The sequence below is a fragment of the Pinus tabuliformis genome, chromosome 7 (assembly GCF_031772625.1).
Source record: "Pinus tabuliformis cultivar Carrire ecotype Pingquan chromosome 7, CPIR1, whole genome shotgun sequence".
In the NCBI taxonomy this organism is placed as follows: Eukaryota; Viridiplantae; Streptophyta; class Pinopsida; order Pinales; family Pinaceae; genus Pinus; species Pinus tabuliformis.
The window spans coordinates 1946555380-1946627468 of record NC_142293.1 but is presented as its reverse complement, the minus strand read 5'-3'; the positions used below and the strand labels follow the sequence as shown (position 1 = coordinate 1946627468).

Here is a 72089-nt window from a genome sequence, read left to right as displayed (position 1 = left end):
CGGAGACACTCCACATTCTCTTGCTTCCTCATCTTCTCAGTTATCTCCTCAATCGACACAAGGCAATGAGGTTGTCCATGATGAAAATAGTTTCAACACACAGGACTCTTCTCATTCATCATCATCTTGTGTGTTACATGAAGACAGCTCATCAAGTCAGCGTGCTAAAAATTTTGATGAAGCCTGTGACAGAGATGGCTATCATCCCAAGAGAAGTTTTGCAATCAGTAGCAACATCCATCATCAAGCCATGCATGATCTGGTTCACATCCCCAAATGAAATTTTTCAATTCTGGAAAGTTCCGAGACGTGGCAGGGAGTCGAGGCACTTCAACATCCATTGATGGTTATGTCAAGACCTCGCAAGTCACGTAAGCGCATCAAACCAAAGCAGATATCGTTTCTCACGCACAATCTGTCTATCTACATGGTTGCACTCGACGTGGATCCTCGTATAAAGAATATTTATTATTCGGGGTATGATATTTCAAAATTTCAAATTTTCGCTAATGATCAAATCCACGAGTCCATTACAACATGTTTGTCTTCATGCATCTCTCTTACATCCAATTCGTGTTGGGAGTGTCCATCTCTCATCCAATCATGGGGCAGTGAAGTTGATCATCCCAAAGAATTTCTCTATCCGGAATCACACTTATCATATGTTCTCTCTCATAATCAACTCCTTGGTCTTTTTGCAAATTTTTCACGTCAAATATGCCCACTCATCACACCAGCAATCTCCCTGTGTGATGACGAGCGCACAACCTATCGCACGAATCAAGTTACTCTCATTTCACCACACCCCAATCGGTTTCACACATTCACAGTGCTGGCATCCTTTCTACATTTATGTGATGACCATGATGCTTGCGCACTTTTTCACCAGTTGCAGGTGGGTGTTCTATCATGCCTAGCACACAACGAACTTGGTTCCCTCATTCAGAGCGTTCATACGATTGTTCAAAAGGTTTCTTTGTTCATGTCAAACTGGGAATCCGGCATCTCGACCAACTGGTCTGATTTCTCTTCTATCTTGGGTGGTTGTCATGTAGTTTATCATTTTCCCAACAATACATCCAATGACAGTCGCTTCGCGCACTATGATCTTCACCATGTAACATCTTTCTTCTTAGACTTCTGTCAAGCGAGGCAATTCAGCCTACACTGATGGCTATGGTAAGTCCTCATTGTCTTGACATGACTGATGAGAATGACCAGATCTATCTATCTGTATCAGATTCCCATCGTGATCCCCTCTCTCGAATCAGGAATCCGTCTACTCAAAGATCATGAATCTTTCAGAACAGCGATTGCAAATTTTATGATCCAATTGTTGAATGGCTGAAACAATCTTACTTGGCAAGTCATGTTGCAGGTAACAACCTTTAGTCCTTCCTCGCACTCGCTGAGAAACTTGGTGCAAAAAAACACACACTTGCAACAAGCCTCCATGGTTTGTTGAAAAACGGTAGTCACAGAAGAGGTAAGCATGTGTGTTGGGTGGTTGTGACACGTTCTTCCACCCACATGCGAGACTTCTCTCGTGTGCGAGTTTTTCAAGTTTTTTCATTTTCTGTTGCACATTCATTTTTCTCTATTTTAATCGCTCGTATCTTTGTGACTGCAAGATGAGAACGCCTACGGTGGCTTCATTGGAAATTTCATTTCATGTAACCCAGACCATGTAACGTAGGAATAGGGGTAGTGTTTTCTTTTTTGCTTGTGTTTTCTTTTTGGTTTGCATGATTTTTTGCTCGCTAACTTGGTTGCTTTGCTTACTTCTTCTTGTTTTCACTTTCTTTGCTTTGCTTACTATTTTTGTTTACATTTGTTTTGTTTGCTTGGTATATTACTATTTTTGTTTCCACTACTACATTTTGGCTTTTGAATAGAGTATGTGGCTGAAATTTGAAGAGACTTGTGACACTACAGCACTTGGCCAGTCTTGTGTTCGTCTTTTCTGTGCCTGGTTATAACCTTCGACCGATGAAGTCTTGACAGAAAATACGAACTATCTGCAAGGGAAGTTTTGGTCCAACCATGAACCTGTGTCCACACTGGGAAGCCCCATGCCTATACTCAGCATTCTACTCTGTGTGTTCAAGTTCATTCAACTAGTAGAAACGGAGAAGGGGAAAATCTAAACGAGCAAACCTATGCCATAGGTCTTTTACATGCTTCTCTGAAGGAACAACCTCTTTTGCTCTCAATAAGTCGGGATCCTTCTTCCGCCCCAAAAATAAATAAGTGACTATGCACAGTCCTCTTGAAAAATACAAAGGCAAAAGAAGAGAAAGGCTTCATGCGCAAAGAGGTGAAGCATGCAACTCCACCGGAGTACTGACCAGGCTCGCTGGAAGTGGAGCAATGTGTGTGTTCCTACATGACTCTGTCGGGGTACTGTTCAGGCCTACTGGCAGCGGAGCAACACCAAAGATGAAAACTTTTACTCTGAAAATCTTCAACTCGCGAGCTAAACTCCCTTCCCAGATTCGAAACACTGAGATCTAAGCTGAACTTTTGATTGTGTTTGACCGAGTTGGCAAAAGGTGAACCATGTATGTCCAAGGGGTAAGTGGGGAAACTGAAGTAACCCACACAATGATTCAATGCTCCCCGAAAGACCAAGGCCCTATGCTGGCAATGAACCGAAACAAAGAAGTTGGAGATTTACCAATGTGTCGCCAAGTGTTGTAGCGGCTAAAACCACCCTCCAAAATTTTGGCCTGCACAAATTTCGGAGCCTCCTCAAGAGTTTCACTTGATCACTGCACACACTCGGTTCACTCCAAGAGCTCGTGTAAGTCCTTGCATCCGCCTTGCTTGTTCATTTCATTCAAGTTTCTGCATGCTAGTGTATAAGTCATGCTTGCGACCATGTTCTGGTTATGCTCAAAGTCTTCGCTTCGTATGTGCTTTTTGTGTTCGCTATGAAAGCATCTGTCACATTCACACACGAAGTCACATTCATTGTCGCGCAAGCCTCTTCTCGATCAATGAACGGTAAATCGCGAGTGTCACGCTTGTCACTTGCACCGGCAATTAGTCATGTTGAATATGTGTCTGGATGGTTTGAGTAATTTCGTTATTGAGTCATGTGAGTGTATGTTTGCATGATCACCTATGCATCTTTCGATCATTCACACACTTAGTCAGTTTTGCTAAAGTTCTGACGACCAAACTCATCTCTAAAATCCAAACCATCACCCCGCCATCGACTCGATCAACTGTCAACCAGGAACAGCGTAGAAACATCAAGCAAGTATTTTCAAGTTGCGTTGCCCGCAAGCAATTCGATCCACTTCCATACTGACCACCCGAACAGGGGAACCCAACAATCACCCCGGGGCTGACTCCCCTCAAAATTTGCGCAGAGGCCACTGATCTTACTCGCTTAGATGACTGAGGAAATTGCGCAGACAGGCCGGACAAACACCAAGTGCCTGTCTTTGTCTCCCTCAGAAAATTGTGCAGTTTTCCCAGTTAGTCATCTCGGCAATCGACCGGTTGCTCATCCAAGAAATTGTGCAATTTTCCCAGTTAGTCATCCCAGCAGTCGACCGGTTGCTCATCCAAGAAATTGTGCAATTTTCATGAGCAGATCTTCTGCTGCCCAGCAGCGCGCTCAACTCAGAAATTGTGCAAAGATGATGAGAAGGCTGACCTCCCAACCTTAGTGTGGTTTCCTCTGCCAACAGCTCCTAGCAGCAGACTGGCAGTTCCCTCTAAGAATTGTGCAGTTTCTGCCACTAGTGACCCCAGCAACCAACTGTCAGTTCCCTCTGGGAATTATGCAATTTTGGTTGACAGTGACCCTAGCAGCCAACTGCCAGTTCCCTTTGGGAATTGCACAGTTTTGACTGCCAGGCTCCCGGGCAATTCCTCCCAAAAACTGCGGAATCTTTGCCTGCTAACCCTTTTGTCAGCTCGGCCCGTTCCTCCAGAAAATTGCGCAAATTTGGCCTTCCAACTCCTGCTACCCACTCGTTCCAAAAACTACACAGATCATGCCTACCTTACCTTCCTGCAACCCGGACTGTCTCTCCCAACTTGGATTGCCCATTTTCCTCACTCAGTGACTCTTGCGTAATTTTCATCAGCAGTGCCCGAAGCCATCATCCTGCTTTGCAACCTTGCTACCTCTCACGGTCACCTGCATCCGAAATGATCATTTGTCATGGTAGACTAGGAGGTTTTGGATTTGATGTCATCTCGTCGTGAGTCACTGCATGTATAGCTACACCAACAAACATGGAAAAACAACGAATGGGACGAATGAAGGGAGCACATGCAAAAGGACAGGTTCACCAACGAACGAACGAACGATGCATGCAAAAATATGTGCTCACGAACGGATGATCATGCAAAGATATGTTCGCGGACAGACAAACGAGCAAACATGCAAGATGTGCTCACAAACAGACTCACCTTTCGCGAATAGATGAGCTTGTCAAATCCAACATGCAAGCAAGGAACAACATACCTAACCATCATCAAGAAAACCAAAGACCATCGAAGACTTCACGCACTTTGACATGTGGAGGTGAAGTTGTGATGCACCATGAAGACATCCATCACCCAGTAGCACTATAGCTCAATATGCACTCCAACAGCGGCACGAATGTACCAACACTGTCATGTTGAGTCATGTCATGAGTCATGTCGCCCACATCTCCACTATGGGATATGTTGTCAATCAATGTAATATAATGTGGAAGCCCAAGAGACCCATTTATTGTGCAAAGAGTCATGTAGACTCGAAAATTCATGGAAGTCAAATAGTGATGAGGGTAGTCGAACAGCGACAAGGGTCAGTTTTCACCCTTGGCTATAAATACCCTGTCATTTGTAGATGCAAAGGACCTTTTTTCACCTCAACTCCTTCCACATATCCAAGAGACTCTGTAATCTTTTCTTTGAGGAGTAAGTAGTGGCTCCAACGCCCCGCACTCGGGCTTAGTGATGTATGGTGTAACGATGTGTCTTGGAACTTTCGCTTAATTCAGAAGCCTACCAACAAGCCAGCACGTTTTCACACATGTATTGTACCTGTTGTAAGACTAACCTTTAACACTTGTGATGCATGTTTCTTTAACCTGTATTCTACATGAGCTATTTCACTTGTTGTAATACATACTCTATTAATGGAAATGTGTTGTATATGTTGTTAATGTTGTCTCGCCCGTGTAGACTATTCTCTCGGACACCAGACATACCTTTCACATGAAACTTGTTGCAACAACTGTTACACTCATTCGGACTAATCTGTTGAGTGTCGTACGTGTTCTCTTACCTTGTGTGTTGTGACTGCCGCATCCATGTGGACTGATCCTCCGGAAGCTGTGTATGTCCTGTTGTGTTGTGTGTTCCTAGCAGTGTTGGGACTGCTCCCAATCGACCTAGAACTCACTCTCACCCTCTCCCTCGACAGTGAAAGAACCATTGACACAAGTGACACTTACACTCACTAGGCACGCAAACCTCACTTCTCGAAGACAAAGAAAACCACTCTCCTGTGCTGACAAGCAAGATTTGAGGCAAATCCTTAAGATAATGGCAACCAGGCCATCATACCGGATGGGACTCCCACACCAAACGATGTGAGGTCTAGTTGGGACTTCATACTGGGGTGATCCCCTGATGTTGGCAGAACCAGCACCATCAACAAACTCTAAGCGTCTTAAATGTATGCAGCGAGGAGTGTCAATCCTTGTGTATAGTAAAATGTCTGATTATACATTCCTTTCTGCCAGTGTGGAGATGGGTTGCCCCTCTCATGGCGGATTGGATGCCTCTGCTCTCTTGCCTGACAACCAAGGTAAGCTCATTTATGAGCAAATTATGGTTCTCAGTCTCAACAGGCAAGCCTATGGTTTCATACTATACACTTGGTTAGAAATGGAACGCATACTAGCGTCTCTCCTTATTCCACATGCTCATACACTCACATTTTGGATGCCTTATATTTGCATGGCAAAGGACTCGGGGTGGCGGAGGGTTTTGGTCACAACAAAGCTCTGTGTAAGTTGGCAACATTCTCATGGTGCATGCAGTTAGGAACGTATTTGCTTCCAAGCCCTCCCTAATATGGTCAAGGACTATTTTGGCAAAGGTATTTGTTACAGGCTCTTTACCTATATAATCAAAGACTGGTTTTGCAATCGCTCCATCATTGTTGGGCGCTCGTTGGGTATTAAGGTAATTTCTCAACCTACCTTTTTCATAGTGTTAACGCAATGCTTCGTTATTGTCTTTCTAAGGTCGACCCGTCTCCTTAAACTTAGTCTTGGGTCTTTAGTGATAGGGTTTAATTCTAATCTTCTTCCATTTCGGTTGATGGTGGGTTATATACTAGTTGTTGGTCACCATTTGTGTTTCCTCTCTTCTCAAACTCTGGTATTTAATTCTTCTGAGGGTCAATGTTCTTTGTTCTTTCTCCATAATTTCGGGTCTAGACCTTCGTTTGAACTTGTTGCAGTCCTTCCCTCCGCGGCTCCAGACAACTTGGGCCCTAAAGGGATTTTGTTTCCTTGTCCGATTTTAGTGTGCAGAGTTTGGTACCCGAGTACCTTCTCCATATGGTTTTAATTGGGCCATTGGGAGTTTCTGCAATTTAAACTTTCAAGTCATTATTGTGCCATCACATCTCCTCAACCATTTGCTTCCCTTACAGTATCATCTCGTTTGTAAGTCCATTCAAGTGGTTCATTCAACCACCAATCATAGCTCTATTTGTATTGCATGTTTATTGTTCTCACAGCTCCAAGGTTACGCACTCCCAGCCGCAGAGGAGGCGCTTCAGGGTCCTCTTCAATGCATCATCAGAGATTGTTTGGCTAGGAATCAGTCGCCAACTACTTCGAAGTTGTGCCCCTAGAGGTACTAAAAGAAATTCTTCAACTTGAGGCTAAGAAATTTGGAGATCGTGTTTACTTCTCAGACTCAGATATAGGAGGCAGTAGCCTTAAGTGGATACTAGACCCAAGGAAGTTTCGTAGGCGAAGGATCCACTTCCTTCATTCCATCACTCTACATCGTCAAATGGAAACTCTTCTCAGCATGGTCATCAGAGACAAGCAAGTAGACAACTATAAGATCTTTGCAGGTCAAGAAGATATCAAGTGTATTTTGAGAGACATCAGATACAACTTAGATGATATAGTTGTTCAAGTGTCTCGCATAGAACGCTACATAGTTTTTGACTCGAACACTAAGTCGAACGAGCACTAAGAAGGGCATGTGGTCATCAATTCTCCAGCTCAAACCTCCCCTCAAGCCAACTTTACAACCACATCACCTGTGATAACCTTGGACTAAAAAGTCCACTAAGAAATAGGGCTACTGACCTTTTAATGGAAAAATTGGGTTACTCTTGGGATTTGGTCAGTTTTTTGTTCTTTTGATATATATATATATATATATATGGATGGTACATAGTTTCTTTTTCTTGTTATAGTTTCCAATAGCAGATTTGTTTAAGTTTCTAGACTAGATAGGTACAAATACCAGTTTTTCGATCTTCTATCCTTTTGTTTTTCATAGGTTTTGAAAAGCACTCAAGAAATGGTTGAAATGTAATCTTTTCTTCTAATTAATACTGATCAATTAAAAAAAAAATGTATTGACCTATATTACTTCTTGATATTATGGTAGAAAAGATTATACATTTCCGTTTGTTTAGAAATAAGTATCCCAAAGTGACCCAGAAAAAGTAATTACAATCAACAAACACTAATATTTCACTATCTCATTTTCTCGATCTTCGTATCAAAACCGGTAGCAACCCCTAGTAAACCCCATACAACAATCAGAATCTCGAGATCCTGACTTGATCTTCAGATCGAATCCACTGCACAATCTTTACAATTAGAGAGTGATGACTTAGATCAACAGCAATGTTCCAGTGAGATCAATATTGCGGCACTGGATTCTCGGTTCTCATGATCAGATGGGTGTACTGGCTTTTGCATTAAGAGAGATGCAGGAATTTTATATGGCCCCATATAACTATTCTGTTTCGGATTTGAACTCTTAGAATTCGACCTAAACTGGTCCACTGATGATGCAGCTGGTCTGCCATGCCCATCTTGTTTACTGTCATAAGCCGCTGCCTTCCAAACGCTTCCATGGCTTCATTTTCCAATCTCCTCTCCAAAATAATAACGACGCAGACGCCCTGCTTGGAGATCACTGAAATCACACACGAATTGGTGGGAATTCTCCACCATCAGCTCTCCCACCTTAATTGCCTTGACATCTCCGCCATATGGAAGGAACAAAGATCGCTGAGAAATCATTTGAAGCATATTAAAAGGCCAACCTAAGATGTTTAAGTACTGTGAACAAGAAACAAAATTGCAGTCAGAAGCATTGTTAGTGTGAAGAAAAGGAAAGAATTGATAACTCTTAATCTGAGTATGCAATAGGTCATAATAAGCATGTTAATCCAGACGCAAGCAAATTTCTTGGTCTAAGAAATGGTGGGGGTGAAGTACCATAGCTACTGAAACACTAGAAACAGTTGGCCAACAGAGTTGAGGATTTATGAACAGACAGCAACTTCTGTAGTATAAAACTGATTGGCCTACCCTCCCTTGAAGAAAGTTAGCAGATAGAGAAAATTGAGTCCTCATTTCTTCGTTTGGCATTCTCGTTTCCTCTGATTGACCTACCCTCCGTTGAAGGAAGTTAGCATATAGAGAAAATTGATTCCTCATTTCTTCGTTTGACCACCGCATTTCCTCTCGATCTGTTACAGAAAATGCTAGCAAATACTTGTGAATCAGGCCAGTGAAATAATCAACATAGTTAATATACTAATTCTTTCCCTCAACTCTGGGAAACAAATATAGTACCAAACATAAAGCCAACCATCAAACCCACAAGGCTCTTGAAAAAGGCCAATCTTCTGTGAATTGAATTCCATAGAATATACTAGGAACCCTTTGTACATCTCCAAGTGATGTCAATATACATTAACACAGACATCTATATTCTTATTATTGATTATAAGTACGCAAGATATAAATATATATATAAAGGTGAAAATAACATCCCAGATAAAAAATACTCTAAAAGAATCGACTGTGATAAGTTCACCTCGTAGTATGATTCTTCTTGGAGAGTTGAAGAACGAAATCATTCAAAGTCCTCCTTATTTCCGTTTAAAAAGCTCGAAACTTTCCACAGAACCTGGCATTGACATGAATGGGCAGCTGAAGTCTTCAAAATTAATCCCTCTAAGCATGCCAAAAACTAAGAAGTACCTCCTAGTAGGATTCCTCTCAAAGAGCTTAAGTACCAATTCATTCAAAGTTTTCCTTATTCTGTTTGAAAATAAGGAAAATAGCTTTATACTGCAGAGAATTCCTTATTTCTGTTTGAGAAGCTTGAACCTTTCCATAGATCCTAGCATTGACAAGAACGTGCACCTGAAGTCTTCAAAATGTATCCATCTAAGCATCCCCAAAACTGAAAATGCACAATCTAGAGATTGTAGGAAATACATAATGAAACTTGCCCGTTACCAATGTGCAATATATCTACAGCTATTATAATCAGTCTGATAAAAATAGCTTTATACTGCAGAGAACGATGTTCCGTTGAGTCATTTATATAATTTCAAGTTAGCATGTGATTATTTTCAAGTTCTACATACAGTGGACCTTTCTGGCCCATGAATAACAACACTGCCGATGAATTTGGTTAGATGATAATCATGCAGATGGGTCATTGCAACCTTTTGAATTAAGAATATAGAATGTTCCAAACACTCATTTCAATTCCAAGCATTCAAGGAATTTTGCTGCACAGATAGTCCTCATTTTCTGGAAGTTCAGTGGGTTTGCTAAGTGACAACTTCAGGAAAGTTGGGCAATTCCAAAACGTTAGCTTGGTCTAATCTCGCTACCTATCCTCTCTTTAGTTATGACCAAACACATCAAATAAATAGTCAGAAGAACTAATATCAATAACTATATATGATGAATTTTGAATCACCTTCCATAAAGCAACAAAAACAAAGCATTTAAAGGAAACACAATTGTTGAGAGCAAAGAAGTTGGATATGAGAAGATATTCAGCACTCAAATATAGCAAGAAGTGTAGAACTTGATATTGCTATTTAGCATAACAGGAAAGGCTTAGAAAATTTTCTCATTTTTTGTGGAAGGTTTGTAATCCATGTATGATTCACACAAGCTTGGCATAGATGTCCGAGTTATTATGTAACTGTTAACATTATTATTGTATATCAACCGAAAGTAGGCAATAATCCCAAGAGTAATTACAGCTCTGAACCAACTTGTAGAACATGTATAGATTTTAAATTATTCTTATAATCCAATCAGAAGAACAAGAATCAAACTTATATTGAACAGGGTCATTGTTATAGTTCATTCACAATCTAATCAGAGATAGGATGCAGCAGTGATACAAAATCTTCATTTTATTTACAGTATTTCCTACAGATTATATCAACCTCGGAATTTATTTACAATTCAGTTAGTGATCTACATATTTATATAAAAAATATATTTAAAGTAAAGGTGATTAAAGTTTTAAACTAAGCATATTTGAAACAATTATAGGAATAATGACTTAGAAAAGAAGAAGACGACACATTTCAAATCATTCTTTGATAACAAATGTGTACAACTTCTGCTTTCTTTTTACATTCTATATTCTCGACAAAACCTTTAATTTGCATACACTGTGATTGGCTTTTGCCTAAGTCTGTATAGCACGGATCAAAGTTGGCTTATTTGCATTCTACAAAATTAGGCCTGCAGCGTCTACTCATGTTGGTATTTATGCCCGTAAATAATCATTTAAAAAGGAAAAATATGCAGAAACAAGAAACAGAATTCATACACAAATAGACACAGATTTTATGTGGTAAAACCCTGACAGTGTGTCAAGGAAACCTCCAAAGAGAAAGGGATTGGAATTCTTATTATTCAAGGTCAAAAAATGACTCTCCAACGATACATCAAGCTTCTAGCAGTGTTTTCAAAACCGTTTTTAAAAACCAGTTACTGGTCTAACCGGCCGGTTAGCAAGGCCGTCGGTCAAAACCGGCCAAAAAACCCGGTTGGAAAGGCCATTTCGCCATTTTTTTGCCCTAACCGGTGAAAACCGTCCGGTTTAGGACGGAACCAGCCGGTTTGTATCAAACCGGCCGGTTCTGTCCTAAACCGGCCGGTTTTAGGCACGCCCATCGTAAAGTTAAAAAAGCATATTTTTCACTGTGTTTTAGGGGTTTTGGGGGGAAACTAAGGGTGTTTCAACCCTAACAATGTTGGCAATTAATGGTAATGTTAAATTCTTAAAGTAAAAGGATGAAAATGAATTTAATGGTAATTTTCATTTTCATCCTTTTACTTAAATTTTTAACATTACCATGAAATGACTCAGGATGTTTGAGAGTGGTTTCGACCTCATTGGATTTCATATGGAGAAACTAGAATTTTAGATTTCACTCAAAATTCAGCAGACTTAATGGTTTTCAGGATTTCATGGTTTGGGGGTAAACAATAAATGCAATCAGAGCTCCAAATGATGAGCAAAACTCCTGATCTATAGCCCATTGTGTTGGACGATATTGATCCAACATCAGAATGGGTGGAGGAGACTGAAGAACTTGTATTTGAGGCTGATTTTGATATCGACATGGCTTTAGTGGGGGATGATGCAGATTATGTGGTGGCATCAGAACTAGGATCAGTAGCGGCATCAAGTAAAGGCAAAGAACCAATGGAAGGCACTAGTCATGCAGGTCGACAAACTTGTGCTTCCATTAGGCCCACTTCTATTGTCATTGGTGGCATTGATACTGAGGTTGTAGATCAGGCTGAGGCATCCTCAGACTCTGAACCAGATGATGTCTATGTAGCTCTTGATGATGATCCTGTGTCTAGTAGTGGTGATGAACTTGATGATTGATCATGTGTACACTGTAGACTTGTAGTAGGCCAATGGCCTCATAGCTTGCAGCATTGTTTTTGGACTTTATAGGCCATTTAGAGCCTCATTTCTTATGTATTTTTCTATTTTGTCGATGATATGTATTGTACTCAGTGCTATTTTGATATATTCACCTTTACATGGTATATAAATGAGCAAACTTTGCATATTTTGTCTCTATTGGCTTGGAATCATGGTTTTACATCTTAAAAATAGTTTTGTTTCATTAAAAATTAATTATTTAATGTATTTTTTTAAAACCGGTTCGTTTAGACCAAACCAGTTCCGGTCGGTAAACCGGTTCATTAGGTGGACTGGTCCGGTCACCGGTTCCGGTTTTAAAAACATTGGCTTCTAGGCCAACATCATATTAATATGAAGCTTTCATTATATAACTTCTTATCGTTACGTAACTATCTAAACAGTAAAGACAGATTTATTGAGATAATTACATTTTTAACAGTCTTTTTAATTTGTTCACATTCTAAACAATCTCAACCTTGACAACAATTTTCTTAATCCCTTTCACATGCCCATTCATCATCTTTTCTGCAAGCCAAGAGAAGCCAAACACCAACGCAGCTTTTCTACCAACACTAGTTTCGTGAACATGTCTGCACAATTCACCTGTGTGTGGACCTTCCTGAGAACCACTTTGCTCCCATCAATTACATGTATGTTGACGGTGCTGAACCCGCCAACATTCAGGCGATCACCTCAGTATGAAGTCCCAACCAGACCTCACACCGTTTGGTGTGGGAGTCCCATCTAGTATGATGGCCCGGTTGCCATTATCTTAAAGATTTCTCTGAACTCTTACTTGTCAGCATAGAAGAGTGGTATGTTTTGTCTTTCGAGAAGTGAGGTTTGCGTGCTTGATGATTGTAAGTGTCACTTGTGTCAATGGTTCTTTCACCGTAGAGGAAAAGGGTGGGAGTGAGTCCCAAGTCGGTTGGGAGAAGTCCCAACTCTGCTAAGAACACACAACACAACAGGACATGCACAGCTTCACAACAAGATATGCACAGCTTCTGACGGAACAGTCCACACAGATGCAACAATCACAACACACAAGGGAAGATAACACGTATAACACTTAGCAGATTAGTCCACGTAAGTACAACGGTTATTATAGCAAGTTCTATGTGAAAGGTCTGTCTGATGTCCTAGAGTAGTCAACATGGGCGAGATAGCACTAACAGCATATACAACACGTTTTCATTAACATATATGTATTACAACAAGTGAAGTAGTTTAAGTGTTAAACACAGGTTAAAGAAACATGCATTACAATTGTTCAAAATTAGTCTTACAACAGTTACAATACATGTGTGAAAATGTGCTAGCATGTTAGCAGGCTTCTGAATTAAGCGAAAGTTCCAAGACACATCGTCACACCACAGATCACTAACCTCGTGAGCAGGGCATTGGAGCCACTGCTTACTCCTCAAATAAAATATTACAGACTCTCAAAGCTATGTGAGAGGAGCTAAAGTATAAAGTTTTTTGCATGTACAAATGAGGGAGTATTTTTAGCCAGCGGTGAAACTGCCCTTGTGGTTGTTCGACTACCCTCATGACTATTTGACTTCCATGACTTTTCGACTTTACATGACTCTTCATACAACAAGTGGTTCTCTTGGACTTCCACGTTACATTACATTCATTGACAATACGGCTCACGGTAAAGATGTGAACGACATGACTCATGACAAGACTTGACATGACAGTGGCGGTACATTCGTGTTGTTGCTGGTGTGCATGTCGAGCTGTAGTGCTGCTAGGTGATGGATGTCCTCACAGTGTGTCACAGCTTTACCTCCGCATGGCAAAGTGCGTGGAGTCTTCAATGGTCTTTGGTTCACTTGAAGTTACATTCACACATTTCTCCTTGTTTGTATGTTGGTAAGCTCAACAAGTTCGTCCGTTTGCGAAAGGTGCATGTTTGTCTATTCGTTCATCCATGAACACATCTTGCATATTTGCTTGTCCGTCCATCCGCGAACACATCTCTGTATGATCATCCGCTCGCGAGAACATCTCTTTGCATGCATCTTTTGTTCGTCCGTTGACGAAAATGTCCTTCTGCATGTGCTCCCTTTGTTCATCCCATCCGTCGCCTTGCCATGTTTGTTTGTGTACCTGTATCTACAGTCACTCGTGATGAAACGACATCAAATCCATAAACCTCCTAGTCTACCATGATGCATGATTGTTTCAGATGCAGGTGACCGGGGGAGGAGACAAGGTTGCAAGCTAGGATGGAGGCTCCAGGCACTGCTAATGAAAATTGCGCAAGAGTCACTGGGTGATGAAGATGGGCAATGCTAATCGACAGTGACTGTCCGCAGGGTCTGGCTCAGCTGGAAGACAAAACTGCGTAGTTGTTGGGAGGGACAGTCCGGGCTACAGGAAGGCTAGGCAGGCAAAATCTATACAGTTTCTGGAACAAGCGGCAACGGGAGCTTGGCAGCGAGAACTGTGCAATTCTTTAGGGGAACTGGCAGTCAGCTGTTGGGTCACTCGCAGCAAAAACTACGCAATTCCTAAGGGGAACTAGCAGTCAGCTGTCGAGAGCTTGGAAGCAAAAATTGCCAGTTCCTAGAGGGAACTGGCAGTCAGCGGCTGGCGAGGAAAACTGCGTTGATGCTAGGAGGTTGGCCTGCTGATCACCTCTGCGCAGTTTTTGAGTTGAACGGACTGTTGAGCAGCAAAGGACTTTCTCATGAAAACTGTGCAGTTTTCCAAGTGAGTAGCCGAGCGATTGACTGGAGGGCTGACTGGAAAAACTGCGCAATTTTCTGAGGGAGAAGGACGAGCACTGGGTGTCTGCGCAGTTTTTTAGTGAACAGAGCGGGCAAGGTCTGCAGCCTCTACTATTTTTGAGGGGAGTCAATCCCTAGGTGTGGCTACTGGGTCAAACTCTCTGGTTGACTAGCATGAAGATTGATTGATCTGCTTGCAGGGAGCGCGGCTTGAAATGGCTTGCTTTGTGCTTTTGCACTATTTTGGGTGACAGTGGATCAAGTCAATGGCGAGGTGATGGTCTGGCTGTCAGAGGGGAATTCAGTCATCAGAACTTCAGCAAAGTGACTAAACGTGTGAACGAGTGAAAGATGCATACGTGATCTTGCAAACACACACTTACATGACTTGATGATGAGACAACTCAAACCATCCAGACATGCATGCTCAAAATGACTAACCGACGGTGTGAGCGACAAGTGAGACACTTGTGATTGATCATTGGTTGAACTTGACGACGCTCGCGCAACTGTGTATGTGACTCCGTGTGTGAGCGCAACGGATGTTTACATAGCGAACACATACACACGAAGCAAAGACCTTGAGTATGACCAAAACATGGTCGCAAGCATGACATTGACATCAACATACAAAAGCTATCGATGGAATGATTAAGCAAAGTGGGTGGAGGACTCACACGAGCACACAGAGTGAACCCGAGTGCGTGCAGTCATCAAGTAACACTCTCAAAAGAGGCTCCGCAATTGGATGCAGGCCAAAATTTTGGAGCGTGGTTGTAGCAGCTACAACACTTGGCGACACACTGGGAGAACTCCAGCTTCTCTGTTTCGATTCATTGATAGCACAAGGCCTTGGTCTCTTAGGAAGTATTGAATCGATTTGTGGATTACTTACCCCATGGACATACATGGTTCAACTTTTGCCAACTCAATCAAAATTTCAACTTGATCACAGTGTTTCGAAATCGAGAAGGATAGTTTAGCTCGCAAGTTGAAGATTTTCAAAATATAAGTTTTCATCTCTGGTGTTGCTCCGCTACCAGCAAGCCTGGATAGTACCCTGGCGGAGCCACACAGGAACACTCGCATTACTCCACTGCCAGTGAACCTAGTCAGTACCCTGGTGGAGTTGCATGCTTCACCTCTCTGTGCAGGAAGCCTTTCTCTTCTTTCGCCTTTGTATTTTTTTCAAAAAGGATTGTGCATAGGCACTTATTTATTTTTGGAGTGGAGGAGGGATCCCGACTTATTGAGAGCAAAAGAGGTTGTTCCTTCAGAGAAGCATGTAAGACCTTTGACATAGGTTTGCTCATTTAGATTTTCCCCTTCTTTGTTTCTACTAGTTGGATGAGCTTGAACACACAAAGCAAAAAGGTGAGTACAGACATGAGGCTTCCCAGTGTGGATATGGGTTCATGGTTGGACCAAAAATTCCTTTGCAGACGGCTCGTATTTTCCGTCAAGACTTCATCGATCGAAGGTTATAACCAAACACAAAGAAGACAGACACAAGACTGGCCAAGTGCTGCAGTGGCACAAGTCTCTTTAAATCTCAGCCACATACTCATTCAAAAGCCAGAACATAATATATGGCAGCACTTATTTCCGTAAAACAAAAATAGCAAGGTATCAATCAAATAAAACAAAACAAAAATAGTAAGCAAAGCCAACACAACAAAAGCAAGCAAAGCAAACAAGCAAACAAACTAAACCAAGTCAACAAGCAAACAAACATGCAAACCAGAAAGTAAAGACAAGTGAGAAAGCATAAACTACTCCTACTCCTACACTAAACAGTCGAGGTTACGTGAAATGAAATTTCCAATGAAGTTACTGTAGGCGTGCCCGACCTGCAATCACGAAAATACAAGCAATTAAAACAGATAAAAAACAGTGTGCAACAGAAAATGCAAAAACTTGACAAAATTGCACACGAGAGAGGTGGTCTCGCCTGTGAGCGGAAGAATGTGTCACAACCACCCAACACACATGCTTCCCTGTTCCGTGACTACTGTTTTTCAACAAGCCTCGGAGGCCTCTTGCGAGTGTGTGTTGTTCTGCACCAAGTTTCTTAGCGAGTGCGAGGAAGGACTGAAGCTTGTTACCTGCAAAACGACTCGCCAAGTAAGATTGTTCCAGCCATTTAGTGATTGGATCATAAAATTCGTGATGGTTGTTTTGAAAGATTTGTGATCTTTGAGAAAATGAATTCCCAATTCGAGAGAGGGGATCACGGTGGGAATTTGATATGGATAGATAGATCTGGTCATTCTCGTCATTCATGTCAAGACAGCTAAGTTGCAGGAAACGTGGCCCTAGGGGGCGTTTCGCCAGGGGAAACGAAACGAAACGCGTTTCCCCGTACCGTATGGTCTGGAAACGCGTTTCCGGCCGTACGTCCACGTTTCCCGAAACGGAAACATGGCCGTATGGCCGGAAACGCGTTTCCAGGCCGTACGGGCCACGTTTCCCCCAAAAAAACATTTTTTTTTTTATTTTTTTTTCCTAATGTAGATCTCTTACATTTGTTTGCCCTAGTGTTGATATGCAGTTCATGGTAATGTTAAATTCTTAAAGTAAAAGTGATATTCTCCTTTATTTTTCATTTTCATCCTTTTACTTAAATTTTTAACATTACCATGAAATGACTCAGGATGTTTGAGAGTGGTTTCGCCGTCATTGGATTTCATATGGAGAAAGTAGAATTTTAGATCTTACTCAAAATCCAGCAGACTTATTTGTTTTTTAGGATTTCAGGATTGGGGGGATTTCAATGTTTCCATTGGATTTTATCATGTACTAGGGTATGGAACTTGTATTTAATCGAGAGAACAAAGCCCTCTATGCAGGGGAGACTCCCAATAATCAAGAGAATGTAGGGTACTAGGGTATGAAACTTGTATTTAATCAAGAGCACTAAGGTCATTCGACTATGTAGGAGGAGACTCCCAATCAACCACGAGACAAAAAATTAGAAATTTCTCGTGGCTGATTTTGGATATTTCTATTTTCATTATGTGATTAGTCATGAGTAAATGTGATGTAAATTTAGATACTTATAGTCTATGCATTGACAATTGACAATTTTATCATAATGTAATAAATTAGAATGTATCATATATGCTTTATGATTGCACATATTTCTTAAATTCCTAATATATATATATATATATATATATATTCGCGTTTCCCGGTTTCCAAAATTTGGGGAGGTCGCGTTTCGTATCGCTTCCCGTTTCGGAAACTCGTACCCGTTTCCCCGTTTCGTGCAACCTTGCAAGACAGTGAGGGCCTGCCATAGCCATCAGCGCAGGCCGAAGTGCCTCACTTGCTTGACAGAAATCTAAGAATAAAGATGTTACATGGTGAAGATCATAGTGTGTGAAGCGACTGTCATTGGATGTAATGTTGGGAAAATGATAAACTGCATGACAGCCACCCAAGGTAGAAGAAAAATCAAACCAGTCGATCGAGATGCCAGATTCCCAATTTGACATGAACAAAGAAAATTTTTGAACAATCATGCAAACGCTTTGAATGAGGGAACCAAGTTCGTTATCTGCTAGACATGATAGAACACCCACCTACAAATGGTGAAAAAGTGCGCAGGCATCATGGGCATCATAGAAATGTAGAAAGGATGCCAGCAGTGTGAATGTGTGAAACCAATTGGGATGTGGTGAAATGAGAGTAACTTGATTCGCGTGATAGATTGTGCGCTCGTCATCACACAAGGAGATTGCTGGTCTGATAAGTCAGCAAATTTGATGTGTGAAATTTGCAAAAAAAAACAAGGAGCTGATTACGAGAGAGAACATCTGATAAGTATGATTCCAGATAAAGATAGTCTTTGAGATGATCAACTTTGTTGTCCCATGATTAAATGAGGGACAGACACTCCCAACCCGAATTAGATGTAAGAGAGATGCATGAAGACAGACATGCTATAATGGACTCGTGGATTTGATCATTAGCGAAAATCTGAAATTTTGAAATATCACACCCAGAATAGTAAATATTCTTTACACGGGGATCCACGTCGAGTGCAACCATGCAGATATATGGATTGTGCGTGAGAAACGAGATCTGATTTGGTTTGGTGGGCTTACCAAAGTTGCGAGGTCCTGACATAACCATCAACAGACGTTGAAGTGCCTCGACTCCCTGGCACGTCCCGGAACTTTCCAGGATTGAAAAATTGCATTTTGAGATGTGAACCAGATCATGTATGGCTTGAAAATGGCTATTGTTACTGATTTCAAAATTGCTCTCAAGATGACAGCCATCTCTGTCACAGGCTTCATCAAAATTTTCAGCAAGTTGACTTGACGAGTTGTCTTCATGCAACACACAAGATGATGATGAGTGGGAAGAGTCTTGTGCGTTGAGACTATTTTCATCATGGACAACCTCATTGCCTTGTGTCGATCGAGGAGATAACTCATGGGATGAAGAAGCAAGAGAACGTGGAATATCTCCGACACATGTTGATGCGTTGTGAATGATAGGACACACGGGCAAGTGAGGTGCAGAGGAAGCTTCGATATGGATGTCTGCTTTGACTAGCGCGCATTCCAAATCGGAGTTAGAGTGTACACGAGATGACAGTAGATCATATGATGTGTTGGGGCGTTCATCACAACATACAGAAGTGTTGGAGTGATGACAGCCCAAGACTGGAGGTTGATCGCAAGAATTGATTGTGCATGATTTTTCACCAAGATTCACAGATCGAGAATCGAACAAGAATGGAGGCTCAATGTTTTGAGAGGAATTGGTTATGTCTTCACCGTCTTGCTCCTCCGTTTGTATGACGAGACTACCTTGCACATGACTGCAACTTGAGCCAGTAGCTCGAGAATCAAGAGACTGCGCACAGCTAGCTTGCAAAGCAGATCGCTCAAGCGAGTCATGATGCAAGGAGTCATGGCTTGTAGATGATGGAGGATAGCAAAGATGCAGATTAGACTCAAGACTTGGGTTATGAACGGTGATGTCCTCTTACGGAATAGAGGGATGAGTTTTCACCATAGGCTTTTTCTGAACCATTCTAGAATTTCCTCCGTTGCAGCAGGAGACGGCCGAGCAAATGGGTTGGGTACCCGCTGCGGAGATTTCTCAGCTTTGCAACCACTACAAGGGGGTACCGCTGCGCAGATTTCTTAGATTTGCGGTTTCTGCGAGGAGGCACCCTCTTCAAGACATGAGGTGTCTCGTGATCTACAAGAGTCGAGGAAGAAGTAAAATCAGGAGGTTCACCGTTTCGGGAGACATGAACCAAGCATTTCAGCTCTTGGCTCATGAAGTCAAGGTCCACAAACTGCTCAAGAATTTCGTGACATAGGTGAAGGAAGCGGGTAGCAAAGTCCTCAATTGATTCATCAGGCTTCATTCTTAAACGAGAGATTCTTTTATAGACATCTTGGTGGTCACGCTCATCAAAAGGCTTGATGGAGCTCCTTGAGGAAAGTGAGAAGGGAATGGACGGACGCAAGTGGCAGGGTATGACAACACCGATTAGCATGACCTTCAAGGGTGAGGAAGAAGAGTACGCAAACAAGCTCATCACTATCGATTTCATGAGATTCATAGAAATGAAGAAAATCATAAATGTGCTCGATTACGGACATTTTGTCCTCACCATCAAACTTTAACAGGGACAAGTGGTCGAGAAGCGCATCAAGGATTGATAACTGATTAAAAGAGAAATGAGAGAAACACCTCGGGAGCACGAATTGTGTATTATTCATTGCGTAAGAGATTCAACCCAGATGTATGGGCTCAGCTTGTCATCTGGCCCAACTTCTAGTGCCAGAAATGTTGACGGCGCTGGACTCGCCAACATTCAGGGGATCGCTTTGGTATGAAGTCCCAACTAGACCCCACACCAAACAGTGTGGGAGTCCCATCTGGTATTATGGCCCAATTTCCATTATCTTAAATATTTGCCTCAACTCTTACTTGTCAGCACAGGAGAGTGGTATGTTTTGTCTTTCGAGAAGTGAGGTTCGCATGCCCGTTGATTGTAAGTGTCACTTGTGTCAATGGCTCTTTCATCGTAGAGGGAGAGGGTGGGAGTGAGTCCCAAGTCAATTGGGAGAAGTCCCAACTCTGCTAAGAACACACAACACAACAGGACATGCACAGCTTCCGATGGAACATTCCACACAGATGCAGCCATCACAACACACAAGGAAAGATAACACGTATAACACTCAACGGATTAGTTCGCGCGAATACAACAGTTATCATAGCAAGTTTTATGTGGAAGGTCTCTCTGATGTCTAAGAGAGTAGTCAACACGGGCGAGACAGCGTTAACAGCGTATACAACACATTTTCATTAACATGTATGTAATACAACCAATGTTTTAAAAACCGGAACCGGTGACCAGACCGGTGCACCTAATGAACCGAGTTTTGAATCCGGACTGGTCAGGTCTAAACAAACCGGTTTAAAAAAAATACATTAAATAATTAATTTTTAATGAAAAAACTATTTTTATTCCAAGCCAATAGAAACAAAATATGCAAGGTTTGCTCATCTAGATACCATGTAAAGGTGAATATATCAAAATGGCATCGAGTGCAATACATATCCGCAACGAAATACATAATCAATGAGGCTCTAAACAACCTCTAGAGTCCGAAAACAATGCTCTAAGCTATGGGGTCCCTGAACTACTAAAAGTCTACATATCAGTGATCAACAACATGATCACTCCTCATCATGATCAAACTCATCACCGCTACTAGACAAGAGATCATCAACATGAGCTACATAAATAATATGCCTCCGAGTTTGAAGCCTCCTAAAACTCCTCTACAACTTTAGTAGTAGTAGCAAAATAAGACATCAAAACTACAAATCACTAATCAACATGGTCACTCATGAAACTCATCATTGGTTCAACCCTACAAGAAATACATAACATCGTCAACAAGAGATACATGAACATCATCTAGCTCAAAGTCTTCAGACTTGGATTGCTCAACCTTATAACATGATAGAAATTGAAAAGGTTTAACATGCCTAACCCATGATTTTGGTTTGAGTGAAGGGTCCATCTCTTCAACCTTATAATGTGGTAGAAAAAAATTAGCATGCCTAACCATTTCTTTTCCTTCGAGTGAAGGGTGCATTCGTGTTAAGGCCATGGTAGAGGAGTTCAACAATCAGTACCACCAACATCAACAGAGTTCAACAATCAGTACCACCAACATCAACAAAGTTCAACAATCAATGCCACCACGATCAAGGTTCTTAAAGGGCTTCATGCTCTTGATCAAAGGTCAATCTCATACCCTCACCCATGATACAATCAAATGGAAACATTGCAAAACCCCAAACCATGAAATCTTGAAAACCATTAAGTCTGCTAAATTTTGAGTGAAATCTAAAATTCTAGTTTCTCCATATGAAATCCAATGAGGTCGAAACCACTCTAGAACATCCGAGTCATTCCATGGTAATGTTGAAAATTTAAATAAAAGGATGAAAATGAAAATTAAAGGAAATGTCAATTTTACTTTAAAAATTTAACATTACCATTAATTGCCAACATTGTTAGGGTAGAGATGTGTCAAGAAATGAGAGGATAGGCATGTTTTTCTTGGAGGGACTATATTTGGAGCAAAACAACCCCAAAATTCCCTCAAAACAACGTCAAAACTCACAAAAATGCATTTTGTGGGGTTTATAGTTTCCCTGGCAATAAACCGGTCAGTATAGGACAAAACATGCCGATTTGACCACAATCTAGTTGGTTAGGACCAGTTTGTCCACTTTTTTGGCGAAATGGAGAGTCAAACCGGGTTTTTCTGCCGATTTGACCCAGTGGGCTAGCTAACCAACCGGTTTTTAAAACACTGATTACAACAAGTGGATTAATTCAAGTGTTAAACACAGGTTAAAGCAACATGCATTACAAGTGTTCAAGGTTAGTCTTACAACAATTACAATACATGTGTGAAAACGTGTTGGCCTGTTAGCAGGGTTCTGAATTAAGCAAAAGTTCCAAGACACATCGTTACACCATACATCACTAACCCCGTGAGCGAGGCGTTGGAGCCACTGCTTACTCCTCAAAGAAAAGATTATAGACTCTCAAAACTATGTGGGAGGCGCTGAGGTGAAAAGTTCTTCACATGTACAAATGATGGGGTATTTATAACCAAGGGTGAAACTGACCCTTGTGGTTGTTCAACTACCCTCATGACCGTTTGACTTCCATGACTTTTTGCCTTTACATGACTCTTCATACAAGAATTGGGTCTCTTGGACTTCCATGTTACATTACATTGATTGACAATACAGCTCACGGTAGAGATGTGGACGACATGACTCATGACAAGACTTGACATGACAGTGGTGGTACATTCGTGCCGTTGTTGGTGTGCATGTCGAGCTGCAGTGTTGTTGGGTGATGGATGTTCTCATGTTGTGTCACAGCTTTACCTCCACATGGCAAAGTGCGCGAAGTCTTTGATGGTCTTTGGTTCTCTTAATGTTACATTCACACATTGCTCCTTGTTTGTATGTTGGTAAGCTCAACAGGTTCATCCGTTCGCGAAAGGTGCGTGTTCGTTCGTTCGTCTGTCCATAAACACATCTTGCATGTTTGCTCGTTCGTTCGTTTGCGAACACATCTCTGCATGATCATCCGTTCGCGAGCACATCTCTTTGCATGCATCGTTTGTTCGTCTGTTGGCGAACATGTCCTTCTGCATGTGCTCCCTTTGTTCATCCCATCCGTCGTCGTGCCATGTTTGTTTGCGTACATCTACAGTCACTCATAACGAGACGACATCAAATCCATAAACATCCTAGTCTACCATGCTGCATGATTGTTTCGGATGCAAGTGACCGGGAGAAGAGACAAGGTTGCGAGATGGGATGGAGCCTTCGGGCACTGCTAATGAAAATTGCGCAGGAGTCACTAGGTGATGAAGATGGGCGATGCAGATTGACATTGACTGTTCGCGAGGTCTGGCTCAGCTACAGGACAGAACTGCACAGTTTTTGGGAGGAACAGTCTGAGCGGCAGGAAGGCTGGGCAGGCAAAATCTGCACAGTTTCTGAAACAAATGGCAGCGGGAGCTTGGCAGCCAAAACTATGTAATTCCCGAGGGGAACTAGCAGTCAGCTATTGGGTCACTGGCAACAAAAACTGTGCAATTCCTGAGAGGAACAGGCAGTCAGCTGCCAGGAGCTTGGCGGCAAAAACTGTGCAGGCTGATGGTAGGGAAAACTGCGTTAATGCTAGGAGGTTGGTCTGTTGATCACCTCTGCGCAATTTCTGAGTTGAGCAGACCAAGGGGCAGAATACCCAAAAGAATGTATTTTTTTTCTTCAAACAAAACCATGCTTTCCCCTTTTTATTTCAAAAAACCATAACTAAAAATATTTCCACTAATTGTTCAGAAACCCTACTCCATTTCAACAGAAAAAAATTTCCAGAGTTTAACTTCCATGAATTATAAAAAGTTCTAAAACAATTTTTCCTTTCTCCCACAAATTTTTTTAAAGAAACCCAAAGAAAAAATTCAACTCATTCTTCACAGAAAAACAATTCTTTAGTGATTATTTTCAGAAATAAATCTCTGAAAAAGATTACCCTGGCCTGGCGACTGGATTTCTGCCTAAACCCGACGAGTTTTGTTTCTTCCGTCTGGTTTTCTACTGGTCACAAGACCATGCTTCCTCAGTTGGCCTGGACACAACTTCTGCCCACAAACAGAACTTTCTTGCTGAAGTTGGCGGTGTTGGAGGCCACCCTCTTGGACTTGCTAAGATCTCATCGTTGGCACCGTTGTTGCCCGACAGGCACAAGAGGCTATGCAACCACGATCTAAGTGGTTTGTTTACGGTTGGTAGGAACAAATCTTTGTTTCGCTTCTCTCTTTTTCACTGCTCGGCAGCTTCTTGACAGGGTTTTAACACTAATTCTCAAGCACTTCTGACAGGCATTAACATTTTTGAGCCCGACTAATTCCCTTGGCGGCAGAAATAATTTACCAAAAAAAAAATTATGTTTACTTCTGCAGATCTTCCTCTCACAACCACACGGCTCAGATACCACTTGTTGGTATTTAAGCCCGTAAATAATCATTTAACGAAGGGAAAATATGCAGAAACAAGAAACTAAATTCATACACAAATAGACACAGATTTTATGTGGTAAAACCCTGATAGTGTGTCAAAGAAACCTCCACGGGCAAGGGATTGGAATTCTTATTATTCAAGGTCAAAAAATGACTCTCCAACAATACATTAAGCCTCTCGAGCAACATCATTTTAATATGAAGACTTCGTTACATAACTTCCTATCGTTACGCAACTGTCTGAACGGTAAAGCCAGATTTACTGAGATAATTACATTTTTTAACAATTTTTTTAATTTGTTGTCATTCTTAACAACTCATAGAGGCTGCAATCATTTTTAACCAGGAAAGAGTTCAAAGGTTCTAAATCTGATAGAATTTGTAATAAGCTTTACATAACACTACATTATTCGAGCAGTGACTTATGAGGAATAGCCAAATGCCAAAAATCATCTAACTAGCAGCAACCATATCAGTTTATAGACTGAATACAACATGAGCAAAGAGTTTTGTGTGAGGGTAGTTTAGGTAAGCTTGATTCAGTCAGAATCAATTTACAGTTGGCCGTTTTCAAGCTCCTAACTTTGTTGCATCAACCCTGAAAAGATTTCCATGACCACCAGCACAGTGTTTGAATATAATTTCAAGTTCAATCGTATAGTTAAACATCACTGGCATAATGTTGTGTCACATTTGATTCCCTTTAATCAAAGGAAAACAACATTTGGACCACAATTTAATTCACAGAGACTACCTCAAACTGCAGTTCAGATTCCTCTCTGTTTCCATCTTAAGAAAGAGTTTGATTCTCAAAAGACCCAAAATCTTATCCAGATAAGTGTCAGCATACCTCAACAATCACTAGAGAAAACAAGCTTTGCGAGAATTACATATCGACTAAATTGATTCTGCTCCACAAGCTTGTGTCTAGTGCCAATCCCACTACCTTAGATCAATTGGAGATCAAAGTTCAAGTGGTAAGTCAATGGTAAATCAACACAGAACAGGAGCCATTTGTTTCGTATAGATGGATTCAGGGAAATCTTACCCACACAAGTGCCAGGCTGCCAGCATACGTTGACAATCATTAAAGCAAACAAGTTTTGCTAGAATTACACATCAGCTAAATTGATTCTGCTCATCAGCTTGTCTCTGCTGCCAGACCGGCTACCCTAGATCAATTTGACATCAATGTTCACGTAGGAACTTAGTGGTAAATCAACAACCTAACCACTTGTTGCATAGAGATGCATTCATCGATAGTAACGGAACATAAATTGACCACTCTTGAATAAAATTATGTATTTTGAAACTTCAGTCATAATTAAATGCACGGTACTCACAAAATCTAAACCAAACCCACTAACTCAAAAATTTAATTAATATATTCCTTCATTAATCCATACAAAATTGGATTTTCAAATATCAAGCCAAACTGAATTGTCATCAGCTCCAGAAATACCAGCCTTTACCATCTTTGTTTTCTCATATATCACTTACCAGTTACCAGCTATGTGACATGTGTGATAATCCTTGAAGATTGTGTGACTCTAACCACCAGTCTTCCGTCTCAATTATGAAATGCAAAACTATGCAAATTGCTGAATTGCAGAGCATCCTCACATAAGTGATATGCATGCTGGACATGGCCACAAAGCTCCTTCTGTAGTTCTGCCTCTAATCATGCCCTCAATCTCCTAATAATTACACAGGTGTGCTGCACAATTCTAGTTCTATTCCAATTCTTACCCATACACCCATTTCATACTCTGCAATCACTTCAAAGTTCAACTTCAATTTCTGCCAGAAGTATTGCCTGCTGTAACAGCAAAATGATTCAAGTTACTTGCCATCAAAAGCACACCCACAAAGATTTATGGGTTGTCAACATCAATCATGACACAAATACTTGAACTGGTGGATAACGAAATACCCACTGGGAATTCATATAAAGAACATGTAAACAAGTTCCTATGATCCATTGATGCAAATAGCTGCAGTCAACTTCTTACAGGAGATAAGTCCAGGGTAGTAATATAAATAAACAAAGCCCTGACATCCATGCATTTATTAATGAAAATTTTCTAATAGTTTGATTAGCATAAACTAAGTACAGACATTCACGCATTTATTTATGAAAATTGTCAAATAGTTTGATCGGTATATGTGAATGTCATGGTAAATATGTTATGAACATTCTATGTCTATTCCATGCATCATCCATCTTTCCTGCCTTTAGAATGTGAAATCATTTAATGAAATTGTTTGCCCAATCTAAACCAAACTGAATACAATGGAATTCCAAATATTCCCAAGAAAATTAGCAAAAAAACTGATTTAGGTTAGCTAACAAGCAACATAAAGCAAATTGACAACAGCAAGAATGACAAGAAATTAGCTTCCTTCTCGTACCAGCTTATGTTCAAAGCATTTTTACTGAGTATTTGTAAACCCCACAAGACGAACTTCAATCCTTCCAATGGCGAAGATGTGTAGTTGCCATTGGATATGCTAGAAAGGGGGTTTCCCCTCTCTGGAACAATTCTCCAATAAAAGAAATAATTGAATTTGTACAGTAATGCCTGCTTACCAAGTGCAAGCTGCGTAGCTGCTTGTGGTTGGCTCATGTAAATCTTCCCTTGTGCCCACAGTTTAAGTACCACATGTATACATGCCACTGTCATGCATCTGTAAGCCCTTTATGTAGATGCCAACTTTTTGTTTCGTTTGAATGCAGCTACACAATGTCAAAAATACTATACATCACTTCTGCAAGCAAAGCGGTTCTCTTCTCTAGAACGATTCTCCAAAAAAGAAATAATTGAAATTTTACAGTAATGGCTGCTTTCCAAGTGCAAGCTGCATGGTTGTTTGTAGTTCATGTAAATCTTTCCTTATGCCCACAGTTTAAGCAAGTGCCACATGTACACATGCCACTGCCATGCATTTATGTATCTATCATCTTTTGTTTCGTTTGTATGCGGTTATGCAAAGTCAAAAAGACTAGACATAACTTCTGCAAGCAACTAGAAACTAAATCGCCATACATGATGTATCTATTGAAAGAATGAACACATCCAGTACTTAAAACTACAGAAGACATCTGAAATTCAAGGCCAGGTCCTGTGTTGATTTAACCATGCAATCTACCATTCAAATAAGTTTAGATGAGAATAATCTAACATTAAAAGAAAGTTCTACCAGTTCATTAATCTCAATCTTGACTTAAAAAGCTCATTCAACTCGACATTAGTCTCAAAACACTAATTTTGCTACCTCTCTCACTGCTCTAGATCAATATATCATAGTTTACCATAAGGCTGTATGCAAAGTGGATCAATATATATTGAATACAAATATACCCCCCTCAATGCAGCAAAGTAGAAAGAAACCTTTTAGTGTTACACTAACAAAAATTAGTAAAGACTGATACACAAATAAAGGGGAGTGTTGAGTTGCTATTAGTCCACAACATGTGCATTGAGCCAAGAAAAACTGATCATCCATGGGACAATCCAGCTTGGTATAACTTAAATAGTAATTTCAAGCTCCTGTCAGTCAATATTTGGTACCATGAACCTTATGGCAATAAAGTTATATGGGGAGATCAGAGGCACACACAAACCCAATATATACTTCGAAAAATAGCAAAATCAATTTCAAGAGCTACCAACAAAAAATAGTACATGCAAGAATACACAAATATATGGGAACATTGTTGAACTGCCATTAATCGACAACACACCCAAGAAAGGCCCATCATCCATGGCACAAAAAGGATTGACAAAAGATACAATTATGAATTTTGAAGAAAGTCCCCTTACCCAAAAAAAGACCAATGTAGTGTGAAGAAAAAACAATCACGACTTATGTCACAGTGTTCAGGAAACCTTCAACCTTGAGGTTCAAAATTCGGTGGACCTTAAGAGAAATTTGAGGTTCAGCGAACCTCATCAAGCCTCATGACCTTTCACCAAGTCATAGCTCAAGCTCATGACCTCATGTTGTCACACTAATAACCTATCCTTGCAATTTCCATGTTTATGATAGCATTTTTTATTTTTATTGATGTTGATTTCTTTCAATTTTATGCTATATTTCATTTTAAAGGTGATAGACGAACCTAATGGCGAACCTCATTCGATCCTCATCAAAAAATTTGAACTTGAACTAAACCAAATCATTGCCGAACCTGAACTCGAACCCGAACCATGTGACTTAGGTCACAACCAATGTTGCAATAATTGTTATCAAGATAATATCGGCGCGAGGAAAAAAATCGGAAAAAATCGTTTGGTACAAAAATATTCATTTTTTTTCAATTTTTTTTAATATCTAAACCATCTACAACATAAAATAAATACATTGACACATAAATATGATAAAATAACTAATATATAAGATGTTTAATATCATTTTTAATGCTAAAATCACACATAACAGTGAATCATGTCCTGAATAGTAAGTCCTGACTCCTGAGTCCCAACTCAACCTCAAAATATCAAAAAAAATATAATAATGTATCTCATGAATCATAATGTCATATACAATGAAATGAACAAAATAACTAAAGTCTAATACTATTGATTCCCTCTGCCCCTCTTGCGAGAAAATGCCATAGCTTTCCCTTTCCCTCTAGATGTAGACGATGGTGCTGGTGGAGTTGGCAGTGGAGTCTACTGTGCTCTAGAAGCTGAAGAACTAAGAGTAGGAGCTATAGGAGGTAGACCACGTTCTCTACTGGTGGCAGGGGTAGCCCAAGTAGGTGGTGTCACCTCCTCCTACTCCTCCTCCTCCTCCTCCACTACATTTTGCACTAACCAATCATCAGCAAACTCCATGAGAGGCCTCTCGGCCTCAACCCTCCATGCAGCAGTGGTGTCAATCCCATCCAATGAGATGGCCCCCATATCAAGTGTCCTCTCAAGTTGCCTCACCCACAATCAAAGATTGTTGTAGACGTAGACCATGTCATTAAGTCGCTGGGACTCCAACCTGTACAAAGATCATGAAATAATAATTAATAATTATAAAAAAAAAAATATTGTTTAATGAATTCAAAAATTTATTTGAAAATTTGCAATATTTTAAATTTTTAAGTGTTAACCTGTTGCGCTTCTTGTTGTGCATTTTTTCAAATACACTCCAGTTGCGCTCACATCCTGAGGAGCTACATGTTTGGTTGAGGATTCGAATGGCAAGCTTTTGCAGAAAGGGTACCCTGGCACCACACATTCTCCACCATGCATCTACAACAAAATTACAAATAAAATTTTAAATAAACATAAGAAAAAAATGGAATTTGAAGAGACAATGAAATTTGAAACAAAGTTACAAACTAAAAAATACTTGACATTTTAATCGTCCTATCAGTCACAGCCATGTCAAAGCCAAATGTGCCACCTGCCATCCTATATGTCTCAATTTCTTTAGAGATCTCTATATGTTCTGCTGGAGATCGCACCATCCTCTGAACACAGGATAAGAATCCATCCATGATCTCAACATCAAATACAAACCCACATGCGTAAGAAAATGCAGGGTTCAAGAAAATCCCAGCAACATGAATGGGACGATGGAGTGTGTTGTTCCATCGCTCATCAATCACTCCCCATAAGAGGAGTTCTCTGAAACCCTCATCTCCCTTATCATCATAGTAGGTCTGAATGGCTTCTTTGGCCCTGTCCATGGCCTCATACAAATAGCCCATTGTGGGCTTCTCACCATCAACTAACCGAAGAACCTTTACCAAAGGTTCAGTAACGGTGCACACCTCCTGCACTCCCGCCCAGAAGTCTTTCTGGTATGAAACTAGTCTGCATACGGCCTCTCCCTCTGGTTTGCGACTCATTGGCAAAGCACGCCACTCCTCTGAACGAAACATTATCTTCACATCCCCAATAGAATTCAAGAGGAATTGAAGAGATATGAAACTGGTGGCAAACCGCGCAATGTCGGAGCGCACTAACTCTTTGTTGTTGGTGAATCTTCTCATCAAGCTAAGCATAGATGTATGGTTGTATATAAATTTTGTAATTTTTTTGAATGACTCAACAATATCTTTAACAAAGGGAATTTTCCTTATGTCCTCCAACATCAAATCTGTCCAAAATAAAGTAGGATGTCTGTCCATAAGCATCCTACCAGCAGCAACATAATTTGCAGCATTGTCCATTATGACATGGACAACATTTTCTGCACCCACCTCTAAAATAAACAATCTAGCAAATCACATAAAGTTCTTGCATCTTTGATTTGTGCAGATGCATCAACAGATTTGATAAACATAGTCCCCTTGGGATAACTAACCAAAAAGTTTATAAGGGTTCTCCCCTTTTTTGGTTAGTCCAACCATTTGACATCACAGTGTATCCTGTTTGTGCCCATGATACCCTAAAATCCTCCAATCTTTTGGTGTAGTCAAGCTTTTCATTTTGAAGACTTCGGTCTCTCATGTCATGATAAGAAGAGATTTTGTACCCTAGGCCAACAGTTGCAATAGCATCAAGAGCAGGTTGGAAAAATAGATTATTTTTTACAATACTGAAAGGAATATCACTCCAAAGGAGAAATTTTGCCAGCAACTTGTCAGCTTGTTCTTTCTCAGTTTTTTTTAGCATTGAACTGATAGATGGCTATGAACCAGGTGTGGTTCGAGGAACAAAAAATGATGAGGCAACTACCGGATTGGATGTTGATGCTGGAGTAGAACCAATGGCACTTGCTTGTTCAACTGACCTTTTTAGTTGCCTCTTCATTTCTTCTTTGGCCTCTCTATTGTGGTCTAAAGTTTCCAATGCTTTCATGGCTCTTTGGATGAGTTCAAGATTTGTATTTTTACAAGGCCCTACATCAAATCCAAGGATTTTTGCAAGGTGATACTTCAATCTATACACCCCCCCGGACATATGGTGCCCACACAACTTGCAAGTCAAGTTTAGTCTATCATTCAGAGCATTAGGTTCACCAAATTCCCAGAAAGGGTCCAATTTCCTTGGCATGTTTGATTTTGAACTTTGAAGTTGAAAACTTGAATGGTGATTTAGTATTTACAAGTTACAAACTTACAATTTAGTATTTTACTATTTACATTGTACAAAAACTAAAAAAAATTACATACAATTTAAGAAACTCCATTCCAAACCCAACCAAAAAAACTAAAAAAACAATATATTGGACAAATGTCAAAAACCCCATTCCAAACCAACCAAAAAAACTAAAAAAAAATACATTGGACAAATGTTAGAAACCCCATTCCAAACTCAACCAAAAACATTGAAAAAAAACAAAAACAAAGTTATAAAACAATGAAAACAAAAAACATTGGTGCCCCTACCGTTTTTATGGAGATAATCTGTCTCCTCCTTAGCTCACTCTTCGATTTTCTCCTCCATGTAGTTGATTTAGCTCCAAAATGGCAAAATCTCCAACACTCCAAGTCTCCAAACCCCACCGCGCCCTCTGTTGTCCAAATGAACACAAAAAAAAAAAAAAATCGTTTTTCCCTTTAAACACGCGCTGCCCGAGCCTCCCGCGACAATTACCAAAAAATTGCTCGAAAAAATTGGGCCAAAAAAAAAATTTGATTACTACGTGCGATTTTATCTTTTCTTTAAAATTATCGCGATTATACGATAATATCGCGATTAGTGCAACACTGGTCACAACCACCAGAATATTGATACAAACTTATGAAACCATAATATAATATCATGAATCTTATGGCAATAAAGTTATATAGGGAGACCATAAAGCCATGTACTATCACAATATCTACAATTTTTTCGAAGAAACAATAGTTTTTTAGTAGGGCAGCCTAATATTCAAACCTATGGTCCTAGTATTGATATGCAATTCATGGTAATGTTAAATTCTTAAAATAAATGTAACATTCTCCTTTCCGACCTCATTGGATTTCATATGGAGAAAGTAGAATTTTAGATCTCACTCAAAATCCAACAAACTTATCAGTGTTTCAAGATTTCAGGAATGGGGAGATTGTAATGTTTCCATTGGCTTTTGTCATGTACTAGGGTATGGAACTCGTATTTAATCAAGAGCATCAAGCCCTCTATGTACCTTGATGTTAGTGACATTGGTTGTCGAACTCCTCTATCATAACCCTACTAAAAACGTACCCATCACTCAAACAAAATCTTGACTTGACAAGCTACGGTTTTTCTATCTTATGTTAATTGCTTAGAGGGTGATATTAATGACAAAGATCCCAAGATAGGCATTGATTTTGATGATATGTAGGTACTTGTTGTAGCATGATATTGTTGGATGCTAGAGGCTATCTAGAGCTTGTTTGTTGAATTATTTTCGGTTTAGAGATAGATTGCACTCGATACTATTTTGGTTATGTGCACCTATACATGGTATAAAAAATGAGAACTTGTAAGTTGTGGACATGTAGTTGATGAACATTATAACTTCTAGATGATTGATGTTATATGGTTTAATCCAAGTTTTTATGTTTTTAATATCTAATTCATCATTCTACATGCTTTTGTTGACATTTATGCATCAAAATATATAAAAATATATATTATATAAAAATTCGCTCCCAACCGAGGAGCTTTTGAAAATGTCGCTCCCTGCTCCAGCTTCCACTCTCTCCCAAGCAGCCTTGCCATAAAGCCATGTACCATCACAATATCTACAAACTCGTAAAAGAACGAGAAAATCAACGCTTATGCTATGGACATAAAAAGCAGAAAGATGCAATAGATGACCAGTATAAATAGATGGATGGAATAGATAACTTGTGCAAACACAGGGATGAAATACTTTGCAAGTATTGTGAGGCAGATTTTTCTTAATGTGGCTGATCTTTGCATGTACAGCAGGTGCAACTGAATTTGGCAACAAATATTAAATCCTATATACTTTCTTATTAAGTGATGGTATTTTGCTACAAAATCTAAACCGACAAAACAAATATGAATTAGTATATTTCCCGTAGAGATATAACACAGAATAAGAAAGAAGTTGTTAGTCAAGAAATCAACAACTCACATTTAGAATCTTTAGTGGCCCAACCTACACCATACAAGCAACCACTAAAACTAAAATAAGTGAATAGGAAACTTCCATGGTGTGAAAATTCCACAAGAACAGAAAAATATATAAAGAAACTGCATTTTGTGTCCATTAATAGTGCAGAAGATTAGGCCCACTAAGTCTAGAAGACAAAATATATATGGAAAAAGTAACAGAAATAATAATTGTCAGAATAAAATATATAAATTTATACATGAAATAAGAGACCTTTGCATAAGTTCTCACGCTAGAACCGCGCGCTCCCGCCCAGCAACGCTCTGCTGATAGCGCGCCCTAGATCGATTCATACTGCGCACCTCTGCGCTCTGGGTCTTGGCTCCTGCCATGGCCCCCCCCGGACCAGCCCCCGGAGGACTCCGATTCTCAAAGAATTTTTTCGGAAATGATCAAATCTCTCCCTCAACAGAAACCCAAGCCAGCAACTTCGAAATTCGTTAAAAAGCTTGACATCCTCCAGGAAGTTCTGCTGCCTCCAACCATCCCTCGCATGGCAGCGATCTCACTTGCAGAAAAAGGTCTTATAGGTCAGTTCACAGGCCTCTGGCCTTCGCCAAGAACAGTTCAGAAATGGGTCGAACGAAATTGGTCGGACAAGATCTCAGGGAAGATATCAATCAGATTTTGCGGAAGAGGGTATTACACATTCCACTTCGAAACCAAAGCAGACAAGGACCTGATCTTCAGAAACGGACCATACTTCATGGATTCCAAGGGTCTCTACCTCAACAAATGGACCCCGGACTTTGATCCGGAAATGGATATCCCCAATGCTGTGCCAGTCTGGGTCTGTCTCCCTCATCTGCCTCTCCACTGCTGGGGAGATGAGTCGGTGCGAGCAATAGGGAACGCTGTTGGCAAGTACATCGATCGTAGCGAGCCCAAGGACAACATGCAAGCCTGTGCCAGGATTTGTGTTGAGGTGGATCTTGGACGAGGATTGCCGGAAGCAATAAAGTTAAAAGTGGATGACTGGAGTCATATACAGCAGCTGGACTACGAGCAGATTCCGTTCAAATGCAAGGTATGTCACGAATATGGGCATTTCGCTAACAGATGTACTAAAATTGTAAATGCAGAAACTGAAGAACAAGATGGGCACTGGGAACCTGTAAAAAAAAAGAAATCAGCCCCCCCCCATTAAGCCATCCATGGGTTCTGGCAATCCTGGGCCTTCTGATCATCAACCCCTCTCCCCGCCCTCCAATCCATCTAAACCCCTCCCTCCTGATCCTCCCCATCCCTCCTCTTCCAACCCTTTTTTAATCCTTTCCACAGACTCTGGCCCTGATATTCCTTCTTCTGAACCACCCCCTTCTTTCCAACTTCAGACCACCTCTTCTCAGTCTCCCTTAGAGCCCCTGTCCTCAAGGATCACCAGAAGTTCTTCTAAAGAACATGGGGCTCCCAGTGATTCGCTCAAAAAAACAGGACCTGGCAGGAAATCCGCTAAACAACATAGGGACGAGAATGCACAAAAGGACATAGCATTGGGAACGCAAACTCCAATAGAATCCTTTATCCATGGACTTCAAGCGAAAGAGACAAGTGGTAAAGATCAAGAGAGGCGGGCACCTCTCCGCACGCCCAATGCGCCATGTTGAAAATCCTTTCATGGAACAGCAGGGGCTTAGGGCACCCCTCTAAAACTGCTGCCCTCAGAGACCTGATCTACATTGAGAAACCTGATATAATGCTGATACAGGAAACAAAACAAAATCAGCATGAAATGCAAAAAATTATAGACCAGCAGAAGAGATTCTCGGGAAGCATTAGCGAATCTAGAGGAGCCTCAGGAGGCATCATTACCATCTGGGACAGCAGCAAATGGACTTGTACTGCAGCAAATTCTCAGCAGAACTGGATAAGAACCACTCTCGACAGCAATACTGGCAGCCAAACATCGATTCTTTACAATGTTTACATCCCAAATCACTACAAAGATAAAGAAACTTGATGGGAAGACTTGAAAAACAGCATTGATGGGGAAAGCAGCTCAAATATCATAATTGCAGGCGACCGCAACTTAATACTGCATGCAAATGAAAAAAGGGGAGGCACCTTTACAGCAGATCCATTTAGAGAGCGCCTGGAGGCCATAATCCAGGACAATGATTTAGTGGATATCATTCCCAAAAACCAGAGGTACACATGGAGCAATCGCAGAATCGGCAATGGCAACATAATGGAAAGGTTAGACAGATTTTTAATCAATATATCGCTTCTCTCAAATTTCTCTATAGGATACTCCACTATTCTCGGCACATCTGCATCCGATCATTACCCAATCACTTTAACTTTGGAAAACCATTGCCCCCTTGGACCCATTCCATTCAAATTCAACCCACTTTGGAATCAGATACCTGAGGCCAGAGAAATTGTACAGGAAACGTAGACCCAGCACGTGGAAGGATCGCCAAATTTCATTTGGGAAACGAAATTAAAAAGAACCAAGAAAGCTTTAAAAGACTGGGCCAAAGAGAGGTACCGAGAACCAGAGGAAAGCAAAAAGAGAGTTAAAAATAAACTAGAAGAAGTGCAGGCAAGAAATGAAGAGCATGGGTTATCACATCAAAGCAAAGAGCAAGAAAATGAACTATACGAGCAGCTGAGCAGAATAAATAGGGAAGAAGAAACCAAATGGCGCATAAAATCCAGACAATTATGGCTACAGGAGGGAGATAAAAACACTGCTTATTTTCACAAACAGGCCACAGCTCGTAAGATCAGAAATAATGTAAATACAATCCTGGACAGTGAAGGAAATCGACACAGTACCCAAGAGGCTATAAAGAAGGCAGCTACTAAACATTATAAGGATCTACTAACTGAGGATAAAGGAATAGAAGATTACTCTGACTTGCTTCAGTATATGCCCAAAGGAGTCACAAAGGAAATGAACGATAGCATCAGCAAAGAAATTGAAGAAGAAGAAATCAAAAGAGCAATTTGGTCTCTACATCCAGATAAAGCCCCAGGACCCGATGGTTTCCCCATTTGTTTCTACAGGGAATACTGGAATGTGCTCAAAAAAGACCTATCTAAGATGATTCGATGGACTCAAAGAAAAAGGAAGATTGGAGGATTCACCAATTCTACATTCTTAGCCCTCATTCCCAAAGAAACCGACCCTCTTCCTTCTCCAGATTCAGACCCATATCCCTCTGCAACTCTTCATACAAAATCCTCACCAAAATTCTAGCCACTAGACTAAAATCCCTTCTTCCCACCTTGACATCTGAAAATCAAGGAGGCTTCCTGCCAAACAGGCATATTACTGACTCTATCCTTCTTGTACAAGAAGCCATTCACTCAAGTCTATCCAGAAAAGAAAAATGATTTGTCTTAAAACTTGATTTAGCGAATGCCTTCGATAGAGTGAAGCACTCCTTCTTATTTGTTGTCCTTTCAAAGATGGGCTTCGACTCTTCCTTCATTAATCTCATTGCAGCCTGAATATCCGAGCCCTGGATATCCCCCTTGATCAATGGCAGATCAAGTGAAGCTTTCCAATCCTCCCGGGGTTTAAGACAAGGATGTCCCCTTTCCCCCTATCTTTTCATTCTTATGGCAGAATCTTTCAGTCAAGCACTGGACCACAACAGGAGAGTTGGACTCATAACTGGCATCAATTATGGGAATGGAGCTAAAAATATTAACTAACCACTCTCAGTTCACTGATGATACTCTGTTAATAGGAGGTGCCTCCACCACAATTGCAAAAAGGTTCAAGAAAATTCTTGATTAGTTTATGGACTATTCAGGAGGGTTGGTAAATCAGCTTAAAAGTTGTATCTATGGATGGAATATGACAAACCAAACTATGCACAGCATTGCTAACATATTCGAAGTTCCCTGCAAATTTGATTGGACTCATTTTTCATACTTGGGCATGCCAATTAGCCTGGGACCTTTGAAAGCTGATACATGGAATGGGATCATAGACAAAGTAAAGAGGAAAGTGCAGCAATGGGGAACAATATGGCTCAATCCTGCGGGCAGACTCATCCTTCTTAAGTCAGGTATCACCTCCTTACCTCTCTATCGCTTCTCCTTATATCAAGCACCTGCCATCTTTCATCATAAATTGGAAGTTGCCCTTCGCCAATTCCCATGGCAAGGGGGGAAGAACGATAAAAGCAAGTTCAGTCTAGTCAATTGGAAGCAAGTTATACAAACCCAAGAAAGAGGAGGACTTGGCATAAGAGCACCTAAGGTCTTGAATTTGGCCTTTGGTGCGAAAATTATTTGGAGGCTAATAACAGGAACCTCAGCGTGGTGGAAAAAATTATTGGAGGTCAAATACTTAAGCTCTCCCAGGCAGCAGCTCCTCGAATCCAATATCCCCAATAGAGATTCTACAAAAATCTGGAAGTTATGTAAGCAGTCTCTTCCTATGATGATCCAGAATATATCAAAAGTCCCAGGAGGAGGAGATAGCATCAACTTTGGAGTTGACAAAATATTGGGATGCCAGCCGCTAAATACTCACAACGAAGCCAAGCCAGTCATCAAGTTTCTCAATGAGAAAGGCATTTACAAACTAGCCCAAATCTCCAGCTGGGATCCTCACTCCCATGCCTGGATAGGATGGACTTTCCCTGAAATTCCTAATGTATTAGAGCCCAGCTTCCGCTGCCTAAAGGCACTCCTCCACAACAAAGCCCCTATTAAAGAAAACGAAGCAAACGGATTTCGATGGGACTTTTCTGGTACCGAATACACAGTCAAAGCAGGCTACCAACAAATTTACAGCAACATCTTCCAATTTAATATATGGCCACATTGGAAACTAGCCTGGAGAGCAGAAGCTCTTCCAAAAATAAAATTCTTCATATGGCTCCTGCTGCAAGGCAAAATTTTAACCGCTGAAAACCTAAAAAGAAGGGGTATCAATGGACCCTCCAAATGCCCCAACTGCTGCCAAGCTGAAGAGACGATGTATCATTTATTCATAGAATGTCCATATGCTGCCAATTGTTGGAGACAGATGTCCTTCATTGGAGCCATCGCTTGGGAACCTCAGAATACCATAGCAGAGACAATACACAAGTGGAAGAAAAGTTGTCCCTGGAAAGAAAAAACAAGTCACTTGGTGAAAAGAGTATGGAATGCTCTTCCTTTCACCCTGTTGTGGCAAATTTGGCTCGCCAGGAACAAAAAAAAATTTCCAAGACAAGAGTACAAATGTTCGATTCAGCAAAGCCAAAACTCTAGCTTTGGAAACTATCTCCATCAACACCAAAAGCAAAATAGATGTTACTCAGTACAGTGTCGAGGAACGAGATATAATTAGTTACATCTTGAACAGACAGTGCAAAGTATCAGAAGACAATAGGAAAGAAGTTCATCACAAAGAAGAAATAAGGTCTTGGAAACTCAGGCTAAAAGAACAGGACTTTGCTGAATGGATCCAAAAGAGCAACAGCTACTCCCTGATTTTGATGGGGTTTCCAAATCGAATCCTGGGACAGCTGGAGCAGGAGGACTGATCACAAATCCCAAAGGGGAGTGCATCCTTTATTATGAGTGGAGTCTTGGGGAGATCTCGAACAACAAAGCCGAAGCTCTGGCTCTGTTCCAAGGTCTAACCCAGTTAGGCAAAATGGGAATCAAAAAAGCTCAGGTATTCGGAGACTCCTCCATCGTAATCCGACTAATGGCGCAGCAGCAAAATTCCCCCAACACTGTGCTCCAACAAATTAATAAACGAAATCATATCCTGCACCATATGATGGAAGACATCAAATATTTCCAAATCCTCAGAAATCTTAATAAAAAGGCGGATGCGCACGCCAACAATGCGTGTGGAAGACCCGCCGGCACCCTCAGATGCAACCACAGGGATTCGATGCAATACCTGCCATGATCTCAATGGAAATCCCCCGCCTAAAGGATAAATCTGGTGTCAGAACTAATCCTTATTATTGGGTTGGCAACCAGACTGCCATCAACATAAGGATATCTCATGGATACGTAGACTGCAGAAGAGACAGCAATCAAGGTAATCTATCCATTCCCGCTGGCACATCTCTCATCAGATTTGTATCTTTGAGAATCTTGGATTTCTACCAGATTTGCCAGCAGGCACTCCACCAGTTACCTGTGACTAGCCATCCCCTTATCGCTCCCCTGATCTCTGGCATTATCCTTTTTTGTTCTGTGATTCCTCCTCCCTTTCGCTTTAAGTTTCTCTTAACCCCTGGATCTCTCATCAAGATTTACCTCCCCTGTCTTAACCACTGTATATGCCCGGATTTGGATCACTTGGGTGCAGAGATCTCAGTTGCGCCCCCATTCCCAAGCTCCCAAATTTCTACTTCGCTGCACCTCTCCTTTGGTATTCGTATCATCAGGTATCTCTCTCCTTTAATACCTGCTATCTTCTCTATCCCATCTGCCAGGTTAAATTTCTGTGTTTACAATTCTCCTCTCCTCATTTCATGCTCTGCTACATCCTTAGCAATCTCAATGGACCGATGTGAAGACTGCTTGCATTGCTCTGACTTGCAAGCTGAAGTCCGAGCCCAGCAGCGCATCCTGAAGACAAATAAGCCACATCGAAATCGACTAAAATGGTTTTTAAATGTAAATTTTGGTTATTTCAGTTTGTAAGAATCTACAGCAGCTTAGGCAATTTTAGAATCAGAGCAAGTAGGAAAAGGGCAAGAGAGAGTTCCATTTTGTAACTCTATTGACCCAGGACACCTTCAGCATTTACTGTATCTATGGAGACCTGACTCCTCCTTTTTATTTCAGGCCTTAATATAGCAACCAACTCTGTTAAAAAAAAAAAAAAAAAAAAAAAAGAGACCTTTGCATGAAAAGGATATAGGCAAACCAAGGACTCTTAGCTACATGCTGAACATATTTAAGATCAAAAAATAAGTCTCATTGAAATTTATATAGATAATTTATAAATGTGTTTCAAAATACACATAATATGACTAGTCATCATGTACACAAATAGCTTGTGAGTTATAGGGTATAATGTCTAAATGTGTACAAAAATGCACATGGAGCCCATGTGGTATAACATATGGACTCCTAATACAAATCTAATGCACTAGCATGTCTGGACTAATTAGCGAGATGATCTTGCTGGTCTCATCAGTGTTGCTGCTCGTGCATTTTTGTACACATTCAGACATTATACCCTATGGCTCACAAGGAATTTGTGTGCATGATGACTAGTCATATTATGTGTATTTTGAGACAAGTATACATGATATATATAGATTTCAATGACAATTATTTTTTGATCTTAAGTATGTTCAGTTTGTAGCTAAGAGTCCTAAGAGTCCTTGATTTGTCTATCCTTTTCATGCAAATGTCTCTTCTTTGATGTATATTACTCTCAATTTTTATATTTTATTCTGACAATTATTATTTCTCTTGTCCTTTTTCCATATATATTTTGTCTTCTAGACTTAGCAGGACTAATATTCTGCACTTCTGCACTATTAATCGACACAATATGCAGTTTATTTATATATTTTTTTGTATTTATCTAAAGCATTAATTGACTTCAAATATAAGCGACTAAATTCACTAATTTTGTGAGAACATCTACATGAATAATCTTTGCATACTTGTGAATTAAGCCGCACTGTAAGTGGAGCATTAGTGTAGTTGTTGTTCTGTACCCAATTTATAGTACGTGCAAAAACGACATCTATACATGTATCCTCGGCCACATGCTCCACAACACTCAACGGTCCTGATCCATATAATCATTTTCTTGCAGTGTCGTGAGACTCGTCCAAGACCTAGAAATGGATTAATGACTTCAAACATACACCCTCATTAATGCAGCTGTACAACACATTAGCTTTGTTGAAATGATAACAACATTATAAAGGTGATTCAGCATATATATCAATGGTAACATCATTAACTGTCTGCCATCATGTGAAATTCAATGGAGCCATTATTAAATTCGTACGTAATATAAATCTACAAAACATGCATGGAGGCAAGCATAACACAATACAAGGTAACAAACAGCCAGCATGTGGATTGATGAGTTGCAGGATAAGCATGTGTAGTATAGAGGGATGTGAAAAAACAATACTTAGAATTATACCTATAGATATGCCAATAAAAATATTTACTCACAGATAGTTTGCTTCCGTACTATGTCTGCATCTGTATGATGCGACTTCCCCTTGCCTGTGGTCTGCCAAACAGACTCCTGCAGACCCTGATATATATGACCGTCAATTTTTATCAAAAATTGCAACTGCTGTTTAGGTTTAAGTAACTTATCAACTTTGCTAAAAAGAGAATAATATAAAGATAATTAATTATTAATTGTCAATCATCATATTGATGGTGGCCTAATTAAATTCATGCATAATACAAATTTAGGAAAAATGCCTCGATGCGACAATACAGGGTAATAAACCAAGAATACATGAATGGCTGAAATATGATAGGTGTTCATAGAACAGACAGATGTGAAGATGTAAAAACTTAAACTTATATCTAAATATACTTCGTAGTAGAAAAAAATTAATCTCTGACAAAGAGAATGTAGTGTCAGCAGTTTTTAGAGGGTATTATGTGCTCATTCTTGTATGATTTGACACCATTTGCTTCCAACTAGCCCTTCACTCATTTTGGGCGAAAGACTTTTGATTTGTAATATATGTATAAACTTACTTCAACGAAGGCTTGTGTTTGCAACTTGTAGGCCTTCCCTAACATTGCATTGCAGATTGATTTTTCTGTTTTCCAGACACTATGAATGCTTCAGATTGCTCAGGTAAATTGCACACAATTCGAGGGCCTGCCGATGGCCATGGTGACTCATCACCTTGAACATCGATAGTGTGTGGCATCTTAATAGGGTTGTATTATGAACCCCTAAGTTGCTCAGGTGAATGGGACGTAATGCTGAGGCTTGCCAATTGCTGCAATAGTGTCTTGTATCTCAAACTGATGCGAATCTGAGGCCATGTGTTTTTCCCCTCTTTGTTGTTGAAAAAAAGAAACCTAATCACCTTGCCATCCTTCACAACTAATCCCTGGGGAAAGGGTAGCTGTTCGCTTCAACCTAGAAATCGTCAACAACAGCAATCATATATGAAGCGCCAAGCAGCAAAGTGTAAAAATCGCTATTTTGCAACTTAGGGATTTGGAATGTCGATAAAACTCGAACCAGGTCAACATCAGAACTGCTGGAGTGCACTGCCTGGTCTATGCAGGTGAAAAAAACAGTAAAATTGTAGTCGGCCGTGTGGATTTTTAACCCAGTGCCTCCATTGTAAAAAAGGCATAATATTACATAGAGCGACAGCATCCAAAACTGTACTGCTTGGCGCTCCATATATGATTGCTTGAAACTAGAAATCGTCAACAGCAGAAATCATATCTGAAGCGCCAAGCAGCAGAGTGTAGGAGTCGTTATTTTGCAAACTCGGGATTTGGAATGTCGATAAAACTCGAACCAGGCCAACATCAGAACTGTTAGCCTGCACTGCCTGGTCTATGTCCACGAAAAAAAAGGAAAATTGCAGCCGGCCGTGTGGGTTTTTAACCCAGTGCCTCCATTGTAAGAAAAGACATAATATTACATAGAGCGGCAGCAACCCAAACATCCTGCAATGCAGTGCCAGCTACCACCGCGTCCACCGTATCGTCAATCACCAATGCCTTGGCCCTTGCGCTTTCCAGCCATTTTAGCTGGAAAAACTACTGTTTAAACTTGATTCCACTACAAGAAACAAAAGCATCAAATTATCCTCACACTGAAAGCCCAACAATATATAAAATCCCCTGATCCATTCTTAAACAAAACCCTAGTTGTGCCTGCGCCTACCCTCCATCCCATTTCCAACACTAAATCCCAATGCCATACTTGTCATTGCCCCGCAAGGCTCAGCGTTGTGTCCAATAACAAAAGCATCATATTATCACAGTGAAAGCCAAACAATATATAAAATCCCCCGATCCATTCTTAAACAAAACCCTAGTTGTGCCAGAGCCTTCCCTCCGTCCCATTTCCAACCCTAAATGCCAATGCCATACTTGCCATTACCCCGCAAGGCTCAGCGTTGTGTCCAATATACAACGATACAGGGGCTCACAATACTACACGGGCTCACACTACAACCCTACGGATAACTTGCCTCTGCCACAAATAACAGTATATATAAAATACACGTTATTAATATAGAAAAGATATAGTAAGTAACTAATATAAATAATTAAAATCTAGCGGGAGCGAAAAGTCTGTTATGGACTATGAGGTCTGAAAGCCTCCTAATTAGCTAATTATATTATAGATCATTAATGGTTATTTAATTATATTATAAATTACTAATGGTTATTTTAGGTGGCGTGGTTTTTCTTAAAATAATGATGATAGGTCAGCATTAAGTTTACATTCACTTTTCGCACTTAAAGATGGTTGTTCTCAATTAAATTATAATATTTTTTCTCTGTAAAAAAATATGTATCTAATCTATATTTTATTTATTTTATTTAATCTATATTAATTTTATTTTGTCTAATTTAGATTTGATCAAATCAAAATATTTATATAAATAAAACAATGTCACATTTACAATACAACCATACCTAATACTTCAATACAGTCAAATTGCGCCTCATGAGGTGATTTGCCGGTCAAATACAACCAAAAAAATTCCATAACTCTCAACATCCTTTGTTAAAATGACTAGAACCGGTGCTAAAGTTACCTAAACCCTCAAATTGAGAGGTGATTCAAATTTGAAATTCCTACCCTACATCAATACAACCCTAGGATGACTTGCCTCACCACATATAACAAATCATATAAATACAAATTATTAAAAAAAAAACAATAATATAAAAAATATATTATTAAATAACTAATATGAATTTTAAAATGAATTTAAAGTAATATGTATCTTGTTTATATTTATTTTATTTTATTTTATTTGTATTCAACCAAATCAAAATATTTATATAATAAAACAAGACATTACAAAGTGTCTTCCACAATAGGTAAAAAAGCACCTTTCAAAGTAATTAAAATATTAATAAAAAATATGAATATTAAAAAATATGTTTGACCAAATCAAAATATTTATATAACAAGAGTTAGAGATAAGATAAGATAATCAGATTTATGTCTGACTAATGACCCACAAAGTAGGTCAAAGGGACATTGAGTACAATGATGTCCATAAAATAAGCGAGAACCAAATGGTCTCCTATAAAAAAATACAGCATGAATATAAAAGGTACAATGCAAGAACATAAAAGATACAGTGTATGGAATGCCCTAACAAAGAGGATCAAGCCATCTCTCGTAACATTCGATACTCACTGAAGAACATTGAACCAATGACCTTTACACTGTAGCCAAGTGTTAGTGTTGGCCTAGGTCAAGTGCGATCCTGGATGATTTTGATGGCTTAGATGCCCCTATGTCACAATTACTCAAGCCACAAGTTAGGCATACCAGTCATCTCACAACTCACATTACCTAGCGAACCACACTTGTTGGTTTGAAACACGTCGACCAAAAATTTATCTTATGTGATTTCTACCGAAAGACTTTGCTTAATTCATTATGGATCATAGAAGCTTGAATACATAAAAATAAATCATTTTAATTTTAAATTTATATTTATCAAATAATTTATTTTTTTTTAATAAATATTATATTATTTAATTCAATATAATATATTAATATATTTAGTTATTTGTTTTTCAAAATTTTAATAAAATATTCCTTGATCAGGATGCGAGTAGGTGTAATGGTCTCAATGGGAACTGAGCCACAAACAAAGTATTAATGACGATAAAGGTAAGGAGGTCGAGCGACGGCCCTCATTCATCACCCTGCATGCAAAAGGTGGTGAGGTGTGAGGTTAAGAGATGTGATAGGTATGGGTTTCGATTCCCAAACTTGGAATTGAAGTCTAGCTTCAGTTTTCATGTGCGGTCGATGGCTTTGGGCAAGAGGTTCCTCTAGGTTTCATGTGTGGTTGCGGACAGGTGGCTTCTACACTTCATCGCCTCTCAATTAGTAATCTTTTGGTGTGGGTATGGTCTCCTAGTTACTTCTAATTTCCTCCCGTCTAGCATGGTTCGTTGTCATTCCATGAATATCATAATGGTTGTTTCTAATTGATAAATGCGTCATGTATTGAGGGTCCATGGGTGTTTTTAGAGGCAAGACTAGGCAGATGCGTTATCTATTATGCTCCCCCTGCCAATCTTTTTTGTTCTTCGGAATTATGCTTTCTTTGATGGTTATGTACTCAGTTACTGTTGTGGGAGTCTTGTTAAGTATTTTGGGTTCATGGATTTTTGAGCCATTCACTTCTCTAAAGCCAGCCCAGCAGCTCTGGGTGATCTAGGTTTATTGTGTAAAATATTGTTGTTCCCATCGAAGAGATATTCCGAGCTTGGAAGACCCTCAAGTCTGGCCCTATGGGTTATGGTTGGCTCACTATTGTGGAGGATCATGGGTTTTCTCTCTCAATTGCTCATGGTTGCTCTATATTATGTCTACACATTTTTTCAGGGTTTAATTATATTTGGCCTGGCAAAGCTCTTGTGCCTTCCAGCCTCTTTGTGGTCTGTGTGCCGACCTGGTCAAGTGATAGGAAGGCCGGTTTTGGGTGCTCTTGGTTTCAAAATTGTGTTTTGTTGGGTAGCCTACAAGCCATTCTTATGGCTTGACCCTCCTCCAAGAAAAGGAATAATGGTCACGAAGCCCAGGCCTTGAGCCGCAAAAATGGATGAGGGTGTGGAGGCGGCCATCCTCAACCTCAGTCAACTAGGGGAAGAGATCATCATGGCTCGGTGGGGAAGTCCTGGGAAGTTGCTCAGGTATATTTTAGTACCATGTCTGCACCTATTTTTTCAAGCTGGGAAACAGAGCTTCAACATCATGCAAAGAATAATGATATAGACCTAGAGGAATGGAAACATATAGTCCCAGATCTTGGCCATTCTTGTGGCAGATACACTCAATATCAACAGATTGTTTATCTTTTCTGGCTTATAAAGAACATAATAGCAAAAGCAATAGAATCCAACTCTGTTGGTCCACCCAAACAAGATTCTGAATTGCAGGAAATCCACAGAGAATTCCAACTGATCCAGCATCAAATCCAGCTCCAAAATGCTCGCCTCAATCGGATTGAGAAGCATATCCCTTGTCTCCCATAGACAGAATTGTTGAGTTCTAGCACCAAAGCTCTGACCCTTATTGATTCATCTGATGGGGAATAGATTTGCTGGTATGATATTGTCTTTTCTTTTTTATAATTTTGCGCGGCTTATATGATGGATTTATGGTCTTTATGCTTATGTTTTAGTCATATAGAAATTAGGAGAAACAAGAATATTCAGACTTACTTGGCACTACTAAACAGTTTGAGGAATTTTAAATTTTTGATGGCTTATAATGCGGTAGATGGCCAATAGACTCGGTTTCTTAGTGGGTGGGTTGAGGCCATCTAACTTTGTTGGGTGTGTATGTAAACTTTGTCTGCCTTTTTTTTAAGAATAGAAAGGTTCTACCAAGATTACAAAAGAAATAAATTAATAAAATATTATCTTATATTCATTTGTGATAACATCTTTATCCATATTAAATTTTTAGGGTTTTCTGCACATAGTTGTCCATGCTCAGCTCCACGAGATGGGGCTCTACCCCTTCCTTTAGCCAGAATGTTTCAAGAGTTCATAATGATTCTAGATCTATTGATATTCCCCTTTAATCTCCTCATAGTCAACATCGTTTTTATAGATCAACTTAGTTGGGCAAGGTGGGGTTTTTGGTTTCGCAATGAAACCCACTAGATGCATCTTGAAAAGTTAAAAATCCAAGGCATTGACTACCAAAAGTAATGCAAGATCTAAAATATGAGGTTAAATCTAGTAGGAGTGGAGAATATATCCAACATATGTAGGATCATACTCGAATTTGCAAATTTATTGGATTATGGCCCTGTGAAAATTCTCTTATTAGGTGGACCAAAATAAGTGGAACCTCCAAGGTCAAATAAAATTGGAGCTTGGGGCAAAAGCATTCTTCACACTTATTTTCTCCAATTTGAAAGACATATTGAGGGTTTTTTAAGAAAGGTCATATATTTTTAACAATACAAGGCTCTATATGCGATTTTGGAAGGAGCAACATAATCCAGAGAAGGAATACTTCCTTGTTGTCCCAATGAGGGTAAAACTCTTTTCTCTTCCCAATGAATATTGGGAGGAGGAAACCCTTGAAGGCATCGACAATGTCATTGACTAATTTGTCTAAGTATCAAAGCATACCAAGAGAGGGAGATACACATCATATTCTCGAATATGTGTTTACATGAATATCTCTGAGCCTCTTCCAGCATCCATAGATATTTATTATTAGGATAATGTTTGGAAGTAGTCTCTAGATTATGAACATGTCCCCTTTAGATGAAAACATTGTCATGAATATGGTCACCTTATTAGGGGTTATCCAAAGAATTCCAAGGATTTGCCTAAAGAACACCCTTCTCAGAAAGAGCAAGATGATTTGGGAAAATTCCATCAATGAAAAAGAAACTTGAGTCCTCGGGATACCTCAAATCCTAACCAAATCCCTAGGTATGGATGTAGGTTTGAGTTTCTCTCCTCTCTGAAGGAGTCTCTAGAGAAAGACAACATCCAATCAAGCATGCAATCAGCAGAAGAAAAATCCCATAACCCTCTATTGAATCCTACAAAACCCCATCAAAAGTATCTTAAAGAGTACCAACAAAATCCATTACCACAGGGAATGGTTAGCTCCCAATTGGAAGAAGTTAAGGTTGGAGCCCTACCAAAAGATATGTATTTGGATAACCCATGACTGATTTCCCTTGCAAAATAATGGCATGGAAAAGATATGAAGGACATACCAGATCATCAGGCTAGGATTTTGTATAATGCCTATCTTCAAAACAAGGAAATAAACGAATTGGTCACAAATTCTTCTTAGTCTAATCTTGGTGTTCAAACAAAGGATTTCAAGGTGGTCTCTAGGCAAGACAAAGAAGCCAAAAAATGAGGTCGCAAGAGCAAGAAGTCATTGATCCAAGAAGATGACAAACAATTAGTCAACTTAGGGAAAATCATGCTAATGTTAGAGGCCTTCTCCCCTTGAAATTTTGAATCTTCAAGGAGTTATGTATGTAGTCATGATTGTTGTCATTAGTTTCTGATTGTTTTTATTGGTAGGTGGCTCACTAGTCTCAAGAATCTCCTCAATTTTAGTTCTCTTTGAAAATCCATGATATATCTAACTTTTTACTGATTAACAAAATGATCCATTTACCGAAATAATAATAATAATAATAATCTTATCCACATTGAATATTAAACTAGCAATTGCCCCAAAGGTGCAATGATACATCGATAGGATTATTAAATTGGAAAAGTTGCACTTTGGTTTGAAATAATAATTGTTGTACTAGATTTAGGTTGTTTAGTGTATTTGTGTTAAGTTGGTAATACACAATTAAAATAATAATTGAAATATTGAGATGTTGAAGGTTGACCGAGATATAATGTACCACTTATTTTACGAATGAAATATTTAAAACCATTGTGAAGAAATATTGATTTTCTAGAATCGACAATTTCTACTAAAAGGAAACGACATTACTATTAGTTAAACGATTCAAACTCTTATTACCTTCTACATTAACAAACCACATGTCATGGTATGTTATGGCCACAACATCTTTCATAACCACAATGACTTGTGTTGCTTAACTTAAAGGTCAAGTCTTTAAGCAAATGGTCATGTTTAGTTTAACACTTGTACTTTAATTGTCTTCAAATTAGATCAATTTGTTTTAGTTATATCATCTATTCGATTAAAAAGAAATAGAATGTTTCTTGATGCACCTATGATGCATTAATTTGTCTCTTTGTGAAGTTATTTTTCCTTTAGTTCTAACTTAAGTAAACTTAAATTTGTTACTAAAAATGATAAATTTGAGCTAAGTCTAACTAATTTGACTGTAGGAAGTGACCCTTAAAAAGGGTAGATGACGTGCCAAACTTCCTGGTAGTTAAAATACTACTAACTTGAGTAACGTGATCAAATCAAAGGGTTAGCCACAAGGGTTTTCCAACTTCGTAATTTCATGAAGAATCATCCATTTAAACCTCATTTACAATTTTTTAAATGATATTAACACTTAAGTATACATCTCACCTCTAGGAGCATTGTGAACCCTGATATTATAAAACTAAGTTTCTCCATCAAAAACCATGTCATAAATAAAATATTTCATGAGCATTGACTTTGTTTCTTTCCATCCCAATATGATACAGTTGAATGTCATGAGTTCGTAGAAATTCCAAATTTTCTTCTGGATATGGTTTAGGACAAAGACAAATGGAATGCTCAACATATTAACAAATTCCATTAGAACTTTTGAAATACATTGGTGTACTGGTAAAGAAACAGCACATAAGAATATATATTAAGAAATCACATAAAAAGAAGAAAATGCTAAAATATAATTTTAAAAAGCAATTTATTGATGACAAAGTAAAGACCACCCTTGAAAAGATAAATGAAAATGTGTAGTTTCCATATGAGAATTTGCACAAGCACAAGAGGAATTTCTAGAAAATTCAGCCTCCATGAATCTCGTGTACACCTTCAAAAATAAATTCAATAAATAATAGTACAATCACCTATGTTCAAGAAAACATTTGACCTTCATAAACAAGTAACTGCGATCCCTCCAGAATACTCACATGATAGAATTGAGTTGTAAAGTCTCTAAAAAGGGAAAGCTCTTGTTGTTTGGGAATCTCGACCTGTAAAGTCATTTATCTACCATAGCAAAATTTGAGGAAGGTACATATCTTTCATTGCATCCTTCCTGTTGCTGAGGCATGAACTCTCTTGGATTAACCACTAGGGCATTGCATCCCACCATTCCAACACCTTGTTTCAACTTCAAAGTTAAGAAAATTCCCCTTCACTAAATGGAAGGCTCTTCGTGGTTTGAGTCACTGGATATTGCATCACATGTGGTGTCCACATCATAGGGGAATTCTTCTTCATTAAAATCATTCTACAAGTTATTCTGAAATTCATTTGTATGCCCAATGATTTTGATGACTTTTGAACAATATGCTTTACATGTCGAAAAAAAAATCCCATTTGGATGGCTCATTTCATTGTTTTTCCTTGTTGTACATTTTCTTGAGACGATGTCATTTGTATTTTCATTTCATACCTATATAGTCAGTACCACATATAACATTCACTACAACTGCAATTTTATCCCAATGCTTCTTTTCAAGTTGACCCCAATGTTTGTTGAAGCAAAGATCTTCAAGCTTCTAAGCGAAGCATTCATTTCACTGTTAGGCCATAGCTCCTCTTTCTACACCTTCGCAACTTCTCTCTCTTTTCTTTTTTTCCCTTCACTTGCTTGTCCTAGTTGCCTGACCACATTAGGAGATTCCATAAGTTCATCTACATTGATAACATGGGATTGAAGCCATTGTTGAGATGCCTCACTTAGTGCCTTCAATTGTCTTGGATTACTACCAGAATCTTAGAGCTGAACAAAACCTTAGCAAAATGGACTTGACATGTTCCTCTCATATACTTCCCTTGGAATGTTGACAAGCTCTTACAGTTTGCCAGTACTTTCCTAATTGATGCACAATTGTTACGTGACAGCAGAGTGCCACTCCCACTCTCTTGCGCCATGCTCGAACCCTCCAAAGGTATCACATCCTCCTTTCGATCGACACAGGATGCATATGGCCCTAGCCCACTTCCAGTGGGGTACGTAAGAATATGGAATCGAGAGCGCAAACATGTGGAGGGATCCATCACATTGTGATTTCCCTGAGATATTGTTGATCCTTTTCCCTCACCAACTCCCTCCATCTCTTCACAACACCCATGACCAACAACTATGATAATTGAAGCATTGTCTTAAATAAGAGATATTTTAGACCATGCTCAGCTGCAAGTTTATGCCAAAATAAATCTGACATGTGCATTGCCAAGAATGAAGAGGCTTTACTGGTTGATTCTTAATTTGCAGAGTGTTATGGCTAAATGGATAATGCCTAGAAGGAAAAAGGAAACATTAATTTGGCAATTCAATTCTACTCAATTGCTATTGAGTTAAGACCAATTTTTTGTGATGCATGGTCTAATCTCGCTAGTGCTTACACGTTGAAAGGAAGGTTATTGGAAGCAACTAACTTTTGTCATCGGGAACTGCAAATTAACCCTCGTTTGGTTGATGCTTATAGCAACCTTGGTAATATGATCAAGGCACAATGATTAACTCAAAATGCATACTTGTGTTATATGGAGGCATTGCAAATACAACCAATTTTTATGATTGCATGGTCAAACTTGGTTGAACTGTTTATGGAAGTAGGGGATTTCTAGAAAACCTTTGCATATTATAAGGAGGAAATCAGGTTGAAGCCTAATTTTGGAGATGCTCATTTTAACCAAGGAAATGTATTAAAGTATGTGGGAAGGCCTCAAGATGCAATTTTGTGCTATCAGCAAGCAATCCAATTGCGTCCTGACTATGCAATTGCCTTTGGGAATTTAGCCAATGTTTGTTATGAACAAGGTCAATTAGATTTGGAAATAGCACACTTCAAACAAGTTATCATCTAGGACTCCACTATTATGGAGAAATACAATAACCTGGGAAATGCACTGAAATATGTTGGGAGAGTGGATGAAGCAATTCCTTATTACGATTCTTGCCTTCAACTTCAGACAAACCATCCTCAAGCTCTTACAAACCTTTGGAATATTTATAAGGAATGGAATATGATGAATATGGTTGGAAACTTTTATAAAGAGATTATAGAAGTTACAACTAGTTTGTTTGCTCCATACACCAATTTGGCAACAATATACAAACAACAGGTCATTACATGGAAGTAATTGCTTGTCATAATGAAGTTCTATGTATAGATCCTACAACAATTGATGGTCTTGTTAATTGTTATATACCTAGGGGGGTAATATGGGGTACCAAGGGAGGTACCCAAGGTAATAATGTAATAATGGGATGGTCCATAGCAATAAATAAGGTGGTTAACCCATATCATGTAAGGGACCACAAGTAGTTAGTAATAATGTAATGGGCCCATGGTATTAGTTTGATGGTATGAGGGAACCATTGTAATGACCCATGGTATTGTATGCATGAGGCCTATATAGAGGCTAGAGACTCCACGTGAAGGAATAATGTGAAGGATTATTGTATGAACAGACATATGGCTTGTGGAGTATTCTCCTTCCTTAAGGAGTCAATGTATGGTGTTGCCCTACCATAAGGGTTTGATATCAATAAAGAATCATTTCATATTATTTCTGAGTTTATTTGCATTGTCTTATATTTTCGTATCAGATCTATAATATTTCCGGGTTAGATCTATAACAAGTGGTATCATAGCACTTTCTTGGGCAAAAGTGGAGAATTTTTTTTAATTTTTTGCAGGATTTCGGGGGCGACGAGTTTGAAGATCAGATATGTATGTTTTGGTGCAAGATCTGCAAAATCTAATTGCAGATCTGGATCCTTTGTGAAAAAATAGCTGATTTCAAAAAAAAATCGGTTGAATCAGAGTCCAAATGAAGGAGATATCGCTGATCTAAAAATTAGTGGGATTGCAGACAATTTTTCAAGGCAGCGAGTTTGCGGCACAGATCTGGACATCTTGGTGCAAGATTTGCAAAATCTAATTGTATATCTAGATTTTACGTGAAAAAATACCCGATTTCAAAAAAAATCGGTCGAATTGGAGTCCGGATGAAGGAGATATAGCTGATTTAAAATCAGCTCTTTTTGCAGAAATTTTGGTGACGGCGGGAGAGTTGCAACACAGATCTGAAATTCCAGTGCCTGGATCAAGATTTCTATCACATGGGTAGATGCAGAATGATTGTTCCATTTCTGAAAACAGGTCATAATAGGGATTCTGAGCAATATTGACTAAACTGTGACAATTTTAAATTTTCACCAAGTAAGTGAATTTTTGCAAAACCCTCTTCATGGCGGGTATAGGTTTTACAGGAAAAGATAATGGTCCTACTATTGAAGAATACATAAAAAAACAGAAATCATTATGGAAAAACAATTGGAAATGGTGGGTAGTGGAGCTATTTAGAGAGGAGGCAGCCACATGGTGGGGATTACTTAACAAAACGAAGTGTTACAACCTGCCCGATGAAGAATTTGAAAAATTACTTTTAGACAGATGGTCTCATGCCAGAAAACAAGATAAGGAGAAACATGTGGGGCTATTTCATACTGGTATATCCTTATTGCAAGTTCATGGATTGATTCAGAAGGAGAAGATCATTGTTTCTATAAATCCTAGTTGAAAGCATAATTTTATCAATGTTAATTTGGAAAAAAAATTGCAAGTTCCAACAAAACACATTGAAAACACACAGGTGGATGATGAGGATGTTCAAGTGTATAAGGATTTGAAGATTTCTATGGATAGATATGTGTTGCATGGTGATTTTTATTCTTCAGAGATGGATAATATGGATGTTGTTTTGGGATATCCTTGGATGGAATCTGTGAGTACTATTAATATTAATGTGCAGAAGAAATTCCTGAAGCTCTGGTATAAAAAAAAAAAAAAAATTACATTACAGGATATTTCCATCAATAAACAGGTAGATTACATGGAGGCTGAAGCAGAAGATGTTCCAGGGACTAACATATCAGATGATGAGCCAGTGATGATAGACAATCAAACACAAACAGAGGTTGAAGCAGAAAAGGTTACAGGTACATCAGATGAGGGCTTAGTGGTTGAAGTCATATTGGAAAAGAAGACACTACAACAGGCACCACAACAGGGTGAATTAAAGAAAAAGACACCGTGGGTTAAAACTTCAACATATCATCACCCACATCACCCCGCAAGAAAACAACCAACAAGATGGCAACCAATTAGCCATAAGGACAACAACCCCCGTATGACGGATAGTGAGGAGCGAAGATCCACCTACTACACATCAACACAGAAGAGCTGCCACGGTCAACTTCCATCTCAAGCGAGCAAGGCACCAACGAGATCGAGGGTTCACCTTTCTCTTGGATGGCTAGATGCACGTGCATGGTACCAGTGGACTACTCTTTTGAGTAGATCTTATTATTTGTGTTCTTCCCATGTTTCGGGGACGAAACATGCTAAGGGGGGTGGAATTTTATATACCTAGGGGGGATAATATGGGGTGCCAAGGGAGGTACCCAAGGTAATAATGTAATAATGGGATGGGCCATAGTAATAAATAAGGTGGTTAACCCATATCATGTAAGGGACCACAAGTAGTTAGTAATAATGTAATGGGCCCATGGTATTAGTTTGATGGTATGAGGGAACCATGGTAATGACCCATGGTATTGTATGTATGAGGCCTATATAGAGGCTAGAGACTCCACGTGAAGGAATAATGTGAAGGATTATTGTATGAACAGACATATGGCTTGTGGAGTATTCTCCTTCCTTAAGGAGTCAATATATGGTGTTGCCCTACCATAAGGGTTTGATATCAATAAAGAATCATTTCATATTATTTCTGAGTTTATTTGCATTGTCTTATATTTTCATATCAGATCTAATATTTCTGGGTTAGATCTATAACATTAATAGAGGCAATACACTTAAAGAGATGGGTCGAGGCAATATACTAGTGGACCCAAGTGTTGCCCATGTCAAAGTGGTATAATTTGTTCCATCTAAAACCTTGAAGATCAACCCCTCTCTCTTAGCCAACCAGGAAGAGAAGTTGTGCAACATGCTGAGAGAGAACTTAGATGCCTTTACCTGGAGATATAAAGAAATGAAGAGAGTGCATCCTTTGGTGAGTACTCATCACATCTACATCAAGGAAGGATGCAAACTAGTGCACCAATCGCAGAGGAGAATGAACACAACCCTCAAAGGCATAGTCAAGGAATAGTTGCAGAAGTTGTTGGATGCAGGGTTCATTTACCCCATCTTAGATAGTAAGTGGGTTTCCCCTCTATTTTTGGTCCCAAAGAAGAATGGAAAGTGGAGGATCTATTTGGATTATAGAGAGCTCAAAAAATCCACTAAAAAGACCATTTCCCTTTACCTTTCATTGATCAAGTCTTGGATGATCTTGGAGGGAAGAAGTTCTTCTATTTCCTGAATGGATTCAGTGGTTACAATCAGATCCAGATCAACCTAGAGGACTAGGATAAAACTACATTCAATTGTCCCTGGGGTACCTTTCCTTATAGGGTCCTTCCTTTCAGATTATGTAATGCCCCTGCCACTTTCCAAAGGGTGGTTCTAAGCATATTTGTTGAGCTATTCCATGAATATGTAGAGATCTACATGGATGATTTCACTCCATATGGGTGTGACTTTGTGGAGGGTCTCTCTAAATTGGGGAAATTCCTAAATAAGTGCATTTAAATGAACCTCTCGCTTAGTCCTAAGAAGTGTGAATTTTTTATGAATGCAGGGACTGTCCTTGGCCATTCAATAGCTCAGGAGGCAATACAAGTGGACCCAAACAAAATTGCGATCATAAAAAGGGTCCCTACTCCTGAAAAGCAGAGGGATGTTAGGAGATTCTTGGGCTTAGCTAGATATTATAGGCTTAGCTAGATATTATAGAAGGTTTATCAAAGACTTTAGCAAATTAGCCTCACCATTGTTTGGATAGTTGGCCAAGGACTCTAAATTTTGCTAGTCAAGTAGTTGCCAAGAGGCCCTAGAGATCTTGAAATACAAATTGACCACTGCACCCATACTTAGAGGCCAAAATTTGGATATTCCTTTCCACATACATGTTGATGCATCTGACAAATCTCTAGGATCATCTCTAGGCCAGATAGATGACAAATTTCCCTATGCCATTTACTTCATTAACAAAAATATGTCTAAGGATGAATTGAATTACATTGTAACTGAGAAGGAACTCCTAGCTGTTGTCCACTCTTTGAACAAGTTCAAACACTACATCATTGGATATCAAAACTTTGTGCATGTTTACCATGCAAATATCAAATACTTAATAAACAAGCTTGACATGAATGCTGGAATTATTAGATGGTTGCTTCTATTACAACAATTTGATTTAACTATCATTGATAAGGCAGGTAAAGAAAATGTAGTTGCTGATTTTTTGTCAAGACTTGCTTTGCCTGCAGGTGAGGAAGGGATGGTTAATGATCAGCTGCCAGATGAGCACTTATTTTCTGTTTCAGTTATCTCTCTATGGTTTGTTGACATAGCCAACAACCTAGTTGCTGCAGAGTTCCCTCTAAATCTATCATCCAGGGAGAAGAGCATAATTGTAAGGAAGAGTGCCCCTTTCACTTGGATTGGGGGTAATCTCTTCAAGCTCAGACCAAATCAAATCTTGAGGAGATGTGCCAGGGAAGAGGAAGTCTTTGACATCCTCTTAGCCTATCATGATGGACCTTGTGTAGGTCACTTTGTTGCCAATAGGACAACTTTCAAGGTTCCACAAGTTGGTTATTATTCACCCACTCTCCACCAAGATGTAAGAAGATATGCCAGTTGATGTGATCAATTCCAGAGGATGGGAAACCTACTCCCAAGGATGAAATTCCATTGCAACCTGAGGTGGCTTTAGATCCATTTGACAAGTGGGGCATGGATTTAATTGGGCCAATTGATCGACCATCAAGGCCGAAAAAGTACATCATTGTATTCATTGATATTTGACAAAGTGGGATGAGACAAAGGCTGTTAAGATAACAACAGAGGAGAGAGTGGTTTAGTTATTAAGGGAGAATGTGTTATACAAATTTTGGTACCCAAGAGAGCTAGTCACGGATTAGGGAGCTCAATTCACATCACATCAGATCGAGAATTTGTTAAGGTAGCATCATATCGAGCATAGAAAATCCACTGCCTATCATCCTCAGGACAATGGATAAGTAGAGGTCAACAATAGGGTATTAGAAGGCATCCTCACCAAGGTTGTGAGCAACAACAGAAAGGATTGGGTAGATAGATTAGTGGAGGTCACTTGGGCCTATAATACAACTTGGAAGACAACTACTAGTTTCACCCCTTATGACTTGGTCTATGGAAAGAAGGTTCTGCTCTCCATTGAGTTTGAGTACAATATTTTGAGAATGACAACACAATTGGATTTAGATGTCACAAAGGCACAACAGGAGAGGCTGCTCTAGTTAAATGGCTTGGATGAATTTAGAATGCAGGCCCTCATACACACTGAAGTTATCCAATTGCAGAGGAAGGTATGACATGATAGGAACATCAAGGATAAAGTTTTTCAAGAAGGGGATTGGGCTCTTCTATATGACTCTAGGTTCAAGGAATTCAAAGGAAAACTGATGACAAGGTGGTTAGTCCCATACCTATTAAAGAAATTCCATTACAATGGAGTTGTTTAAATTAGGACCATTGATGAGGAAGGGATCCCCTTGCTTGTCAATGGATACAGGTTGAAGGTTTACAAATAGCCTCTTTCCAAGGAAGAGTTCATCAGCACTATCAACAAAGAGGTGCATGTGATTGGAAGTGTCCTAGCTTCCAAGTCACAACATTCCTAAATATATATATATATATATATATATATATATATATATATATATATATATATATATATATATATATATATATATATGTATATATATATATATATATATATATATATATATTAATGAAAAAAAAAGAGAAAAAGAGGAAAAAAACAATAATAGGGTTGGATGAAAACCTCCATGAAGCATCTGATGCCAACTCTTGGGTTGAAAACCTCCTTGAGGTGACCCAGGAATGAAAAAAAAAAGATCCCTGGGTTAAAACCTCCCTTGAGGTGTCCAGGGTAGATACACAGGTTGAAAACCTCTCTTGAGGCAGCTTGTGTGTCCCTAAAAAAAATAAAAATAAAAATGACATGACAAGGATCTATAACATGTCCATTAATAATTTTTGTCATTTTGCAAGTGTTGAAGACAATGGCAGTCGCAGAGCTCCAGGGACAGCATGCTCAAGTTCCATTCCATTTTTTTCCTCTATCCACTCCATACCATCCATGTCAACCATGTCCTTACCACTCTCACCCATCCTCGAGGCTCAAAAATCCATTTTTAGGCCCTCTCTAGTTTGCTACAGGATGTCCTGTAACTGCTACAGGAAGATCCTGTAGCACTACAAGATGTCCTGAAATTCTACAGGAAAAAGGTTCTAATTGGGAAATCATCATACATGGCCTATCCCAGTCTAATTAGAGTCCTCACACCTTCATCAAATCACTCACCCATCCTCCATGCATCCCTGGTTAAAAAAAATCACCATCTCTCAAAGCCAACCTTAAGCCCTGTCTCGTTAAAAAAATAAATCAAAAGAGAAAAAACAGAGAGGACATTTCCTTTATTTCCATAACCCTTCACTACTCCACCAAGGCTCTAACATCATCCTTCAACCCCTACACTCCTTCTCACCACTCCTCTGAAGTAAAAGGCTTGAAAAAGAAGAAAAAAGGGTTGCTACAGGATCTCTTGTAATAGCCTGTGCCACTATTGCAATAAACCTGAAACCTAGTTTTTCTTCCCATCAAAATTGAGGGAATGACACCATCATCCTGAAGCACTTTGCCATTCGAAGTAGGATTCGAAAACAACATCAACAACACATGGGATATCAACAAAGATCCTACACACATGAACAACACCAACAATCAAATGCACATGAGCACATAAATTATACACATGAAAAAGACAAGAAGGTAACTCCCTGAGCAGTGGTACAAGAGGTCTAGCACTCCAACATGCATCGATCGAGCACAAGTATGGTAACCTCTAAGCTCCTCCCTAGTTGTAAAATAATGAAAAATGTATGAACGTCAAGGAAATGTTTTTTTTATAAGTTGGAGGTGGCTAGTTAACTTGGCCACCCTCAACGAGTGAACAAAAAGTGATCTATCAATCATCATGCAACATAGGAGTGTCACATCAATCAAAATCAGTTAAGATGGAAGTCAAAATCAATTAAGAGGGAGTGGGTGTCAATTACGAGGGATGAGAGAATGATCACTCCAGGTGGGCCAATGATCCAAATGAGGAAAACTCGTACTACTACCAGCCATCACAATGCTCCGAGCCCTAGCCACAAATAGCATAAAGCTCAAACTTTTTTTCATTTTCGCTCATTTCAAAATCAGTTGAGGTAGGGCCGAGCTTGAGAATTTATTGAGAGAGTCAAACCCTACTCTGTCATTCCTATAGGAAACAACTACAAGAAGTACAGGAGGCTACAAGAAGCATATAAATTTCTACAAGAAGCCTCCTAGGGTGCAATAATAGTGCCTAGGGTCAATTTGGTCTTCAATTATCATTACACCAGGCCTTATAGTGAAAAGTAAGTGGCCCCTCTCATTCTTCTGTCCATGATTTTCATGTTGGTGCACCTTGAACTCTTTAGTAATTGCAATAATATTGTGGATTAAAAGAGTTTTTTTTTGCTATAAAATACAAGGGATATGCATAATTGTCATCAACTATTCCCTTTGAAATCATATTGGAGCTATCATAGGAAAAACCCTCCTACACCTAACAAAGAAGAAGATGGGAGGGGTATTCAATAGGAGAGAGCCTACTGATACTAAGAGAATTCATCTTCATACCCCTGTAGTAGACATTTTCAGGAGGCATCAATGGTTAGGTTTCTTTGCTCTGTTAAAAGGATATGATGAGGATATCACTTATAATTTGTCCATGGCCCTAAACCCTCAAGCAATAACCAATGCTACCACTGTGGTGAGAGTATTATCCATTACCATAAATCCTGAGCTGATTAGCAGGGTGACAATGCTTCCCCTAGGGGTCCAGTGGAGAAAAGGAGACAAGTCCAACAATGCCCTCGCTAAGAAGAATTTCTTCACTGATGATGAGACACCAATTGAAGATAAAAATGGAGTCATAAGAGAGAGCCTCCCCTATCCCTGGGATGAGGTGGCCTACCATATCCTTAAGTTCATATATTATAATGGAAGACTAAGTGTAGTTTATGGCTACCAATTCAGACTGCTCCATGAACTGAGATTTCGAGCAAGATTGCCCATAGCCCAAAGACTTAGTGTGACTTATTTCCTCCTACAGACTATCATGGACATGAGCCAGAAGGTGAAATAGGATAACTAACAACACTTATCATACCATGGCCTCTTCAAACTAATAATGGAAGATGCTCTGCATAAATTAAGAGTTCCTGACCTCTGGTCCACATTCAGAGATATGGACAAATAAGTCTTCCTTTACACTCAAGTCCTTAGACTCGGTGAGACCCCAACCTCTAGTGCTGAAGGAGAAGAAGAAGAGGTAAAAGAGGAAGGAGAGGAAGTGTCAGAAGCAGCAAAAGAGGAGGAAGCAGAAGAAGAAGAAGAAGAAGAAGAAGAAGAGGTAGAGGAAAAATAAACAAAGGAAGAGGTGGAGGAAGAACAAAATGAAGAAGAAGAGGAGGAGCAGCAGGAAGAACCAATTCTAGAGAAAACCACTACACCTAGAGAAGAGGAGGTACCCCAAGAACAGAAAATTTTGTCTCCTGAACAACCTGAAAAGGAGGCAGTTGTTGTCCTAGTTGCCTTGGGCACATGAATCAAACCTAAGAATAAAAGGCAGAGGCAAAATCCCCTCTACTTCAAAACAAGGAAAAGCACTAGGATTAAATAGGGGAAGCCTCAAACTCCCATAAAGACCCCTATTATAATTGAAGAATCACCAAGTAAAAGAGAGGAGCTAGAACCCATTGAAATGAAAGTTGAGAAAGTCACATCTCCTGGAGACATCTCAAAGACTCCCATCACCTATGTAAGAAAGCTTGTCATCATAGCAACCTCCTCTAAGCAGCCCAAGGCACCTATCACACTCCAGCAAAAAGGAAACAACCTACTACAAGAAACACAAAGCCTGCTACAAGAAACACAGACAATGCTTCAAGAAGAGAAATAAATTCTACAAGAAGAGTAGAAGGGGCAGAGAGGGCAAAGAGGCAACACAACAATGACAAGAGGGGCATATTCTCCAAGGATCTTTGAGAGATATTTTCTAGAGCTGCAGGAGCATAATCCAAAACCTAATTTTAGCTCCTACTACAATTTCACTAAAGGAGGTAGAGTGCTCCCATAGAAATTTGTAGTCCCTCTCTTCTTTGAACTTGAGGCAAAAAGAGGAAGGACACATAGATGGATGCAAATTTCCAAATCCAAGAAACTGGAAGATGTGGGCCTTATGGAAGAAAATCTCCTAGAAATCAACAAGGAGTTGAGTGAGTTAAGGGACTGAGAATACATAATGAGAATACAACTACAGGCAAAAAACACGGGGTTGAGGAAGAAACTACAAGAGAAGGAGACCCAGTTGGCCACAATGGCAAGCCTCTCCATGGAGGCACTTCAATGCACACTGCCACTCAAATCCTATGCACTTTTCGTCAAAGACCAATGGACGCAGTTCCAAATTAAGATATTAACACAACATGGGTCCATGCCATTTTGGGACTATAGGTATTTCATTGAGTTGTGTGATGAAAGTAGCATGGAAGACAAAGGCAAATTAGCTGAATTATACTTGCACAGCCTCACCTTAACAGGCATGAATGTTTGGGATACCAATACAAAGTCAAGAGACTTGCAGTTGATGGCTCTTGCATCTTGGATGAGTCATGAGGAGGAGGGTTGAGGGGGTGAAGAGAGTATTGACAAAAGAATAAAAAGAACCCCTCTACATCAGGGCAGAGCAGATATGTTCCATGGTTGAAATCAGTAATCACGACATCATTTCCAATGATGTTAAGCTTGCACCTAGATACCTTGACACCCAAGAGGAGGTCATCTCCCACTTTCAGGACACTCTAAGATTTTTGGGGGCAGAGAGCCAACAAACATGTTAGAAAATATGGAATACCATGCCACACAGTCTCCAGATCAGGGAGTATCACTCCCCCGAGAGATTGAGAAATGCAATGGATAGAACACCTCTATACAAGGGGACCATGCAAAGATTGAAGATCAACTGGATTGGACTTAAGCTCTGTCCACCTTTGTTGTTGGGTTGAGAGGAGGGAAGGAAGGAAGAAGAGGAAAGGAAGCAATGGGAAGACATAGAGAAAAAATGCAGGTTTCTATCCTCAGGAAGAGACACCATCTACAAAATCTTGGGATGTCAGAGAGGCCACCAAGGCCATGAAGGACATGGACATAGATGACTAGATTGCTCAGAGAATGAGAAACAGTTTCAGTAGGGGGCCGATGATGAGACTCATCAATAGGTATATTATATGGGTGACAATGTCGTCCTCTTGCTTATTAAATTATATTTTTCTCACATTTATCTAAAATTTTTGTTATATTATGCTTAGTGTGAGGAGTAAAGATGTGTCACTATGTCATGTGGCCTAATGTGTGTTAAATACAGGAATTGGAGCACTTTTGAGATGATTTGAGTGCAAGAACTCGAAGTAGAGAAGCAAGAGATATTCTAGGAGATGGTCCACCTCCTTATTTCTTTAAATCAGTTGAAGACCCCCCACTCTATCTCATCAACTCGGTGTCACTGGTAGCCAAGCAGGCTGAGTTCATTAGCAGTCAAGCCATTGCAAGTCAAGGAAAAGTCAAATTCACCTATTCTCGAGTTAGGGAGGAAAATATCCCTATTTTCTAGGGAGTTGTTGGTAGCTCCACTTTTGTACAAATAAACAAGCCAAGGGAGTCATTAGGATTCGAAGTTTTATTGTAGCCAAGAGGCCATTAAGCGGAAGCACATTTGACTATTATTTTTATGATGTATTTGACACTCTTTGAATGATAATGAGAAAATTTGTTTTGATCCAACACTGAGTTGACTTAGAGGGCTAAAGCTCTTGGGTTAGGGACCAAACCTAGCAGCAGAAGTCACATAACATCTTATGCTCAATTCTTTGTATGAGATGACATTATGAGATGGAATAATGGAGATATCAAAGATCTCTCCAGTGAGGCGCAATCAGCCACTGGTTAATTATCTAAAAAATTGGATCAAAATCCACAAAAAATTTAAGGCCCTCCTATTTTACATTATGTGGACTATCCGACGCAACAAAAATGCACTAATATTTGAATAAAAAGGAGTGGTGGTTCAGACTGATATGATCAAGATTGTAGCATAATTCAACGAAATTGGCCAAATGAAGAAGAGTAGAGGGTGCATAAAAGGCAAGTACAAAGATTTCTAGAGGAATTATCCTCTGGGTTTCTTTGCTCGAGCGTGCAATAGGAGAAAGTGTGGATGTGGAGTTGTCCTTGTCATTGAGCTAGGCAAGTTCATCCATTTCTAGTGGGAACGTAGGAAGGGTACAAACAACAAAGCAAAGATCATAGCTTTATGGGGTGTTCTTATAGCAACAAAATGGCTGAGATTTGAGAGTATTCAGGTTTATGGAGATGCTAAAGGCATCATAGAATGGGTAAAAGACTGCACTTGTTTCAACCCATCCATCCTTAACAACCGGATGAAATGCATATGGAATTTGGTAAGCACCTTCCAAAAAATTTAGTTTGAACATATATACATGGAACAAAATAGGACTGCAGATCTCCTATCCAAGAGAGTTGTCACTAAGGAACCAGGTAAGTTCTTTTTTTCCAGCTTATGAACAGGGGATAATTGTTAATGTTGGCAGCATGACTATTCATAGGTGACTAATTATTAAGTTTTGATACAATTGTCAAGGTTTATGTAGTAAATTTGGGGCAGATGCAAGGCTAAATAAGAATATATGACAAAAAATATGAGAGGGAGACCCTCAATGTAGACAACAGATGGGATTTGATTTACATGTATGATTAATACAGATGTAATAGAAATAGAAATAAAAGGAAGGTAGGCAGGCATTTTTTGGGGACTGTGATTAGAAGAATTAACATTTGAGATAGAGTAGAAATAGAAGAAATGCAAAGGAAGAAGAGATCATATGCACATGTACTATATTTTTTTATATTAATATGAAGAAGAAGTGTTTTTTCCCCAAAAAAAAAAAACTCCTGGTCAACTGTGGTCAAATAGGGAAAATTTCAATCATGCAACTCCCTTTGAAAATTTGGTCAAACTGCCTCAGTTGACCTGCGGTCAATGTTAGTCAAACAGGTTCAGTCAATGTCCAGAATTCTGCCTAGACATTCAAGCAATAGTCCAGTCAAAGATATTGTTGTAGCTCTGAGAGATAACCCCTTGGTTGAGGAAAGGTCAGTGCCTAGGACATCTTAGTCTCTCTTGAAGATGGTTCATTGTTGCTCAAGAGATAAATGAAAAAAGATTTTAAATTTGGTTCAAATACCTTTCACAGAGGCAGATTCATACATACACAAAAACAATATAGATCATCCCAAGAATAAATGTCCAAGTCTGGTGGCCTACACAATAAATGCAACTCAATTTATCGTTGCAGTAAACATGGGAAGAGGGAGAGTAAGGAAGGAATTCGGTGCAAAGGGATGGACAAACCAATAATCCTAACTAATAAACCCCAGTAGAATTATGAAAGAATAAGGAAATGAAGTGCAAAAATTATGGAGCGCATTTTAAGGTTTCCAGTGCAATATTTCATGGGTCCCCCCCCACGTCAAGGATTGGTGGGAAAACTACTGTGAGAAGAAGGACGAAAGTAAACCCTCACTATTGTTTGCCACACCCACTTGGAATTTGTTCCAGGATGCCATCAAGGAGCAGTACTACCCTCTCAGGAGCTATGATCCGGATCTTGGGGGGAGGCCCTCAAGATCTAAAAGATTGAAATGGATCTTGGGGGGGAGGCCCCCAAGATCTAAAAAATTGAAATGTCAGAAGAAAAAGAGTAGAATGCCCAATAAACAAAACCAAAAAGAATTTTTTTATTAAAACAGATAATAACTGTAAGGACTAAATTGTGGTGGACAATCTGTCCTTTTACAAAATGTGACTTGTTACTTTTAGTATTTTTCAGTTACAATACCATGGGTCAATTCCATGGGTGAATGAATACCATGGGTGAATGTCACAATACCTCGGCCAATTCCATGGGTGAATGAATACTATGGGTGGATGTCACAATACCACAGGTCAATTCCATGGGTGGATGTCACAATAACATGGGTGAATGAATACCATGGGTGTATGTCACTTACAATGCCATGGGTGGATAAATACCATGGGTAAATTCCATGGGTAGATGAATAACATGGGTGGATGAATACCATGGGTTGATTCCATTTTCCATTTGGATCATTCCTTCCTCCTTAAGAAGCAATGGTCCCCATTGCGTGAAGTTCCCTCTTGCGAAGCCTTTGTTGAATATAAAGAGCCATTGAAGAGAAGGGTTTTATGTGGTTAACCAATAACCATGATGAATGAAGATCTGAGGATAGAGATACCCTGTAATTCTTGTGACCAACTGTGATACTGACAGTGTGCAGCCTAGCAAATGGACTTCGATGAAGTGTGGGTTTGTGGATGACCCATAACCATGATGAACGAAGACCTGAGGATAGAGATACCCTATAATGCTTGTGACCAACTGTGATAATCATAGTGTGCGGCCTAGAAAATGGACTTCGATGAAGTGTGGGTCTGTGGATGACCCATAACCATGACAAACGAAGATCTGAGGGTAGAGATACCCTGTAATGCTTGTGACCAACTGTGATACTAACAATGTATGGCCTAGCAAATGAACTTCGATGACAAGGATTTTATACAGTTGACCCATAACCATGATGTTGGTTGTTGATGAAGTAGCAGGTGCCTACATAGCTTGGGGTGGGAGGGCATGTCTCCAAATAACCTAAGCCGAATGTTGCTATGCTAAAATTGATGAATGTGAAGCAGGTGCCTACTAAAGTGGGGTAGGAGGGCACGTCTCCAACAGGAATTGGCTCTGAATGCTGCTCCAGAATTAAAATGGACATAACTCGGTCAATATAACATAGAATATTTATTATAACCTGTTTTTGGAAGCAGAAGGACCATTTTGCATCTTCCCATGTGTTGAAAAATCCTTATCTGGAAACTCTAGAATCTTAGATTCACGCTGCAAATTTTTTGTCGCCATAAAAGTTCTGAAAAAAAATAGTTGATTTTAAGTCAACAATATCTCCCACTTCCGAACTCCGATTCGACCCCTTTTTTTTAAAATTGGGTGATTTTTCAAGAGGAGCTCGGATCTACGATCATTTTTCTAAAATTATGCATAAAAAAACTTCAAAAATGATAGGAGAGTCATTGTCCACCAATTGTTGTCAGAAAAAATTCTACAACATAGCTGATTTTAAATCAATGATATCTCCCTGATCCAGACTCCGATTCGGCCGATTTTTTTTTTTTTTGTATTCTTTTTGCAAGGAATCTAGATCTGTTATTTGTTTTTATAAATATTGCACCAAATGTTTCAGATCTGATATGCAAACTCGTCGCCCAAAAAAATTCCTACAAAAAAATGGAAAAAGAAAAATTCTTCCTGTTTGGCCCAAGAAAGTGCTTTGAGGAGGTTGCAATGCGTGCTGAATATTACTGAATATTGCTGCAAAAATTTGAAACTTAAATATGCATGAAACTCTCATTCCCATGGAATCGTAACCTGCTCTGATACCATTGATCCGGATCTTGGGGGGAGGCCCTCAATATTTAAAAGATTGAAATGGATCTTGGGGTGAGGCCCCCAATATCTGAAAAATTGAAACGTCAAAAGAAAAAGAGTAGAATGCCCAATAAACAAAACCACAAATAATTTTTTTATTAAAACATATAATAATTGTAAGGACTACATTGTGGTGGACAATATATCCTTTTACAAAATGCGACTTGTTACTTATAGTATTTTTCAGTTATAATACCACGGGTCAATTCCATGGGTGAATGAATACCATGGGTGGATGTCACAATACCATAGATCAATTCCATGGTTGAATGAAAACCATGGGTGGATGTCACAATACCATGGGAAAATACCATGGGTGAATGAATACCATGGGTAGATGTCACTTACAATAACATGGGTGGATAAATACCATGGGTGGATGCCACTTAGAATACCATGGGTAGATGTCACTTACAATACCATGGGTGGATGCCACTTAGAATACCATGGGTAAATTCCATGGGTGGATGAATACCATGGGTTGATTCCATTTTCCATTTGAATCAAGCTATGAGGATAAATACATAAAGTGGACCACGCTGCAACAGGGAAGGGACTAAGGCGTGCTGAAGTTTACCAATGTTTTTCATACCTTTTGCACGAAGTTGGGTACCAAGGATTATGAGCGACATTTGGTACTCAAATACCGCAACTGCCTACACAGTTACATCGTGGACGAGATGGAGTTCCTAGACATATCCTCGCTCAACACAACGTACCGATATGGTGTTAAGATTGAGCAGAAGTTTAAACAGAAGAAGCAAGATTCTGGATCTATGAATCCGAAGCAAGGGAAAGGCACCCCCAAACTGTAGAGAAAATGACAAATTCAAGGCAGGGTGACCCAGGACAACCAGTCGAAGCTGTAAGTAAATAACAACACCATGAATACAAAGAAGGACACAAGAAAATGGTGTGAGTTCCATAAGAGCTCCACTCACAACACAAGTGAGTGTCAGGCCAAGTAGCCATTGGTGGTCGAGCTAAAGGCTTCCGAATCAAATGCATGTTTTGACTCTGAGTCAGAACCCAGCAAGGGGAATGACACATGCAAACATATCATTGAGCGGAGCACAGTGTCACCATGGCCACCACCAAGATCCAGAATAATGAGCTTGAAGATCCAGAGGAAGAGGGATTCCTCTTCCACTCACAGATGTGGGTGAAGGGTTATCCACTGCAGTTTATTGTCGACAGCAGGAGCCAAAAGAACTTCATTTCTGTAGAGATCATGAAGGGATTGGGCCTACTGAATACAACACATCCACAGTTTTACACCATCAAGTGGCTTCACCAAGGGTGAGATATCTGCGTCAGCCAACAGTGTCGCCTTCCCTACAACATCAAGCCCTTCACAGATGAGGTAATGTGCGATGTTTCTCCTCTTGAAGTTTGTGATGTATATTAGGACAACCATACTTGTGGAAGTGAGATGTTATATATGAGTCTAGGTCTCGCTCTATGATTATTACTTTGGGCAATAAGTTGTATAGGATACTAGAGGTAGCACGCCTACCGCCATCTCTTTGATCACTGCAAAGCAATACAGTAAGATCATTTCACAGACTCGGAAATTTGTTTTCCTTATGATTTTCTCTTAAGTCAAGAAGAAGATTGTGGCCACGGCTTCCAGACAAGGCTCCTCCACACAACAAAAACAAATGGACAAGGTCATGGAGGAGTACAGGGACATTTTCTCTTCACCTATAGGGATGCCTTTGCACTATCAGGTCAAAAACTCCATCGATCTGACCCCGACGTGTCGCTACCCAATGAAATGATCTATAGACACTTAGTTCTGGAGAACGATGAGATTAAGAGGTAGATTCAAGAGTTATTGCAGAAAGGGCACATCAGCTCAATCTCATCACCCCATGGGAGCCTAGTTGTATTTGTACAAAAGAAGGATGGGAGCTAGAGACTCTGTATTGAATATCGGTCGCTGAATAAGATCATTGTATAGAATAGGTACCCAATCCCACAAATTGATGACCTTCTGGACCAGCTCAAGGGGGAAAAATATTTCAATAAGATTGATTTGAAGTCTTGTTATCACCAGGTGCCTATCAAACCCTTCGATGTGTCAAAAAATACATTCAAATCCAAGGAGGGCCTTTCGAATGGTTGGTCATGCCTTTTGGGTTAACGAATTCCCCTGCAACCTTCATGATATTGATGGATGACATCTTGTGACCCTTCACTAATTCATTCATGGTGGTGTATTTATATGACATCTTGATCTTCAACCAGAGTTGGGAAGATCACCTCCACCATATTCAACGGCTTCTGCAAACCCTGCAACAACACAAGTTGTGTGCCAATTTGGAGAAATGCACTTTTGGCATGACCGAAGTTCAATATATGGGGCACATCATTGATAAGAAGGGTGTGCATGTGGACCTAAACAAAATACAAGTAATTCAGGATTGGCTAGCCTCAACTACTCTAATAGAGCTCCGCATCTTTCTTGGTCTTGCCAATTTCTACAATAGGTTCATGTTGGGGTTTTCTCATATCACTTGGCCTTTAAGTCAAGTTATGAAGGGTGGAGCAAAAGAAAATTTCTTTTGGGCCGAAACACAATAGAAGGTGTTTGTCGAGTTCAAGCATCGCCTTTGCTCTGCGCCAGTGCTAACATTATTAAACCTGCATCAACCATTTGAGATTGAGATAGATGCCTCTGACTATGCTATTGGTGTAGTTCTTACTCAACGGGGGCATCCAATGGCTTACCATAGTGAGACACTTTTAGACATAGTCAGAAAGTATCGCATGTTAGGCCCCTATACTACTAGTGTACCCCTTATTATTATTAGTACAACCCCCTTATTATATTTATGTACCCCTGTAGTCCCCATATTGTTACTATTGTGCCCCATAGAAGCCCACTATTGTTATTATTGTGCCCTTACATTATTATTGTTATGTCGGCTGTGATTATATTATGACCCCTTAGACTCCTATATATAGAAAGGAGGTCTTGTCATTTGTATCATGTAAGAATTGTTCATTTGTGTAATGTAAAGGAGGTTGCCCCCTCGAAGAGGCTTATTTCTAAGGTGTTCATCTATCTTTTCTATCTTTTTATGAGTTGGTTTCATAAAATTTGGTATCAGAGCCTTGGATTCTAGGGTTTCGCTGCTCCAAATAAGTCATCATGGAATTTTCTCTATAACTTTTTTTCTGCGAAGTTTCATAAGAGAAAAAAAAACCCATTTGAGAAAAAATTGTGATGAACCTCAAGTCCAAATTTCATAGCTTGTCTCGCTATATTTTTGGAGATATTATCTGAGCAATTTAGGGTTTTCGCAAGCTCCAGAATTTAAGATAAAACAGGTCATCGTGGGATTTTCGCTAAAATTCTTTCACTACGAAGTTTCAGCACCTAAAACAAAAACCCATTTGAGAAGAAATTGGTCTGAACCTCGACGCTAAATTTCAGGTCCTGCCTCGCTATTATTTCGGAGATATAGTCTGAGGAAGTTAGGGTTTTTGCAGACCCCCGAATTACATTCCAAACAGGTCACCGTGGGAAAATAGTCATAACTTTTGTTTTGAGCATCAGATTGAAATTTCGTAAGAAGTTATAGAAAGAGGACACACTGTAGTTTCCTGTTTATATTTTTCAGATCCTAAGGTCAAAATAGTGACACGTGGCACTTCATACAAGTTCACTCTTCTGAAAAGGTATATAATCAGGTCATCTTGGGAGATTGTGCATAACTCTTTCTTGGAGAATCTAAATTCGATCAGACTGGTGGCATTGGAAAGAGGACACAGAGGGATACTGTAGGTCGCAATTTCAGAACTTAAAGATACAAAAGTACAGAGTTACAGTTGTTTCAAGATCGAGCTCCTAAAATAAAATAAAAAAGTGAGATGAGGAAGTTTGATGGCAAAGATCCGGTAAATTGGATACTACAGATGGAGAAATATTTTGATCAACATGGTGTACCACTATTACAAAAGGTATGTATTGCATCTTCATATTTAGAACAAGATCAATTTTTATGGTATAAAGGGCTTTGTTCTTGTAAACAACTTGTTACATGGTCAATTTTCACAGAGGAAATTATAGCACATTATGAGAATACAAAGAGCAACACCTTCTTTAGAGCAACACCACAACAATTGGAAGAAAAAAGAGAAAAAGGGCTTTGTTACAAAGTGGAAAGAAAAATTATGGCAACAAAGAATTCTACCCCTCACAACTATAAAGATGGAAGTGTTGTTTCTCCTAGCCTTCCACAACCTACAAGGGTTACACCACAACAATTGGAAGAAAAAAGAGAAAAAGGGCTTTGTTACAAAGTGGAAAGCAAAATTATGGCAACAAGGAATTCTACCCCTCACAACTATAAAGATGGAAGTGTTGTTTCTCCTAGCCTTCCACAACCTACAAGGGTTACACCACAACAATTGGAAGAAAATAGAGAAAAAGGGCTTTGTTACAATTGTGATAGCAAATAAGAGAAAAAGGGATTTGTTACAAAGTGGAAAGCAAAAT

General features: G+C 39.5%; 2 long non-coding RNA genes across 2 annotated transcripts; both read right to left on the bottom strand.

The window, feature by feature from the left end:
- Nucleotides 1–7730: 7730 nt before the first annotated feature.
- On the bottom strand, nucleotides 7731–10976 carry LOC149256260 (uncharacterized). The gene is made up of 2 exons (XR_016266456.1): nucleotides 9103–10976; nucleotides 7731–8288 (listed from the first exon to the last, which is right to left on the bottom strand). It is a non-coding gene; the product is annotated as an uncharacterized LOC149256260 (long non-coding RNA).
- A 15894-nt stretch (nucleotides 10977–26870) lies between these two features.
- LOC149256259 (uncharacterized) lies at nucleotides 26871–44018 on the bottom strand. The gene is made up of 3 exons (XR_016267272.1): nucleotides 42563–44018; nucleotides 42017–42101; nucleotides 26871–27572 (listed from the first exon to the last, which is right to left on the bottom strand). It is a non-coding gene; the product is annotated as an uncharacterized LOC149256259 (long non-coding RNA).
- Nucleotides 44019–72089: the final 28071 nt, after the last annotated feature.